The 70718-nt window shown below is 47.2% G+C and overlaps 2 protein-coding genes across 2 annotated transcripts; both read right to left on the bottom strand.

Moving 5' to 3' along the window:
* Positions 1-6822: 6822 nt before the first annotated feature.
* Positions 6823-27984, bottom strand: SAR1A (secretion associated Ras related GTPase 1A). Its single transcript, XM_044659173.1, has 7 exons — positions 27880-27984; positions 12908-12978; positions 12660-12779; positions 12142-12207; positions 10514-10617; positions 8284-8415; positions 6823-6979 (listed from the first exon to the last, which is right to left on the bottom strand). The coding sequence occupies exons 2-7, from the start codon at positions 12963-12965 to the stop codon at positions 6863-6865; spliced, it is 597 nt and encodes a 198-aa protein (XP_044515108.1). The 5' UTR covers positions 12966-12978; positions 27880-27984; the 3' UTR covers positions 6823-6862.
* Positions 27985-37232: 9248 nt separating this feature from the next.
* Positions 37233-68687, bottom strand: PPA1 (inorganic pyrophosphatase 1). The gene is made up of 11 exons (XM_044659172.1): positions 68448-68687; positions 64548-64606; positions 49041-49094; positions 48127-48246; positions 45936-46022; positions 44264-44390; positions 42085-42212; positions 41140-41225; positions 40633-40702; positions 37815-37857; positions 37233-37372 (listed from the first exon to the last, which is right to left on the bottom strand). The coding sequence occupies exons 1-11, from the start codon at positions 68509-68511 to the stop codon at positions 37341-37343; spliced, it is 870 nt and encodes a 289-aa protein (XP_044515107.1). The 5' UTR covers positions 68512-68687; the 3' UTR covers positions 37233-37340.
* Between the last annotated feature and the right edge of the window lie 2031 nt (positions 68688-70718).

The following is a 70718-nucleotide window of genomic DNA, read 5'->3' as shown; positions in this document are numbered from 1 at the left end:
TTTGAGAATCATCAGCATTAAGATGCTTAAGTCAATGGAAGCTGATGAGATCATCGAGTGAAAAAGAGCTCGGAGGGGCATCAAACCTGGATGATGGATGATTCAGCAGAAGGGTTGAGGAAGTCCAGAAGAGAGCAGTGTCACAGAAACTCTAGAGAAGTATCAAGAAGAGGTTGGTCAACAGTGTCAAAGGCTGCTGGAGGGGTCAAGGAGAAGGAGGATTGAGAAAAGGTCTTTGGGTTTTGCAATTGAGAGTACCATTGGAGAGGGCGATTTCAGTTAAATGATAAGATCAAAAGCCAGACTGGAGAGATGCTGATTATAGCCAGAAGGCTAGCCACAAAAGGGAGTAGAGATATCGGATAATAGAAGAGTTGGAAAAATCAAGGGAAGGTTTCTTTGAGGATGGGGAAGACAAGGGCCTGTTTTAGGTAGTAGAGAAGTAATCAGTAGGCAGAAATGAAAGATTAGTGATGATAAAGGAAACTTTGCTGGAGAAAGCAGATGGAACGGTATTTCATGTGCCTGGAGAGGGATTTTCTTTGTCAAGAAGGGTCACCCCTTCAAGTCAGATGGGACGAAAGAAAATTTAGTGGAGAAGGCATCTGGGTGACAGGAGAAAGCGGGGCTCTCACCAAATGGCCTGTTTTTCATCAGACTCTGGAGCAAGATTCTGAGCTGAGAGTTGGGAGAAGGAGAGCTATAAGAGGTTTGAGGAGGAATGAAGTTTGGAAAAGTCACTTTACAAACAGCATAGTGAATCAATTAAGAAGGGGTAAAAGTAGTGCCTCATAGTAGTGAGGGCTTTGTTGATAATGTCACATGTTTGTAGTGGACCCACTCAGCATGGTTTCATCAGGATTTCCTCCAGCTTCATTCAACAGAATGAGTGCCAGAGTGAAGACAACAGGTGGTGGGAGTAATTCAAGGATGAGATTTGGAGGATCAAATCAGTAATAGCACAGGGCAGGGCAAGGGACTGGGGAAGAGGAGAATAGAGTTGAACTGATACCCCAAAGGGTCCAGACTTTAAGGGGGAAGAAATGTGTAAGGGGTAAAGATAAAAGGTTGGACTAAATTATTTAAGAGTAGGGTCACCAGGAATTAAGTACTTAATTCCAAATGAAAGATTCAAGTCAGAATGGCTTTTATGGTAGTTTATTTACAAATAGGAAGACAGTGAAAATAAGAAAATCAGAGAGAAGATAGGGTAAGATATCTAACCTAACTTGCTAAGTATTTTGCTCTTTTAGTCCTCAGCTGGAGGGGCCTCAGCAAAATACTTAGCAAGTTAGGTTAGGGGAGGCCTCTCCTGAGGATAGTCTCTTCAGAAAATCCAGGAAGGAGTGAGTCTTTTTCAGTCACCTACATGGTAGTTCAAAAAGAAAGCAGTCCAAAGTCCTCAGCCAGAGCTTCTCTCCAGGGTCCAGTTCAAGGCGAGAGAGAGAGTCCTAGGAAGTTCTGGCCACTTTTAAAGATCATTCCTTTTGGTCACTTCCTGTGTCCATTTTATGTGTACCAATTACAGCTAAAACTTTGCTTAGGACTGCCCAGGGGGCAGTCAGTCGATTCTGATTCATCACCCACTTTCACATACTTGGGTTACAGACCTCCCCCTCTCAAGTGTGAGTGGAGTGTATGTGCTTCTCGTAATTCAATCTAAAAATGGGCAGGAGGAGAGTTAATCCCATCTTCACGAGACAGAGAAGGAAGGAAAGGTTAGCCAGTGCACAAGTGATCACCTAGGAAAGAACTTGGGGTTGGAGGGATCAGAGGTCCCAAAAATGATAAAAGAAGGATCTGGGTGCAAGGCAGAGAAGATGGAATGACAAAAGACTGTAATCGGACATGGAAACTTACTGAACGTGGAAGTCAAGGCCTTATGGGTGTATGTGTTAGAGGCAGAATATGAACCCAGATTTTCCTGATTTCAAGATCAGCTCCCTCTACTTTAGAGGTGAGGGGACCACTGAAGCCATTGAGTCCAACCCCCTCATTTTGTAGGTGAGGAGATAGGATCAGAGAGGTTCACTGAGTAGTCCAGGGTCACACTAGTGAGGTCTTCCAGACTCCAGGGCAATGTTCAAACCACTGGCTACCCTCCCTGAGTCAAGGGAAGTTGTCAGGAAACCTGCTATGTGAAGTGCTTGCAAACCGTTAAGTGCCCCATTGTCAGCAGTGGGCACATTATCTTGCCAGTGTCCACCATTGCCAGGTTCTGGGCAGTTTCAACATTACCTTTTCATCCTTTTCTTCTCCCAGGGCCTCCTGGACTCTGGCCTGAGCCTCCTCAGTGGCTCTAGTCTTTGGAGTTCTCCATGGTCAGAACCACACGGCCACCCACGAGGGGAGCTCTGATAATCCCCTCCCCTCCTCCTGATAGGGGAGGCAATTCAGGTTTTTTCCACGGAAGACAAGGTTATGACTCAAGAACTCAATCTACCAGCATCAAATAGGTAGCTCAGTCAATAGGGCCCCAGGGGTGCAAACGTGGCCTTAGACACTTCCTGGCTATGTGACCCTGGGTAAGCCTCTTAACTCCAATTGTTAGCCCTTGCTGCTCTTATTAGAATCGATCCTAAGACAAAAAGGGTTGAAAAAAAATAAAACATCATCAGAACAACTCCTTACCTCTCCAGGCTTGACTCAGGGCTACCCTTCTCAAGCTCTATGTTCCAAACTGGTACTAAGAGCCCTCTCTGGAGTTGTGGGGCCTGGGTTCAAATCCTGCCTCCCTATCTCAATCTGCCATTTTATCTCCTTTATCAGTGTAGGCAGCCACCCAAGCCTGAGGTAATAGTGATAGGGACCAGACCTTCAATGTTTCCTACAGGCAAAGAATAGCAGAGGACAGGTAATATTGCCTAGAGCACCAATTACTTAGTAAACTGCCCTCAGTCACCCATTATGCACTGACTGGCTTTTAAAAGCCTTTAGAACCAGCCTCCTTCCTCTCACCAATTTACTCAGCAGCAGGTGGGTGTTGGCTGAGGGATTGTGGGCCACCCCAACTTCCAAAGAAACCCTAAACCAGAGAGGTTGCAATGTGGAACCTTGGAAGGGGAGCCCACAATGATGAAACGATGGAGTATTCAAGTGTTTATAGAAGCTTAATAATTTCCACAACACATAATCAAGCTACCAAGTCTCCCGTATCACATAGGCTTAAGAATTCTCTTTCACAATAGAACACAAATGGGGCCATGATGAATGGTTTTCTCTTAGATGTCTGGCCCCTTCTGGGTGCTGGGTCAGACCCACAAGTTGGCCTAATCATTGTAAAAGTCTGTTTACCATTCCAGCTCCCAGCAGTAAGGAGTTTCTTCCTCCCCGGGAACCAGGGATCTTCCCTTAATGATGCTGAAGCCATTAGCACAGGGGTGCTTTGTGTCAATCTTGTGTATACAACGGATATGAAAAACCACTCAGAACTGATCTCCCCAAATCCCAAACACCAACACTATGGAAATACTTAAATAATCATCATTGCCGGCATTTATAGAGGGCTTTGTTGTCTTTATTGACCCTCAGAATCATGTGAGGTTCATTTTACAGATGAGTTCATTGACTTTCTGATGGCCACTCAGCTGGTCTCTGAGGCAGAACCTGAACCCAATTCACTATAGATGCTGCTTCACAAGAATATTCTCAAAGTGTGGAACCTGTCACCCTCCAATTCAGCATTCCTCTGAGATTACCTAATGAGGCCATCACCTTCAGACATATAAATCACTTCGTCAGGCCTATCAATTCCACTCTATACCAGCAACTTAAGCTATCCATTTGGCGTTTAAACTAAGATGCAATTTGTTAAAAACCTAAAGAATTGTTCACACTTAGCCCAGGGTCATCCTGCTTCCCACCCAAGTGTAGAGAGCAATTCTTTGGGTTCCTATGCCCATAATACTAAGGGATAAGCACTGCCAAAGTGGATTCACTAAACGCCATTAAGAACCTTCCTTTTTTCAAGCACCTAAACTCTTTCCCTACAATTCCAGGAATAATCACCCACATGCCGAATCTATATGGTACTATAAAAATGGAAGCATCTCCTCATGGTGGAAAGAGGACTGCCTTAGGTTCAGATTGGAGCCCTGACTCTTGAGCCATGGAACTATGGAACAGGTTAATTTACTCTCTGGGTCTTGGTTTTCTGTGCTAGAAAATGGCAGCCCAACGCCCAAGCACCATTTTGTAAACCTTCAATTTCACCCCATAAGACAAATGGTAAGGATTTTAAAAAATTAAGATCCAGCTTAAGAATCACCTTCCATACTGTAGCTCAAGGTTTTCCTGATCTTCCTTCCAAGTGCTGGCTTTCTTAGAAACCACACCATTTCTCAATAAAAAAGAAGTTTCTTTTGTTTTTGTGTTTTTGTACCCTAAGCTCCTAGCACAGTGCCAGACCCATGGTATTTAATACTTAGGAATTAATACTAGTTGATAAACTGAACTCTTAGCACTTCTAAAATGAAAATCTACTAATACAGGGCATTTCTGAGAGCACCAGGTCCCTTTTGTGAAAGAGAACATACACATTGGCCCCCTTCCCCCCCCCCCCAAGGATTTCCCTCTGCTCTGAAACATTTTCTGAGGATGAGACACACAGTGTGGTCAGACGACGACTAGACCAGTGCATTCAGTGGCAAGCTCTTTTTTTTAACCTTTTATTAAAATGCTGAGGATACAGATTGACCTTTTGTCAAAGGTTGCTTCACTTTTCCAGAAAGGGAAAGGGCAAACACCTTGGTAAAACAATGAAGTTTCCATTCACAGTAATGTCTGTAAACAGCCTGCCTAGATCCTTGATGTAGTCAAATGCTGAATTCCCATTGGCTGTATCTTTCAGCAGTCTGGAGAGGAACAAATGGTACACTGCAAAGGGTACACTGCGGGGCCAAAGTAGAATGGTTCATCTCACTTTATCTCTTTCTCCAGTGGTAAACACAGACCACTTTCACAGAAGGTTGCCCTCGCTTGGGGCAATGACTTTCTAGCTTACTACAGAGAAAAATTAATTTTGATTCTGAAGCAACCGTCCTTCCCAAGTCTCCAAGTAGAGAAGTACAAGCAGCTTCTTGCAAACAATTGAAGCAAGGCCACTATTTGGTTCATTCACTGATGACTAGATTTGTTCACGTTTAAGGCATCTGCCCTTTCCAAACCCACATAAACCTCCATTTGTTGCCTTGCTGCTTAAGAAATAACAACTGCAAAATATTCCAGAGAAGCCTCATTCAACAGGAAAACCATGGCCCCCCAAGACCCACCCATCTGTCATATGCTAAATGGCTTCAGTATTTGGCTGGGGGAACTCCACTGCATCAATACTGAGAATTAAGAATGACAAGCCTGACTGAAGAACTATATCCAAGAGCATCTTCCTGCCCGTTTCTCCCTTTCTTCCCATGTTGCCTAATATAGTCCAGACCCTTCCAGCTTCCAATGTTGGGTAGGGGACACATTTCTGAAAAATGGTAAAGGTGGATTTTTCTCTTAGTTCTTATTGCCAGGGAGCTAAAAATCAGAAGTTTGGTTTCATCTGGTATTAAAGAAATGGGAATGGAGAGAGCGCTACCCTGATAGATTGATTAAAGCCACTGATATTAAATCCTCAAAAGTAGATTTCTGATGGGGAAGGGAGAAGTTATGGGAAAGAAACAGATCCCAGGAACAGCCTATGAACCCAGCTTCCGTAACTGAGTAGCTACCCTTTCTGGAACACCTACCAGATCAAGTTCTTAGTGGACGGGATAATCAGATTATCTTGCTCAAGCAGTCAGTGCTAGCCTGTGTGTGTCAGTCTTCTTTGGAAGATGCTTCTCTAACCTGTGTGCAAAAGTGACTTAAGACGTCTGTAGCGTGCAATGGTGCAGGACATTTGATTTCTGGGGAGGATCAAGTTGGTTTTTAACTGAAAATGAAGAAAGAAGGTGCTATAGGCAGGAGTGAAAATTCAAGACAGTATAAAAGCAGAACCTGGCTTAAATTCATAACCATCTTACAATAAGCAGGTTGAATATTGTGCACTTTTCTAATGTATGGTTTTTTGTTTTTTGTTTTTTGCAAATAATCAGCCCCTTTGATAAAGAATTATGACCCTAATCTACTGCTGCAGAAAGCCTCTGGACAAAACTGGACCCCTACTGTCACCCCTCTCTTAGGACTCCCTACAGCAGGAGGAAAAGTAAACCTCAAACAAGCACCTCCTAAGGCAAGGTAGTTACCAAGAAAAGTGAATTCCAAGAGGCTACACTGAACCACTTGGCCACAAAAGCATCTTGGTCCAGGATCTGCCTATTCCAACAGAACAAAGTGACCTATAGGGCAGCCACTCTCAAACCTAGATTTATTGGGGGTCTCCAATATATCTGCTCAGTATTTTTGGTAAAATATCTAAATGCCATTAAATAGATTTAAAAAAAAAAAAAACCTAGTATAGACTCTGGACTAACAAGTGAATGTTAACTGAGAAATTGGAAGGGACACGGATTACATGGATAACACTTCTTTTAAAAAATAGAATCGCTTTCTTTTTCTATCAACTACAGTGGTGAGACAAGTTGTTCTTTTCGGCTGCCCCGAAAGAGCACCCTGGCAGGCATAAAGCTCCCTCCCTCCAGGGCAGGAGCCAGCTGTGCCTGGCCCTTGGGGAGGTGCTCTGCTCCTTCCCTATGGGTGGAAAAGAACAAGTGTCACCACTGGGCCATCCCGAAGGGAGCTGCCCAAGGCTCCTCCCAGCTTTCCCAAGGCCAGGATGTGGTCGGAGAGCTTTCCGTGTCCTAAGAGAAAAGTCCACGAGGAAGCTGTGAACAGGATCAGTCCAGAGAAGTAAAAGGCTTTTATTTTCATTGCCCCCACATCAGTCAATGTACTGGGAAAGCCAACGGAAACCCTCGCCGTAGCCCTGTCTCTTAAGCACGCTGCACATGAACACCTCCATGGGGCGGGCGTTCAGTTCCCTCAGGGGCACGTTTCCCTATAGGAATCAAAACAGGGAGAAAAGGCGATTAGAATCTTGGCAGCCTCACAGCCTGAGCAAAGAGTCACTAAAATCCATCTCCAGCATAACTAATGACTAGAGAACACCCAAAGAACTCTTAGCACAGAGAATTAGCAGTTTCAAGTTGAGTAGCACAACAGAACTGAATCTTGGTTCCAATATTCTTGGGAAAAGTAGGTGCTGCATATACCAGGCAAGGCAAACTATGAACAACTGCCAGCCAAAGATGGGACACAGGTTGCTAGACAGCCAGTCACAAAATCAAGGAATTCTTTCTTCTCAGAGTCAAGACTGTTACAGTTCTGTGTACAGACTATGTATGTGGCTAAATTCTGGAAAAGCCTCTTAGTGTAGAGAACCCACATACAGAGGAAGGAGGGACAGAGTCCTCCAAAAAAAATTTGCAAAGTAATAGTGATAACGGGTGGGAAAGAGACAAGAAAACAGTACTAAGGTGGTCCAGCTCAGATGTTCCTAAGCCATGGGGCAGCAGAGGGAGGGAAGGTTTTAAACAAATGTCCAAACTAACACATTATTGAATTAAAAGACCAAGAGATCCCTACTGTACCAAAACTACTCTGTCTGTCTATCTCTATCTCTCTCCTCCCCAACCTCCTCTCTCTCTCTGTCTCTATCTGTTTCTCCTTTTCTGTCTCTCTGTCTCTCGCATACCTGATTTAAACAATAGATTCATCTTTCCAACTGGCGCCAGTGTGGTCTACTCCTCCGAAGACTCATGGTCTAATCCTTGTTCTGTTACTGATTTGCTTTGTAGACTTAACCTCAGAGAGAGAGTTTCCTTATCTGAAAAATGGGGATAATAATACTATCTATCTCACCAGGGAATTACAACAATGGATAACATGATTTGAAATCTATGACTTGGAAGGGAATATAAAATTACAACTGCTCTTCTTTAGAAATTCCCTATAAAGATGAAATTAATGTCTACCTTAGGAGAAAAAAGTTCTTCCAAGAAAGATTTGTCAAATAAAATTTAAATGGAATCCAACAAGTCTAATAAGTTTGCCTCTACCGTCTTCTTCTAAACTCTCATCTTGGCAAAGATCACCTTATCAGGAAGTTAGGGTGTACAAAGGTATTATTCAGGGGTATATGGTTAAGATCTAAACATAGTTCTGCCACCAGTATTATAAAATACTCATAGTAAGACAAAGTTTTGTCTTACACTTCCAAAAGACAGTTAATATCTAGATTCTTCAGCAGGAAAATTTTGGCTAAAGGCTTCTTATTTCCTCCCTAATATGTTTTTCACTTACCTTTCCTGTGGTCTGTCCATAAAGCCCAAATATTTCACGGAGTCTTTCCTCGCTGATTGCGTCTGATCTGTCGATTTTATTGCCCAAAATAAGGATTGGCACATTGGATATTGTTTCATCTGTCATTAGTGCCTAAAAACAAAACACTAAAGTTACTTTTTCAAAATATCAAGGGATGGTGAGCCATCACCCGATGATGAATTGTCCTTGAGCAGGCCATCTGACAATCCTCATATAACTAAACAATGAAAACCAAGGTTGGGTAGACTCTGAATTCTGAACTCTAGTACCACATCCCTGGAACATCCTTTGGACCAGTGAGAGACGGCCATCCGATTTCAGACCAACACCTTAGGCTGGACACATAATGTAGCAGGACTGCTCCAGCCAGAACTCAAAAGGTCAAAAAGTCAGTCCTACACACAGTCTAGCTACGTAGTATATACAGGGGTTATATGTGCCCTTCCAAGATACTGAGGCAGCTCTGGAAGAAATCAGTTCAAATGGAAACTGGAACAGCTTTGCATCAAGTCCGTAGAAAATCAAACTCAATAGGCATGAGCTGAGCATCTGTGTCCAGCTCTAGAAACTGAATGTGAAAAACATTTAAAGTGAGATGTAGGCCCATCGGGGCATTACATCTTGATAAAAAAAGAGAGAGACACGTAATAAACACAAGGATCCACTGGAGAGGTAAGGAGGCAGCCAAGGTTTGGTGTGTCCTAGAGGACTTGAGCCAGCCCTTGGGAAGGAAGTATGATAGAAGATGGGTCCTGAGAAATGAGCCAGACTTGGTTAGGCAGAGAGAAAAGCAGGGAAGAAGTCTGCTGAAAGGTGGAACAGGAGGCCACACCCAAATGTTAACAAAGACTTGGAATATGCAAAGCCTGAATGGCATGCCAAAGCAGACTTGAACTTAACTAAGGTTCCTAAACAGGTAGTGACTTCAACTGGAGGCAACATGCAGAGCAGATAAATAGGAAGAGAAAATGGCAGAAGGGCTATTGGTTATAGTGGCTGTGGAAGCAGCCTAAGGAGCAGATGATGAAGGCAATAACAGCATTTTGAAGGACATCTTGTGTGGGATTTTGAAAGAAAAATGTTGAAATCAGAATTTGTTAACTACTGGATTGTGGAGCAAAGGATTTCAAGCTTGGTTAACTGGGATAGAGTAGTTGGGATCATGAGAGCTCTGTTTTGGACATTCTGAATTTGAGGTCGTGAGGATCGCTGCCCGGGTCTAGATATGAGTCAACAATAACAAACATAAAATGTGGCAGCTGAACTTAGGACATCAATGGTTATCAAGGAAAAGTTTAAAGTAATAAAAGCAGTGACTCAAGGACTGAACTTCAACAAACACTCAGAGTTGGGGACAAGAATATGAAGAAAGTCAGCATGGCTGAATGTTGAGGAGGTTAAAGGATGAAAGAATATCAGAAAGGATAAACTAACAAAAAGCTGCTGAGGTGCACAGTGAAAAGATCTCTGGCCTAGAAGAGGCCACTCACTCCATCTGCCATGTTTCACTGGAGCAGGGTGAGCAGGAAGCAGGTTAAGGACCAAATTAAGAAGCAACAACAACAAAAAACCTTATCTCCTGTCTTAGTCAATACTAAATTATCAATTCTAAGACAGAAGAGTGGTAAAGGTTAGGCACTAGGGACTTTCCTAGGGTCACACAGCTAGGAAGTGTCTATTTTGAACCCAGGACCACCCGACTTTCCATCCACTATGCTATTTAGTTGCCTCTCTTAATTGCACCTGGGTTCTTCAAAAGTATATCTGTAAAAATGCAAGCTCTGGCAGGTTCTACTGAGATAGAAAGCCTTCAAGAACTGTCCTGGTAGCCCAAGCTCATCCTACATCATCCCTAAATGCACCAAAGTAGGCAGGGAGCTTAGCACCAGCTAGGTAACTACAAGGTGGATCATTTTTTTCTTCACTCACAGAAACTCACAAAGACTTGTCATTGAAGTGCATCAATATTCTAATCTGCAGGGATGGAGGAGAGTGGCCACACAGGTGAAGTGACAAGATTCTGAAATAATAAAGCAAGGAGAGAACCTCTAACTCCACACATTGGTGTATGAGAGAGGAAAATGCCAAAGAAGACCACAAATGGTACCAAAGTAGATGCGCCTTCAATATGTAACACCACCAGTGAAAATCACAGGAAGGAGACAAAAGTCAGAGGGCAGAGACTTCTGAAAAGAGACTGCAAACATACATTGAGTTCCACTTTGGATTCCAGGAGGCGAGGATGATCTGCACAGTCCACCAGAAAGACAATCCCATTAATTGCTGGTAAATAGTTTTTCCAAACACGGCGTGCTAGAAAGACAGAGGTAAGAAACATACATTTATTTCCCTTAGAACAAAACTTGGAAACCAAAGACTGAAAGACTTAACCAAAGGACTCTCAGGCACTAAGCTACATCTCCTCCAGATCTGCCAAATCCTAGCACCATATTAAGTCAGCCCAGGAAGCAAAGTGCTTTTACTACCCTCTGCTATATCTAATGCCTCTGTAGAAGAGTTGAACCCTTCCCAGCAGGACCTCTGTCCCCTCCTTCCCGACCTCTACTCCCAATGGTCGTGGGCCTAGGTCCCTGGCTACAGAGCAGCCCCAGATGTTCAAATAGCTGGCACTCACAGAGTTCATGCTTCCAGTAAACTAGAGGACTCCTAGGCCTTATCATATACCCCTCTGTTATACTTTAAGAAGCCCCAGACCACAATACCTGTCATACTGCTGTGTCCATCATCTCTTTCCCCACCCTGTGCCCTCCTCCATACCCCACTGTTGAACTCTTTTCTATGTATAGTATCCCCAAATTATAATGGGAGCACCTAGAGAGTCATAATTGTCTTTTTTTGCATCCCCAGTGCTTTGTACATTGCAAGGATTTGATAAATGTCTTTTATTCAATCAAGATACTACTGATTACATTATTCAATGTCCTTTACATATACAAACCAACATGATACAGTCCTGCTTGGGATTAGTTCCACGGAAAAAGTGTCTCTGCAGATGAATTTTTATGCTCTTGATAGAAAATGAAAACTATATACCAAATGCTTTCCTTTTTGCCCTGGCTGCCACAAAGCTTAAGGTAAAATTCATTGCCTGAATGCTAGAGTCTGCTCAACTGAGATGCCTGAAACCATCTACTCCTTCTGCTTCTTTCAGATGTCTCTGTTCTGTTTTATCCTGAAATGTCTTATCTTGCACTGTTTTAATCTTTAGTCACCTCAAGTCCTTTTGAAAGAGACAGGGTACAAATCTTAAACAAATAAAATAAAAATTGAATTAGATGTCAATAAAAGCACTTACTACATAATTACAATGCTCCAATAGGAGGCTTGTTAACCACATTTCAGAGCAAATTCCTAGTCCCTTTCATTTCCATCCCCAGCCCCATTGATTTGACTTCTTCACCCTTAAAAGAAGGACAAATGTAAGAGAGCTAACTACATACACAAACAAGCATAATCTATTTGGATTACTTCTCTGAAGCTAGATAGTAAAGCTGTTTTGGAATAAGAAAGCTATGTGTGTGTCAAGCCTAAAAAGAGGACTAAAATATTCCAATGTAAATATAAATTGGCACAGCACAAAAATGCTGGCCCTGGGGACCTAGGATTAAGACTCAAATTCAGGATGGGACTCTGAGCTCTATGACCTCTGCAAAAGTCACTTAATCTCTTTCTATGGGCCTCAATTTACTCAAATGAAGGATTTAAAGTAGACAGCCCCCTAAGATCCCTTCTAGTTCTAAATCTGTGATTATAAATAAAATTTTATCTAGTGTCAACTATATTATACTACTAAAAACAGTCCAGGGGATCCCTTACCTTGCTCATGTCCACCAAGATCAAAGGTTGTAAAAGTCATTCCTGCAATTGTCAGCTCTTCAGATGCTGGAACAAAGGTTGGAAGAAGTAAATATAGTTTTCAATTTAGCCCAAATCTAAACATCAGTAATACGTCAACAATTTGTTCATGTCCTTAATATATTAGAGAATGTACATTTAGCAGAGAAGAAAATCCCCCCAAATTAAACTAACTGGTTAGGACAGGAGTTTCTGGTTTTTAGTTACTTCTCATTAGTGAAGAGATTAAGTGAAACTTAATGAGTCCAATTTCATGACCAGACTATGAGTTAAAACACTACCTACCACAAAGAAATTCAAATAGCATACTACCTAGATATTTACAATTTGAACATATCCTATGGTTTCCAAGTGTAGGGAATATTTTCCTCTTTTAGATTTGTGTTAACACAAATGGGCATCCAATATAGAATCTACCCACTAGCTCTGACAATGCTCTCCAGAAACAGAAGTTGCCCGTTGGGCAACTTCAGACCTACTTGGATGTAGTGTTGGAACATGTTGGCCCAATCTGTCATCTTTGAGCATGTGCAAAAGGGTTGTTTTGCCTGCATTGTCCAAACCCAAGAACACGAGTTTTCCAGATTTCTTGTAGAGTCCTACAAAGGAAACAAAAATTTTAACTACAACCTTGTTCAATTTGCAACAGATCTCTCACTTTTGTTTTTGTAAGGAGATGCACAACGAAGTTTTAAATCTAAGATATATTTCAAAGAAACTTCTTTACCTAAAAACTGCAGGACGCTGCTGAAGCCATTATAGATCCACTCAAAGATGAACGACATTATTGTAGCTTAACTAGAAAAAACAAAGAGAGTACACATTCATTTGGACAATGCCAGGACTTGGGCCTCACAGTATGATACAATACTAAGGTTAAAAGCAACACCTTTTATCTCTAAGACGCTGCCAAGCCAATTCCCCCATTTGGAGATGAGGAAATGAAGTCCCAAAGAGTGCAAGTGACTTGCCTAGGAAGACATTGTGCTAGCACTTTACAAGTATCTTATTTGATCCTCACAGCCCTGGATGGTAGATATTGCTATTATCTGCATTTCACTATTGAGGAAACTAAGGCAAACAGAGGTGAAGTGACTTGCTCAGGTCACACAGCTAGAAAGTGTCTGAGACTGGATTTGAACTCAGGTTTTCCTACTTCTAGGCCTAGCATTCTATCTACTATACTACTCAGATGCCAAATCCAATGTTCTTTCTGGCCCATCTCTCTGCCAAAAAGTGATCTTAACTCATTCTATCCTTAAAAGTCCTTTCTCTAAAGGGTCATGGTGACAAAAAACTAGCTTATTTCTCTTGTGTCTTTCCACTCACCACCAATGCCAAATGCCCTCTTTGTGGTTCCTGAGTAATGGTACAGAATGCTAGATTTGGAATCAGGACAACCAGGGCCCGGTTCCTGCCTGGCACTTATAGTCAGATGACCATATATTTTTTAAAGTCTTTTTAGCTTTATGAGCCTCAGTTTTTTTCCCTCAGTAAAATGGGATTAATTATCCTCTTAGCATTTAATTCATAGGGTAAAGTACTAAGTATGTTATCCATTTTAGAAGTATAAGAAATAACGAAGGGGATGGTTTTAGAGAAACCTGGGAAAACTTATATGAACTAATGTGGAATACACTGAACAGAACCAGAACAATTATACATTATCAGCTGTATTTCTCAGAACAAACAATTTTGAAAGACTTCTGATCAGTGTAATCACCAACCACTATTCCAGAGTACTACTCATGATGAAACATGCCACCTACCTGCTTTGAGAGTATGGATGAAACATATTTTTTTGGACATGGCTAATGTGGAAACTTGTTTTTCTTGACTACATGTATGTAATAGAGGTTTGTTTTTCTTCTGTTCTCAATGAGGGCAGGAGCATTTATGGGGGAGGGGAGGGATACAAGGTAGATTTCTACTGACTGAAAAAATATATAAGATATGTCATAAGTACTATGTGAAATGGAAGAAGGAACTTGGCCAGAATCTTAGCAAAGGTATGTGCCCCTTAATTTAAGATCTAATTTACAAAGCAAACAAATTGTGCCATCATTATGCACATTATTAAAGATTTCTCTTTTGTTTCCTTTCCCTTCAGTAACTACCCAATTCTAATCTGAATGATTCAATTTTCAAAAAAGCTATTTCTTTTTAACTTCAAATCCGCTTATAATGAAACGACAGTATGGTACAGTGGACAGAGAGCAAGCTTCCAGCCCTCCCAGAGTGGCTGTATGACAGTAGGCAAAACACCTCCCCTCTCTAAGACTCTTTCTAAGTAGTAGAGAAGGCCAGGCCTGCCCTGGAGGAGGAGATACTCATCCGGAGCTGAGGAAGTCACAGGACCAGAAACAAAATAGACCACAAGAAACACTCCTGGTCTAAACAGATTCTTGTTTTCTATCATCTCCTCCAGGGCCAAGCCAACCTGAATGCCACCCTGCAGAGTTGCTCTTCTAACTGCTGCCTGCCTCACCGACTCTATTTCAGCCAAACACCTGCCATTCTCTCCATTTCTGAAACGAGGATCAAATTAACTCTGCCACTGAAGAGAAATGACAATCTTCATTTTTAAAAGGGGCACCCCCAGTGATGAAAAGCAAAGATCACTGAAGCACCAAATCCAACAAAGGGGATTCACAAAGGGGATTGTGTCTGTGTACTTAGGTTTAGCATGATTCACTGTCCTAATAAGGCTTTATTTGCAATGTTCATTTTTGCATCAAGCATTTATTAAGTCCTGAGGCTACCAAGGCAAAAATAAAGCAGTCCCAGCCCCAATGGACCTCAAATTCCATAGGCAAGTGATAATGTAGGTCTGGAATGAAGGAGAGTCATCCAAATCCCAGAGTGAGCACAGAGAAAATAGTTAGAATGATGGGAGATACCCCCACATCCCCAGGACACATCTCCAAAGCCCATCCAAGCAGAAAGACAATGGAAGCCACCCTGAAGGGTTTGATAACGGGTGAGTTTAGGAAAGAAAAGGGATTTATTAAGTGTTTACTAAGAACCAAACACTGTGCTAAACACTGAGCAAATAAAACAACTAAATTATTAACTCCCCTTTTCTTAAGAAGCTTATAGTCTAATAAAGCAGGCATCCTACATAGGGGAGTAGTAATCTGGGAACATTTTGGTTAGAAAGGTAATAGGAATTCCTCCAAGGCATAGTTTTTGGTGTAAAGTGGTTTGTGAAGAAGCTGTAAACAAGATAGCTAGGGAAGAGAAAGCCAGACTGCATGGAGGGGAGAAAATAAAGCCAAATGAATGTAAATAGCTTCTTCTAGGAGTCTGACTATGTTAACTAGGGTAGAAGCAAGTGAAGGTTTTTTAAAGAGGGAGGAGATCTGGGTGTGTTTCTAAGACAGAAAGGGCAAGCTCCCAGAGAAGAAGGGAAGGAAAGGGATCAAGGGCACAAAGGAAGAAGCTGGCATTTGCAGAAGAAGAGACACCAGTTCTAAGTCAAGAGCAAAAGAGAGAATAGTAAATGATGTAGAGGTGGATTAGATTGGAGAAGAGAGAACTCACAATGGATGAACTCAGGGCCTTTTTTTTTTCCCTTTAATGAAGTCCTAGATGAGAAGCAGAGAAGGGGAATATGAGTGGCTTGTGAAACAAGATTTGCACCAGCTGTTGTAAAGAATGGGAGTCAGAATGTCAATCTTGAGAAAGGAGAAGGTCTAAGGCCCCAGTTGGCCTACTACGAAATATTCTTTTTTTTTTTCCTTAACCCTTAACTTCTGTGTATTGGCTCCTTGGTAGAAGAGTGGTAAGGGTGGGCAATGGGGGTCAAGTGACTTGCCCAGGGTCACACAGCTGGGAAGTGTCTGAGACCAGATTTGAACCCAGGACCTCCTGTCTCTAGGCCTGACTCTCAATCCACTGAGCTACCCAGCTGCCCCCACTGTGGAATATTCTAAGTGTGTAGCACCATGTAAATTGGAGCAGAGAAAGTAAGAACAATCCAGGGCTGGGGTTTAGAAAGGGATGATCAGTGACAGGGCAAAGGACAAAGTAAAATTGAATTGGTTAACTAGAAAGTCAAGAGCTGAAATGAAGGAAAATGAATTAAACGCGGGAAAAGCCAAGGGGAGGGCAGGGATCCATATTGGAATCACCTTTAATCAGGATCCCCCCTGACGTTGTAACATCCCCAGACTTCACTTCAGGCCTCTGGTGGGAACCTACTATTTCTCAAGGCAACTCATTCTGCTTTTTTTCCTTCTATGGAGGTGAAACCTGTCCAAGGCTCCTAGTTCTCTGGGACCAAACAGAACACATCTCCTCCTTCTTCCATTTGTCAGTCCTTTAAATACTTGAAGACAGCTCTCATGCCCCCTCAGTTCTACTCTTCTTTCTCCAGGAGAAATGTAAACAGTTCCTTTTACCAAATACTTAGTATTTCAGAAGTGTTTCAGCTTTCTGATCACGATCTTCTAGGCCAGGGGTCTGATCTTTTTGGATTCCACACCATTCATTAGTGAGGAACACTCACTCCCAAAGTGCATATTCATTTGTATCACTGTTCTCATTATACAAATTACAAAGCTTACCTAAAAGCAGAAATCACTGAGGGATGAGATAAACCGGAAATATTATTTGAACCCCTTAGGGACAAGAACAGTTTTGCCTTTCTTTATACGATTAACCCTGCCTCTCCCCTCTACCCCTACCCCCCCCACCCCACCCCCCAACTCTTTGCATAGTGTTGGGCAGGTGCTTAAATGCTTGTTGATTGGACCCTAAAGGCAACACAGGGAGTCAGACCTGAGCTACAGAAGCACTTTCAGAATTGTATAGAAGTTGGCCTGAAAGAAGGAGAGGCTTGAATGAGCAGAACATGATGAGAGCTGAACAAAGGTAGAGGCAAAGAAGGAGATGGATAAAAGATGTGTCAACTGACTGGCTAAGTGGGGTGTGGAAGAGAAAGGTATAGCAATGACTACAAGGTTGAGAAACTGAATAACTAGAATAATGGGTGTGCACTCAATAAGGAAAAAGGGTTAGTAAAGAGTAAAAAGATCTAGGATCTGTCAGAATTCATCTTGTCTGTTCATATTATGCAATTCACTCCGTCCCACTCAAAACAAAAAGTAGGGAGTCCCACCCAGGCTCCTACTCAACAGTTGCTGCCCCAAAACACAGTCTGCCTTCTGCCAAAACCATGGAGTCATTTGGGGGATTGGGGTGGTTTTCCCACTGACATTTGCACAGTAACTGCTATGGGTAACCAGGTAGCAGTAGGATTAGAAATGGCCTGAAACTGGTAGGTGATCATAGAACAGGGACAAGTCAGAGGATATGGATAGGGATAGGTGTAGTTGTGTTGAAGATAAAGTCCCATAATTAACTATGGTAAGAAGAGGAAAACCCAGTCCATCTTCACACTCCCCAATTGAATAATACATGGGCTCCTTTCCCCAGAGAACCCTGGCCCCACTCTGGGGAACAATGTTCTAGATCAGTGATTCCCAAAATGGGCACCACCACCCCCTGGTGGGTGCTGCAGCGATCCAGGGGGAGCGGTGATGGCCACAGGTGCATTTATCTTTCCTATTAATTGCCATTAAAATTTTTTAAAAATTAATTTCCAGGAGACTAAGTAATATTTTTTCTGGAAAGGGGGCAGTAGGCCAAAAAAGTTTGGGAACCACTGGGTTAGATACTCTCAAACTCATCAATCAAAATCCCTTCTTTTAAAAAACATGGCACCCAAACCTAATTCTGCCAATGTGGTATGACCAGGGCAGAATACAGTGGGATTATCATCTCCTATGCCAAGAGCCTAAAATACTACATTAGCTTTTTTACCTGCCATCTATAGTATCTCCTGTTGATTCTACCAAAATCAATCTAAAACTAAAAACTGCTATCCATGACTCCTGAGTCTTGAATTTATGAAAGTGATTTTTTTGAAATATCTTCTTAGATTTGGTCCTACATTCTAGTCTTTCTGGATCCTGATTTTAGTAACCAAAGTTAATTTCCTGACTCACTTCTTCACATGCAGCAGGTAGTAGAATCTAAATGAGGTCTAACCTAACAGTCTGTAGAAGGTTCAAATTTAGTCATCAATTGTATTTCAGGCTCTTTTTTTTTTTTAACCCTTAATTTTTGGTGTATTGTCTTATAGGTGGAAGAGTGGTAAGGGTGGGCAATGGGGGTCAAGTGACTTGCCCAGGGTCACACAGCTGGGAAGTGGCTGAGGCCGGGTTTGAACCTAGGACCTCCTGTCTCTAGGCCTGACTCTCACTCCACTGAGCTACCTAGCTGCCCCAATTTCAGGCTCTTTTGAGAAGATTATCAACACCGCCCTCCCTTAAAACAAGATTTTTTTCATGTTACTTCCTTGTTTACAAGTTGTTTAAAAAAAACTTCAGATCTTTTCTTCTTCTCATAGTAACATATGGAGGGTGCTTTTAGAATCTCATCAGGTTGACTGTCAGAAATATGAAAGAAAGCATTCTTAATGCATTCTAGAAATGTAAATCATTATCATTCATAGATAGTTAGGATACACTTGTACCTAAAATTAGAAAGTCAGATTTAGAATTTTTCAAGATTTCTAAAACATTTTGCCTGAACCAAATACTGTGATACTTTCAATGTATTCTGCCTTACTATTCTTTTTTTTTTTTTTTTTAAACCTTACTTTCCATCTTAGGATCAAAATATTGCCAAGGTCACACAGCCAGAAGTATCTGAGGTCACATTTGAACCCAGGACCTCCCATCTCCAGGCCTACTTCTCTATCCACAGAGTCACCTCACTGTCTCCTTGTATTATTCTTTAACCATTTGATTTATGGATATTACCAAACCAATAAGACAAAATTACTTAAAAGCAGACACCAACCATGCTTTTAATTTTTTTTTTTTTTTTTTATTTTCTCACTCTATAGTAACTCAGGAAACACCCATTAAATTGTGCTCTGAGGAATGTTTCCAGTTTTGGGTCAGAGAGCAGATTATATTCTTATTCCTTCAATTCTAAATTATCTGTGCGAATGAAGATGTGGTTGAATACCTTCAAACTGATTTATAGACAATCCTAAAAAGGAATTAGTCCAGCCAATCAAGTTAACATGGCATCATAGATTCAGAATAGGGGGAAAAAATCCTAAGAAGTAGCAAAAAAGAAACCTATGCATTCTTAATGTCACCACATGATATTAATTTGTGGAGTTGTAGAGCCCAGAATCAAAATTTCACGAATATTGCACATCTTTTCTTACCCCCACCCCAGCCCCAATTAACAAGGATTTCTTTTTTTAAAAGTCTCACATTGTTTGTATTTCTGCATTTTAAGTTCATTAGCTTTGTTAGGAGGTGGATGACGTGATTCATCTCATCCTTATTGCCTAGAGTTCTGAGTTATTTTTCTCTATAACCTTATTGTATAAAGTGCCCTTCTTAGTTCTGCTCTCTTTGATCTGTTTTAGTTTATAAAGGTTTTCCAGTTTCCTCTGAAACTATACATTTCAATATTTCTTAAAGCATATAATATTCTATTATATTCCTATACCACAATGTGTTTAAACTGCCCCTTTGTATTGGTAGTTGGTCAATTCCAAATTATCTTCTAAAATGGCTGGACAAATTCACAGCCCCAGGACCAGTGTTCCCCCCCCCCCCCCATTTCCTCCAACACAAGTCATTTTCCTCTTTTGTCATCTTTGCCAGTCTGAAAGGTACTGGATAGTCTACAGCCATACCACCTTGAATGCACCTGATCTCCTCTGAAAGGTATTGGATATCATTTCAAAGTTGCTTTAATTTGCATTTTTCTACTTAGTAATTTGGAGCATTAGTTCTCATGGTTGTTGATGGTTAGGAATTCTTCCTTTGAAAATCACCTGAGGGCAGAGCCAAGATCTAAGAAGCAGAATAAAGTACATAGAGCTTCCCCACTTCCATTCACCTCCTCCAAAGAGATTTAGAAAACCCACTAGATAGGATTCTGATGAGGAAATCCAAGAAATACATCACAGGAAGAAATTTTTCCAGCACAGATAGATATAGACTCATAGACAGAGTTCTGTGGACACTTGGGGACCAGGTTTGGTCAGGTACATGCCTAAAGGAGCACATTTAGAGATGGAGGGTACACCTAAAGGCAAGAGGAGGTCTCAAGCCTTGTATGACTGGTCCTGAAGAAAGAGATTCAAGGAATTGGGGGAGAGAAACAGGGAGGGAGAAGGAAGCCTAGAAACTGAAGGTTTCAACAACTGTTGAGATGAAGAAAATGTCAGCAAAGCAGATATTTGAACTTAATGGGGAGGAGAGTGACCTAGAGGCCTAAAGATGACAACCACTGGAAGGGATAAAATACACTTAAACGGTGGGCAGATAGTGGCAGAGAAAAGAACAGTGACTATGTGGACCAAGAAATATGCCAACTCCTTCTCTTGGCTCTGGAAGCCAGGGAGTCAGAGAAAGGGTAGCCTGTCTTAGAGACAGTGCCAAGAGATGTGTTTTCATGAAAAAATTAGGTTTTAGCGAATACCAGAGGACAAAAGGAATCTAGAGGAAGGAATCTAGGAACACCAAGTTAGAAAAAAAATTTTAAAGTTATCAAACCCAATCTCCTCATTTAATATAAGGAAACTAAGGCCCAGAAAAGTGAATTGGCTTCTTTGAGTACACCAAGAAATTAAGTGATAAAGCTAGGATTCACACTCAAGTCCTCTCCTCTAAATCCAGCTATTTTTCCATATCATCCCAAAGGGGCCAAGCAAGAAAGCATGGCCTGGAAAAAAGGCATCATACCTACTTAGATGTTGGTATCTAGAATGGAGTCCTAGCAACTGATTGCTACTTCTAGGTCTGGATTCTATGAGTACAATGAGTAATGGTATAGCCAAAGGAAAAAAAAAGGAAGAATGAACTCAGTGAACCCACAAAGTATCTCAATCTATTATAGTACCACATAATGATTTACTGCTTATGCCTATGGAATTGCAATAATTCATTGGGATCAGTGGAATCTGACTTCTACTTGCTCTTCTCAATCCTGTAAGGATGGGAGTTTTTCCTCAAAGAAAAATCTACCTAGCAATTTTCCCTTTATAAAGCCCCATTCTATAATCTGAGTATGACTAGATTTTCTGCCTAACAGTTAGCCAAACTGACTTGGAAAAGGAAACAACTTTTTTTGTTTGTTTTTAACTCCGGTCTATAAATGACTAAACCTTCAGCTATTCTCCTTATAATCCCAACTTAAGTTATGACCAAGTAGAATTTCCTACCTACTTTTGCAGATTCTGCTCATTGCTTAAAATAGACTGCTCTAGCCCAAAAAACTTCAGCTATTACTAAGAATAAAAACTACAAAATGAGAATCATAGGTTAGCTGTGGAAGGGGCCCTAAAGGTCATCCAGTACTTATTTTATATAGAGCAGTGATTCTGAAAGTGGGTGCCACCAACCCCTGTTGGGTGCTGCAGTGATCCAGGGAGGCGGTGATGGCCACAGGTGCATTTATCTTTCCTATTAGTTGCTATTAGAATTTTTTTTTTTTTAAACCCTTGTACTTCGGTGTATTGTCTCATAGGTGGAAGAGTGGTAAGGGTGGGCAATGGGGGTCAAGTGACTTGCCCAGGGTCACACAGCTGGGAAGTGGCTGAGGCCACATTTGAACCTAGGACCTCCTGTCTCTAGGCCTGACTCTCACTCCACTGAGCTACCCAGCTGCCCCCACTATTAGAATTTTTAAAAAATTTTCCAGGGGGCTAAGTATTATTTTTTCTGAAAAGGGAGTGGTAGGCCAAAAAAGTTTGGGAACCACTGATATAGAAGGTGAAACTGAGGGACCAAAGGTCACACAAAAAGTTCATGGCTGAGACAGCTCTCTGGGATGTTAAAACAAGTATGATAAAACTCCCAGTTTAGGGCATTCTACTGTTCATGAGAATCTTCACTTCATGGTATATGATTCATATAAAAAACTTATCCAGTTTTCATAATCCCAGACTAATTTTTCATCTAAGTGCTTCGATAATGATGAAGATAAACGTAAAGAATTAGGAAATCATAATGACTATGATGTTCTGAAGAATAATTTTTGAGATTTTCCAAAATGGGAAGTTATGATTAAGTGACATTTTGGTCACCTGTTTGTTGGATAGGAATGAGGGTTGGCATCCTTGATTATAGAAATGCTTATTTGATCATGTGGTTAAGGTGAAAGGTTAACACCATTCCAAACTTCAGAGGGCTAATGGAGGACTCATTAAGCCAGGGAGTACTTAAACTTTTTTTTTTTTTTATTATGGTCCCCCCTATAGTCAGTCAATAAGTATTTAGGCACTGCTATATTCCAGGCACTCTTCTAAACCAAGGGAAAGAAAAAGGGGCAAAAGCCAATTCCTGCCTTTGAGAAGCTCACAATATAAAGAGGTAGACACAAAGAAAAACATACAAACATGCGCCATATGGGATAAGTAGGAAATAATTAATGGAGGAAAGGCAGTAGAATTCAGAGGAATTCGGAAAGGCTCCTGTAGAACAAAGAATTTTAGTTGGAACTTAGCCACAGGGTTTAAGCCTGAGGACCAGAGGCATCTAAGATGAACCAGGGGTTAAAAAAATTAATAATAATAATTTATATATAAATGTATATATATAAAGAAGAACTCCATCTTCATTACCATCTCAGGACCTCATTTTCCTCATCTATAAAATAGGTTTAGAAGACTTCAAAACCTATGATCCTAAAATGAACTGAGTAATAGAAAAATAAATCAATGAAGGTACAAGAGAGGAGGTTATAAAGTACCTCCTTCCCCAAGGCCAGAAAGAATAAAATCAGGACAAAATATAGTATACATTGTTACACATGGCCCACATGTCAGATGTTTCTGTTAATCATTTTTCTGTGGCACAAGGATGAGTTCACTCTGCAAAGGGTGGTGGTAGAAAAAGTCACTGATAAACAATTTTTAAAGAAAAGACAAAGAAATTTTAAAGCCAATCAATCCTGGGTGGAGGTAAATCAAGAAAGAAATAGCTTGCCCTTCTGAATTCTATACATACAAGGAAGACAAGGGGGAGTAAACGAAGGCATGCCCACAGGCTCCAAAAGGGCAGTTGAGGCCTTGGCAGGAGGGAGGGAGATATAGAAGAGATATAGAAGCCCTGGGTCCAGGCCCTTGCTGCCCTTCGTCTACTAGCCCAGCCTGGCCCACAGTGTTATTATTACTACCTCCTTTGGCCTTCAGTTTCTCCCACTGTGAAGTGAAGGGCTGGCCAGATGACCCTTATGGTTCATTCCAGCTGTAAAGTCTAAGAAAAGGAAGCAGAGAAGGAAGGTGTAGCCCTTAGTATAACCCACATTATACAACTCTTGCTACTTAACACGTTCAAGGCAGGGAAGTATCTTTTTCCAGTCTGTCTGTCCTTCATTTTACCCTTCAGTAAAATATGTAAACTTCGTAAGAAAAAATTTAGGGTTAACCCTAAATTTATTGTTGCTGCTGCTGCTGCTGAGTTGATTTTCAGTTGTGTCTCTCTTCCTGATCCCATTTGGGGTTTTCTTAGCAAAGATACTGGAGGGGTTTGCCATTTCCTTCTCCATTTCATTTTATGCATGAAGAAACTGAGACAAACAGGGTTTAGTGACTTGTTCAGGGACACACAATAAGTGTGTGAGTGGATTTGAACTCAAGAAAAGGAGTCTTCCTAACTCCAGGCCCAGTACTCTACCTGCTTTGCCACCTAACAGCTCTAAATCAAGAGTCAGAGATTGAACAAAGGTTCTTTTTTTTTTTAAACCCTTACCTTCTATTTTAGAATTGATATCAAGTATAGTTTCCAAAGCAGAAGAGTAGTAAGTGCTAGGCAACTGGGATGAAGTGAGGCCACATTTGAACCCAGGACTTCTCATCTCCAGGCCTTGATCTCTATCCACTGAGTTTCTTAACCTGAGGTCTGTGAATTTTTTTTTTTTAACATTTTGGTAATTTATTGTATTGCAATATAAGAACTCATTGGCTTCACCAGACTTCCACAGGGTTACTTGGCACAAAAAAGATGAAGAAGTCCAGATCTAATCCAATCACCTCATCTTTCTGAAATGGAAATCCGAGACCCAAAAGGGAAGGGAAGGAGCTGGCCAAGGTTACCAAGTTCCTGGGCAGCAGAAAATCCCCAGCCAAGTTCTGACCCCAGATCCAGGGCCAAGCTTCTCAAGAATCTCTCACCACCACACTGTGACCTGTATATTCTCTTCCTCTGGCTCTGCTGCTTCATTAGGATTTATAACTTTTCTGTGGAAACTCAACTGATTGCAATCAGCAACACTCAGTAGTAAGGATCAGAAGAGATAATATGTGTAAAGTACTTTAAAAATGTAACAACTTTCTCTAAATCTATTATTAGATAGTCTCAAAGCTGTCTGGGGCACTGAGGGTTAAATGACATGCCCATAGTCAAAAATTCTGTTAAGCATTCACACTATGCCAGGCACTGGGATAGACAAACATGGAACAATCCTGCCCTTAAAGAGCTGACATTTCAAAGAAAGAGACAACATATAGCCATATAAGTAGAGGCAAAATAAATAAATGCAAGGTAATTTTGGAGTAGCTAGGAGGAAGAGGGTCAGGAAAGCCTTCAGGTAAAAGGTGGCAGGAGTGAGGGAGGTATTGGAGATGGCAGATGAGATGCTATGTTCACATCTGAGAGGTTCTCCTAATTCCAAGGCTGACCTTTCAACAATTACAACACACTACCATTCCCATTTCATACTAAGGAAATGGAAATTCAAAGGGACATAGCTTGGCCCAAGCTCCCACAACTAAGTGTCCAAGCTGACCTGACCCTCCCTAATCCCTCCTTCCTGTCACAGTTAAACTCCCAGAAGCAGCTTTTTCTGCTCATTGCCTGTTTCCATGCACTCCTGAATTTGACATCACACATCCTATATAGCTCTCTGCAAGGTTACTGATGACCTATTAACTGCCCCATCTGCTAGTCTTGCCCTGGACCTTTCTCCTTCCAACCCTTCTCCAATACTCCATCCTACTGACCTGTCACACACACTTTTCCCATTGCTTTTCATGGCACTGTCCTCCTGGTTCTCCTACCTGTTTGCCAGCTCTTTCTCAGTCTTTTTGAAAGTTTGCTTTCCCTGATCCTTCTCTGCCTGAGGGGATGCCAGGCCTCTTTACTGATTCTTCTCTTACTACTCTCTCTCAGTGACTTCATTAAGCTCCTATACATCCAACCCCTATAGATTCTATATTAGTGCTGCTTCTTTGTCAGCTCCCAGATCCATAGATCTGGCCCTACTGTCTTTTCTGAACAACAGTCCCACATCACCAATTACTTCTTGGGCATCTCCAACTAGTTGTCCCATACAACATCTTAAATCCAACAGATCTAAAACATCAGTCATTCATCTCTCTCAAACCCTCCTTTCCTCCTAACTTCCTGTTTTGTTGAGGGCACCTACCAGCCATGCAGGTATACAAACTCCGATTTATCTTGTCCTCTTCTCTCATCCTCACATGCAATCAGCACCAAGTCCTGCCAGTTCTAACTTGGCAACATCTCCATCCACCTTATCTCCATCTACCAAGTCAGTCCTTGAGTTTAAACCAGTAATCTTTCTGTCCCAGTCCATTGCCATGGTTTCCTAACTGGTCTCCTTCTGGCCAGTCTTTCTTCCTTCTGATATATACTATGTACAACTACCAAAATGATACTTCTAAAGTTCAGATCCAACCATGTCACTCCCTTGTTCAAGAAGCTTCAGTAGCTCCCTCTTGTCTTTAGGATAAAATATAAACTCCTAAAGCTAGTTCCAGCTTATCCTGAGTGCACTTCAGTCCTTCCTGCATGCACTCTGTTAAGAGTACAATTGGTGGATCTGCTTTTCATTGAGCATGCTATTCTATCTCCTGTCTTGGTGTCTTTAAGTAAGCTGTCGTTCCTATTTGGAATGTACGTACACACACACACACACACACACACACACACACACACACCTCACAGAATCACTAGCTTCCTTCAAAATTCAGTCCAAATATATATAGAGAGAATTGAGTCCAATTTATAAGAATACAAGTCATTCTCCAAGTAATAAATGGTCAAAGGATATGAGCAAACAATTCTCAGATGAAGAAACACAATTCAGTCCAAGTACATCTTGGAGATAGTAGCCTTCACCGAACTATCAAGGCTCACTCATACCTCAGAAATCATTTTCTGTATATTTAGCATTTTAATTTTCTGTGATCATGTTGCTTCTCTCCAAAAGAATGCAAGCTCCTGAAGGCCAGGGATTGTTTCCTTTTTTGACCTTGCGTCCCCAGCGCCCAGTACAGTACATGGCACTTAAAACAAACAAAAACAGCACGTGTCATTTCATGGGAAAGGAAAACTCCCTCTGCCAACATGTCTTCAATTTATAGTCACAAAAATTGCTGGACAGATAGTAGGAACTTAATAAAGCTTCAGTGAATTTAACTCATATAAGATTTCTGTGAGGATAAAATGAGGTAAAGCACTTTTACAGACAAGAAACAGGGATCAGAAGTGTGATTTCAGGGGGCAGCTGGGTGGCTCAGTGGATTGAGAGTCAGGCCCAGAGATGGGAGATACTGGGTTCAAATCTGATCTCAGACACTTCCAAGCTGTGTGACCCTGGGCAAGTCTCTTGACCCTCATTGCCTAACCCTTACCACTCTTCTGCCTTAGAACCAATACACAGTATTGATTCTAAGAGGGAAGGTAAGAGTTTATAAAAAATAAAAATAAAAAAAATAAAAAAGAAGTGTGATTTCAGGGCTACAATCAATCAGTAGCCATTATGAGCCAGAAACTACAAAGAACTACAGGGTGAGAAAATTCCTTTCTCCCAAACGGTTTGGCAACTCTCAGTCTTAGATATGAAAGAACTACCGGAGTCTGGGGACGACCTAGGTGGTCCAATGGATAAGGAACCAGGCCTGGGGATGGAAAGTCCTGAGTTCAAACGTGACCTCACAAACTTACTAGCTGAGTGACCCTGGACAAGTCACTTAAACCCCACTGCCAGCCCTTACCTCTCTTCTGCCTCGGAACTACTTAGGATTGATTTCAAGACGTAAGGTAGGGGTTTAAGAAAAACAAAAAGGCCTATGGCGGCAGAGAACTTGACTCACCCAGAGAAGGGGTGAGAAAAATCACACTAAACAACAAGATCCAGGGCCCCCCCAACCCCAAAGTGAAATGGATGTAATGACTGCCCCGCCGGCACAGCCTAGGGCTGGCCGGGATCCAAGCCCCGGGCAGGGTGCTGGCCAGGGAGGGGGGTGGGTGGGGGAGGGCACGGGACCTTAGGAAGCCGGAAGACAAAAGGGGCTCCTCCGTGGCCACTTCCCCGGAGCTACCCCTCGGTACCGCCGCTGGGGGTGGGGGTGTCACTTCTTTCCTAGATTAATTAGCCTCACGGGCCCGGTGGCGGGCGCCGATGCTCCAGGCTGGCACCCTCCCGTTCACCCTGGAGCCCACCCTCCAGGCGGATCGGCTGCGGCCCGGAGGTCTCCCCGGCCCCGTTTGGCCCCGCTCAGCCCGGGCCGCCTGCGTGTCACTTCCCCCTCCCCCGCTCGCTCCAGGCCTGGCCCGGCCACTGGCCTCGGCCACCGCCCGCTCGCGTCCCCCTCCCCGCACCTCTCGCTCTCCGCCCCCAGGTCGCACTCACTCGCGCCCGCCCGAGGTTCCTGGGGCGGCGGCTCCGGCTCCGGCGGCTCCCAGTCTCCTCTCCCTCACCGGGGCCAACACAACAGCAGCGCCAACAGCCTCCAGCCACTCGCCGGAAGGACGTCACCACGTCCCTCCCCGGCCACTTCCGGGAGTGCGTACCGCCCCCTCCCGGCCCGCCCACTCCGCTCCAAGAACCTGGGCTAGAGGCTGGAGGCGGAGCCGGGTAGGGGGCGGGCCTAGAGTAGACCCTACCCATCTCCGGCGGCCGTCGCAGAGCGCTCGAGACGTGGCAGTACGAGGAGGGGGTGGGGAAGGAGAGAGGCGGGGACTCGGAGGGCGCTGGGGGGGTCGGGGGTGAGAGGGCGGGGAGAAGATTCGTCTACTGGTCTTCCGCTTCTCGCCCAGGGACTGGATTCTAAATTCACTCGGGGCACTTTTCCTCGCTGCGCAGGAAGAGACTTGGGGGTTGGCTAAGGAAATCAGGCCTGGCCAAGAAATCCCGCCACTGAGCCCCACCTCCCCCCTCTCCCTCGCCAACCTTCCTTGGAATACCTCCAAGGACCGGGAGCTCACTACCTATTCAGTCAGTTCATTACTCCAGGACCAAGACGTTCATTCCCTCAAGCTGAAGTCCGCCTCCTCCCTGCAGACACCTGCTCCTCCTTATGCCTTTGATGCACAAGGAAAACATTTCCCGAGGCTTAATAATGAACACCTCTTGCCAGGTGTTTTTGTGCTTGTACACAGCAGGCGCTTAATAAATGCTAGGGAGCCAGCAGCATGGTGCAGTGCGGCCACGTTACTATCTGTGTAAACTTGGGGGCCTGACCTTCCCAGACCTCAATCTTCTCCTCTGCAAAATGGGCGTGTTGGATGAGAGGCTCGCCAAGTCCATCTCTCCCAGCAACCGGTGAGCACCCATTTTACAGAGGAGAACATTGAGGCCTCGAGAAGTTCCGTTCTATGTCCGCGGTTACACAGCTATTAAATATTGGAGGAGCGTTCCATGTCCCCTTTGACCAGTCCTCCATGCATGCCCTGGCCAGGGGGCTTCTCAGTGCCCTTCCTGAAATCCTGCATGCAGGGCTGGACCCAGCGATGCAGCTTTGCAGTGTAAGGCACAGGGATCCCCAAAGCACCCTCGTCTCCCCCAGGCAGGACATCACCACCCCGGGACACGCAGCTGCTCTTATAATCCCGAAGTCCTGAGTTCAAATGCTGCCTCCGGCACACCCTGGCCATGTGCCCTTAGGCCGGCTCTTAACTTCCCGCCCAAGCCAAGAGCGAATTAGCCTTTGTCGCCAGCCTCGTCCCACGGCTGACACTCCAAGTTTTGCACTCCAACAGGCCAGAATTCCTTCACCGAAACTACGGCCAGGGCTCCACCCCACCCCCCAGTGCCAAGAACCAGGCGGCTTTCAGAGAACTCGGAAACTTATCAATGGCATTGTGTGGGTCACGTGAATATGCGAACCAATGAAATACAGACGTGGAAGGGCGAGGTGCGAGTGTGGACACCTCGAATGAGACCCAGAGACACGTTCCAGGGATTCGGAGGGCGAGACGTCGTCCCTGAGCTACTGCGATACACGCAGAGGAACGTGAACCAAGAAATCTGGGAGAGAGAGCCCAGGGCGAGATTTGCTCGTTTTGGGTCCGGGAGTGGACAAACATAAAGGGAAAAGAGAAGCCTAAACTGCAAACAAACGGAAGAGGCGACTACAAGATTCAGTCATAGTGGAAAGAGTTTGCGTAATTATCTGAATACATGAAACATGCAAATAGAATGTGTAACTAACAGACGGCATGTAGACACGGATATATGAATAAAACATGAGATGTATAATAAGCTAGTAAGTGTATGCATAGAATATGGGGGGGGGAGGGGTGTATATTACACAGATCCATTACCTGCATGTCTGTGTACAGAACAGATCTCTAGGGCATAGCGGACTCTTTGGACACCGAGGTCTAAAGCATGCTCTGTCTCGGCCTCTCTGTCCCTGCTCTGCCTGTCTCTCCCCTTCTGTCTGTCTCTTCTTTCCGTCTTCTGTTTCTCTCTCTTTCCCTTCACTCTCTCTCCTGTCTCTCTCCTTTCTCTGCCCCCTCTCTTTCTCCTGTCTCTCTCCCCCCTTGTCTTTATCTCTCTCTCTTTGTCTCTCCTCTGTGTCTCTCTCCTCTCTGTCTGTTTTTGCGTCTCTGTCCCTCTCCTCTGTCTCTCCATTTCTCTCTCTCAGAGCCACAGGTGCTGTGCTTAGATTTTGAACAAGGAAGGAGATGTAAATCCCACCTCTGACAAGTTAATTGATTGTGATCCCTTGACCTGTTTAGTCATCTGCAAGTCCAGGATAATAGCCGGTGTGATCCCCACTTCCCAGGGTAGTTGAGGCTCATGTATATGGAATGAGAGCTGGCTAATGCCTTCCACCTGCTCCAAATAACCTGAAGACCAGGTGAGTGGCTTCCAGCAATGGGGAAGGAAAGAAGTCTCCCCTCGCTACCTTAGACCCCAGGCAGGGGCCTTCCACTCTCCTCAGTCCACTCATTGAGCCACGGCCTTCTTCCTACCTCTTTGCAGACCCAGTCATGACTCTTCATCCTCCTGAGGAATTAACCACTGATGCGTGTGTTTCCCCAGGGTCTGTCCTTGGCTCTACCCTTCTTTAACAGTCTCATTGATCCCCAAACTCTCCCACCTGCACACAGCAGGGGCCCTGAAGGCAGGTAGGGAAGACAGGAGGTTCAGAAGAGAGAAGGAAAGCATTCCAGGCAGAAAGGATAAAAGCATAGATAGGGTCCTGAGGTAGAGTTTTGTGTCAGGGGAATAGCAAAGAGGCCAGAGTCAATGGGTCAATGAATCTATGGATGGGGAGTAAAGTATGAGAGGAAGGAAGGAAATAAGGAAGGAGGGAAAGAGGGACACAAGGAGGGAGGGAAGAACAGAGGGAAGGAAGGAGGGAGAAAAGGAGGGAAGAAAGGCAGGAAGGTGGGAGGAAAAGTGGGAGGGAAGGAAGAAGGGAGGGAAGGAAGGAAGGAAGGAAGGAGGAAATAAAGGAGGGAAACAACCCAGAGGTAACTTCTCAGAATAATGGCTATTGAGGCTAACTCTAACACTATCCTTGAGACTAGCTAAATATTGGTGGACAGTTGAGACATATGACAATGACATTGAGACCAAGAAAATACAAGATATAATTGGAGTCTTCATACTGCTGCTGTCTGAATTAAGCCATAGCTGCTATTTTCCCTGTCACACATGTTGACTCAATTCTCCATCCTCTTATATATGTGTGATGAAAGGCTGAGGTCCCTTCCCAAGTCCTCAGCAATCCCCTTCAGTTGGAATAATTCCTTCTGGGACAGCAGGGGGCCTCCTAAGGCTATTTTATTTCAGCTCACAGAAGACAGGCTAGATTTAAAAAAAAATTTTTTTTTCCTGGAATTGAGCCCCATCCCAAGATGGCCTCTAAGTCAATCCAAACCTGAATCAGCCTGCTTCTTCTTAAAGGGCATCATATATGGCAGCAGTTTTCAGATTCCTCTAAGTTGTTTTCTTTTCCAGTTTATTATCATTAATATGGTGGAGATGGGAAAAAAAAAAAAAAAAAAGAAGCTGCAGGGCAGAGCTGTTTCCACCTCTCCAGTGTCCAGGACCCTTTTGACAGTTGTGAAGCGGCCGGACCCTTGCCAAGATCACATTTTTAAATAGTTAAAGGAAATGTCAACATCATCTAGAAGCTAGTGAAAATAAAGGTGTGCTTTTCCCCATCCAAGTTCCCAGGCCCCCTGAAGGGCTAGGAAACACTTCAGGAGGACCTGAGGATTGGACAAGGCCTTGGGAGGGGTGGGCTGGTCCCATTTCTGCCATGAAGGGGTTCCTATGACCATTTCCCCTTCGGGCCTCAGGGTCATCATCTGCAAACTGGGGCAAGAGTGAGGGGCAGCTGGGTAGCTCAGTAAATTGAGAGTCAGATCTAGAGACGGGAGGTCCTAGGTTCAAATCCAGCCTCAGACACTTCCCAGCTGTGTGACCCTGGGCAAGTCACTTGACCCCCACTGCCCACCCTTAACACTCTTCTACCTAGGAGCCAATACACAGAAGTTAAGGGTTTAAAAAAAAAAAAAGAGTAAGAGGAGTGGAGCATCTCTAAAGGCCCTTTTGCCTCTAATGGTCCAGGAATCATTTCCTAGGCAAGGCACAGCTAAAGGCAAGGGGGCAGACCAGAGCCTCCAGTGGCTGGCCCAAGGCCACTGCACAGCTAGTAAGTGCCAGAGCTGGAATCAGCCATGGCTCCTGATCAGAAGCTCAGAGGAGCTTCCATTACCCTACTCTTTCTCAATGAAATTCTATGAAAAGGTCTCATGGATGTCTCCAGGACTCTTAGGGTGAGACACTACTGTGGACCCAGGATCCATCCATGTGACTCTCGGGTCTGTGCCGGTCAGCAGATCCTCGAAGGGGAGAAGCGGCTGGAGGCTTCCCTTTAGGTCTCCTGGCACCACATGGGGCACCCATCAGGGAGCCTTCCCTTTTCCCAGCTTCCTTATGTAATTGTTCTGACTGAAGCTGACCTTAGTGCATGCAGGGATGTCTAATGACTTAGAAATGCAGAGAGGAGGTGGGAGGGACAGCAGAACTTGGGTTGGGCCCATGAGTCATCGCGATAATGCTAAGATTATTCAGAAGAGTACTTATGGACCAAAAACATGTACGTGGAAAATCAGAAACAAACAGGAGCCGTGTTTCATTATCCCTTCATTGATCCGGCCATTCGTGAAACCCTCCGGAAAGATCTCTTTGGGGAGGAAAATAGTAGGCTGAAAAAAAATGACATAAAATTGCTACAGCAAATCTCTCTGTGTATATCTACACAATGCATTCACTATGGAAGATTGGACTTTTAAACAAATGCCTTCAATTCTACCACCAACCACTCTTTCGGTCTTTGATCTCTTACTAAGTCATCTAGAAGGAAGTCACGACTTCTGCTTAGGTGGAGGGAGCGATGACCCGGGAGTATAGACTCTCAGCTCTGACAACTCCTACTTCAGTGAGGAGCCTCAGTTTCCTCACCTGTAAAAAGGGAGGACTAGAGGACCAAGAGGGAAGTGTTTTGCATGACCATAAACCTAAAATTTAAAAACAAGTATCTGCTGAATGAAATTAAAAGTGTGAATTATTATATCTGGCACTCTTGAGTGCAGGTTTTCAAAGTATATAGGGACTATGGTCTTGTTTTGTCCTCCAGGGACGAGCCCTCTCTCGCCACAAAAACTGGCAGTGGAGCAAAAGCCCCCAATGGGGTGCCCGATGCCCGTCCGCCTGATGGAGGGGGGCAGGACCAGACGTGGGAGCCTCTGTTCCAAAGTCTCATCTTCTATACCACGAGTTCAGCGTCAGTGGCACAATCTGTATTATTCAGCTTTTTACTGCTGTGTGTTATCACTCACATGGAACAGTCTTGCACAGTTCTGTTCTGTATTTACGTCTGTCTTAGACGTACTAATTACTAATCGCTCGCATGGGTCCATTTCATTTTTCCTGGCCTGTGTCCTCCCTGGCTTCCCCCCCACTCCCCCGAGAGAAGGGCATCCCAGGAGATGGCGAGGCTTCTCCACAGCCATTTTCTGCACGGGACCCCTCCCCAAACAGGCAAACCCTGACACACTCCTTGGGCGGCTCCATCAGCCCTGAGGCCACTTAGTGGCCCGAAACCTCTGCTTTAAAGAAAGACCTTCATTCCTCTGGAAAAGAACGGAGTTGGGAGCCTCCCATTCTTGGGGCAAGACCCTGCTGCAAACTTTGGGGCATCTTTCCCACATGACTGTGTGATGGAGCCTCCTTTGTTTCCTCCAAGTAGGATTGGAAGCTGAAAGGAAACAGAGATGATCCAGTCCAAGCCCATCATTGTACCAAGAGCCACAGGGTTGGGAAAGGACCGTCCCAATGTCACACAGTGAATGGCGGAGCTGGGATTAGAACCCAGGGCCCCTTTCTCCAAATCCATGCTCTTTCCGTGGTGTCTCTGGGGTATTTCAGCCCTTCCATCTCCACCTTGGAACCTTCTGCACGTCTTGTCTTCCCATCTCCAGCTTCCATAGAGGACCATCCTCCCACTCCCCACCAAAGGAAAACTGCCTGCCTCTAGTTTTTCATTTTTTTTTTTCCCAAACCCTCACCTTCTGTCTTAGAATCGATACTAAGTTTTGGCTCCAAGGCAGAAGAATGGTAAAGGCTAGGCAATGGGGAATAAGTGACTTGCCCAGGGTCACCTAGCTAGGAAGTGTCTGAGGTCACATTGGAACCCAGGACCTCCCCGTCCAAGTCTGGCTCTCTAGGCACTGAGCCACCCAGCTGCCCCTTCTGGTTGTTTTTTTAAAGCACACTTCAGATCCCAGGCGTGGGAAGAGACTCTCCAGCTTTTACACCTCTGTCAGAAACAAATTGATAAATTCTAAGCATTTCTGTTCAGGGAGACCCCAAAGGGAAAGAGGTTGATCGTCCTTTGGATAACCTCTGATAGGATCACAATTTATAGCAAAGAACAGCGACGCAGCTCTAGAGGCCAGATTAAGCGAGAGTACAAAATTATGGGGACGTTTTTGATTCAAGTGGAACAAGTCACTTACTTTTGGGGGGAGCCTGAAGAATCACTTAGAGCAGGGCGTCTTCTGGCCTAACAGCTGATGCTTACATAGCACTTTAAAGCGCATAAGACCCTCTCTAGACGCTACCTTTTGAACCTCAACTGGCATTCTTTCCCATGTGACATATGAGGAAACTGAGGTACAGTGATTTTTTTTTCAGTCTATTACTTTGGTGACAGTTATGTTTGATTTACAACAGATTAATCCAATGGCAGACGCTTTTCAAGTAGCTTTTTTTCCCTAATAAAAATAAAAAACTTGTCATTGTTTTTAGACTCGGGAAACTCATTTTGGTAAAACCATGCTTATTCCGGCACATCTCAGGTTCCAAGTGATTTGCCCAGAGTCCCCCAGGCAGTATGTGTCAGAGGCAGGATTCGAACCTATAACTTCCTGATTTCAAATGCAGTGCTCCCTCCATGACACCATTTTCCTTTCCCAAACGCACATAATCATTGGCCATAATATAGTCTGCCAACATCCCTGAGGATTTTTCTGTTGCCTTTGGTCAACTGCAATTTGAACTCTTGTGGGTAACGTGAAGAGAGCAGTGTTAAGAAGAGGGAGACAAGGGACAATTAGGTGGCTCAGTGGATAGAGCACCAGGCCTAGGGACAGGAGGTCCTGGGTTCAAATTTAGCCTCAGATACGTTCTAGAGGTATGATCCTGGACAAGTCATTTATCCCAATTGCCTGGCCCTCACCACTCTTCTGCCTTCAAACTAGTATTTAGGAGCAATTCTAAAAAGAAAAAAAGGTTTTAAAATATATATTTTTATATATATGTATATATATATAATGATTCCTATTTATATCCTGTTATTCTTATTCATTCTAATCTATTAATCCTAATTTTTATATATACATACATACATAATACATATATACATGTATTTTGAGTGTAAAACAAGCCCTCAACTTCCAATTTCTGAACCATCTGAATAGGCTCTTCATCCTTTGGGTAAGCCACCTAGCTTTCAAAGGCCTCTGTTTCCTCACCTGTAAAATGGAATAATATTTGCAGGGTCTCCGAGATCTTTTCTAGGCCGCGAGGGGGCCGCCTTCCTCTCTTGGTGGTTTCCTGTTTGGGCTACAGCTGAGAAAGACCACAATCCGCCAGAGAGCACTCGGCCGGCCACACCTCGTTCGGATGTCTCATTTCTCATGACTTGGCACTCTTCTTTATTCTATGATATATTCTCATTTATTTTTATAAATTCTAAATCTGTTCTAAACAACGTAATCTTACTTCTAACTTCTAAATCTGTTTATTCTAATCATGGATTCTTATTTATTCCAAATTCTAAATTATTCCTATTTCTTCTAAATTATAAATCTATTTATTCTTATTTATCCTGTTATTTATTCTTATTCATTCTAAATCTATTCATCCTAATTTGTTCTTTTTCATTCTAAATTCTAAATCTATTTACTCTAAAGTGTATTTTTATTCTAAATCTAAAGTATGTATTCCTCTTTATTTAGAATTTTAACTCTACTCTAAATTATGATTCCAAATCTTAAATCGATTTATTCTTATTTATCTTAAAATGAATACCTCCCTAAATATAAATGCAAATGAACCCATCTTTAAGTGCCCAGAAAGGCTCCCTCCCGTAGGCCGTAGGACCCTGGGTCAGAACCGATGCAGCCGGTACTGCCCTGGTTCAGCTAGGATGGAAAGGGAAGATCCGACTCTTCCCCTAAATGAGGCGTGTCAGCCAGTCAGCCGGACTCTCCTGGAGGGCGACCCTATGAATTCCGGTCAGTAAGCAGGAACGGGCCGGGCTCAGCTCTGCCTGTGGAGGCTCAGACTCTGGGGGGCTGCCCCGGCCTGCAGCCTCCCGAAGGCCCCCCGTGAGCCGCGCTCTGCTGCGTCATATTTACACGGAATCCTGCCCTTCCCCACGTGGCGGGCAGCGAGGCGCCACGCGGGCACTCCAGCCGGGCGCCGGGAAAGTCGGCGTGTCTGAGGGGACGGACCCAGGCGGACGGGCTCTGCCCCAGCAGGCGGCAAGGCCCGAGCACGGATGTCTGGGCTTCCTCTCGCGCAGGGGCTGGCAAAGCGTCCCCATTCACAGACAAGGAGACAAGGTTGAGGGGTTCAGCCCCTCGCGGGGTGTCTGCAAGGCCAGAACCCGTTCCGTCCCACCACACTGCGCCACGTCAGAGTCCCGGTGAAAGAAGGCCTGTACGTTGGGGTCGAAGCCTTACCTTCTGTCTTAGGCAGAGGAGCCCAGCTCAGGCAGCTAGGAAGGGTCCTGAGCCCCCCACACTGGGCATCCTGAGCTCCCCAATACTCCCACATCTGACATCCTGAGCCCCACCACTAGGTACCCCAAGCCCCCCGTTGGGCGTTCATCTCATGGGGTGGCACTGCGTCACAGCTCCCACAGGAACGTGGTGGAAAACAAGAGCAGCCAAGTGTGTCAGCAGGAGCCCCCGCGCTCCCCGGTGCTCCCCCGTGCTCCCCCTGTGCTTCCGGGTGCTCCCCCGCGCTCCCAGATGCTCCCCCTGTGCTTCCGGGTGCTCCCCCACGCTCCCAGTGCTCCCCCCGCGCTCCCCGATGCTCTCCCCGCGCTCCCAGGTGCCCCCCCGCGCTCCCAGGTGCCCCCCCGCACTCCCAGTGCTCCCCCGCGCTCCCAGATGCTCCCCGGCGCGTTTGATGGGTTTCTGGGGCTTTAACAAAGGCCACAGGAGGGAGCTTGGGCCAAACGCCTTTATTGGCCAGCACACAGCGGGCGCCCTCGGGGCCTCGCTGGGTCTGCATGTCCTGGATCGGGCCGGGCCGTGCTGCTGCTCTCTGCGCCTCTACTGGCCCTGGTAGTAGAACCAGTTGTCCACTGAGGAGAGAAAAGAGAGCCGTGAGGGCGCTTCCAGGCCGGGGTGGCCTCCAGGGGACGTGTGGGTGGGGGGTCCAGCCGCCTGGAGTCACACGGGGCGTCCCGGTTCCGAGGTGGCCTTGGACGCTGCCGCCCGGTGACTCGGGGCGAGTCCCTCTCCCCCCCCCCCCCGCCCTCCCTCTCCTGCCTCGGAACCCAGAACCCAGACATGGGCGTGATTGTAACCCAGGCGGGGCAGAGACCCTCCTCGGACAACGGCCCTCTGGCAGAGGGGAGCCAAAGGGAAGCTCTTTTCTCTCCCAGTGGCTGCTTCGGGGGTCATTCGTGACTCACAAAACTAAGGCGGCACCGGCACGGGCGGCCCAAATCCGAGGGGGGACGTGCCCTGAGTGGGGCCCCCCCGCCTCCCCTCCCCCTGGGGGCCCCAGGAGGGCTGCCTTACGGTCTTCGGGGACCTCACAGTCACCACCACAAGGAGGAGGCATCTAGGAACAGAAGAAGGAGGAGCCGTCAGGGCCCCGACGTCAGAGGAGCCGGGTTCCAATCCTGCCCCTCCTAAGCCAGGAGCTCCCTGAGCCTGGGCTGCAGAGCAAGGCTGTCCGTGTGTCCTTCCTCTCCCCCTCTGTCCTCTGTCCCTCCTTTCCCAACACTTTCAGAGTGTACCCACGTCTGCAGCTTGGGGTCTTCCAGACCGAGATCTCAGGCCCTGCCAGCCCCAGGACGGCCCTTCCCTGACAGATCCCGCCCCAGGCCTGCCTCTCTTCCCTTTGGGGGCCGCCTGCCTGCTCAGGAGGCTCCTTCCCAGGGTGCCAGGCTGAGCCCGGGCAAGGGGGTGAGGCCTAGAAGCAGGCCTGGAGGCACCCCCACTCCATCGCAGAAGTCTGGGGACAAGCAAGCCGAGCCCAATTCGGGGGCTCCCCAAAACCTGGCAGCCCAACCTCCCGAGGGCTTCTCCCCAGGGTGGCTCCTTCCTCCTCTGTCGCCCCGAAGAGCGGCTGTGCTTGAAAACAGACACGAGGTTGCCCAGGAAGGTCCCCGGGGGGCAGGAAGCCCTGTGGCTCTGGCCTCAAATCCCACGCCAATGGGGACTCCCTGGGTCACCCTGGACCTTGGATTGTCCATCTGTGAAATGGCGCCTGTGGATGAGGTGGCCCCGGGCCCCCTCCAGCTCCGGCCCTGCGTGGGGTCACACAGACTCCCTCCTGCGTCACTGAACAATCGTTAGCGTGGCTTTGAGGGTCGCCACTTAGGGTGCCTCGAACAGCTCCCCGCCTGCCCTTTGATCCTGAGACTTAAAGCAGGGCGCTGGGGGGGCGGCCCACGGCCAGCCGGCTGAACCCCTGCCCCGGCTCGCAGAAGGCCTCGAGGGCTCTCCAAAGAGGACGACGAGAACACGAGAGAGCCGAGCCGTGCACGGCTGGAGGAGCCCCTCGTGACGTCTCCGTCGTCCCACGGGAGCCGGGCAGCAGCGCCGTCGCTGCCCACCCTGGCCGGAGCGGGGCACACGCAGATGGGCGCCGGGGAGCCGCCGCAGCTCAAGAACACGATCCCGCGGCCGTCGCATCGGCGGAAGAGGTCAGGCAGGATTGTGGCTCTGCCCCGGAACGAGGACAAGTTCGCCCATTACGGACACCAGACTCGGGCTCAAGCTTCAGAATTCTGTCATCTCCGGGCGTGCGCCGGCAGGTCGCTGCCATGGATCGGACTGTCTTTGTGCTGATTTTAAATGGAGTCTCTCCCTCTCTCTGTCTGTCTCTCTCCTTCTCCCTGTCTATCTCCTTCTCTGTCTGTCTGTCTCTATCTCCCTCCCTTCCTTCCTGTCTGTCTGTCTGTCCGTCTCCCTCTCTCTGTCTCTGTCCTTACAGGACTTGTTATGAATATATGAAAATGCCGATGACTTGGTGGGTTAATTTACATCCTGCTACTGAAGGTCTAACATTATGGAGAGCTTCACTAACTTCCGACAGCGCCTCTCACGTTGCCCACGCTGGTCCCGGGGTCACCGGCAAGGAGAAGGCTCGGGGGGCCCCTCTGCCGTCCCCGCTCCTCCTCCCCTCTCGCGGCTCGGCCGCGTTAGACAAGACGAGGGATCGCGGCCGCCTCGCTTTGGCTTCTCGCTCCTCCCCGTCATGGGGGCACTTGGAGGTTTGCATTGTTAAAAAGATGGAGGGAGAACCCCAATGATGCTATTAGTCTGTGAGTGTGGCTGGGCGACCCTCCTTAAGCAGAGCAGAGGCCCGACACCACGTCCCTGGGACGGCGTCCTCAGACAAAGGACTTCTTGGGCAGTGGCCGGCCCCCGGATGTCCTCTCTGAACAGGGACGGCGGACGGCTCTGGACTGAATCCTTTCCACGCTCGATCTTTGCAGGCAGCTTCCAAAAGAACGTATCTGACGGCGTTTCCTTAACCCCAAAGGGAGGTTTAGTCAAACAGGATCCAGGAGGGGAAGGAGAGCGGGACGAGGAAAGGCTCCGGCCCGAAAACCTTCTGGCTTCCTTCCTCCTCCTCCCTGCTAAGGCCATCTGGCTGCCGGGCTGCCGGCTCTCTCTAGCGGCACACAGAGTAGCTCGTCCCTGGGCTGGCTCCGCGGGCTTTCCGGCCGCAGCCCCTCTTCAGCCTCTTTAGCTGCTGTCCGGAGCAGGCACAATCCCGGGGGTCTGGGGCACCCCTCGGGGACTTCAGTCCTGAGGTCGGTACCGAGCTGTGCCCAGGTCAGCGTGGCGAGGTGAACTCCCCTCCTCTGGTTCTTTTTCCCAGAAGCCTCTGCTGTTCCTTCCAGCCTCCATAACCCTCCAAAGCCCCCTGGGTGAGGCCGACAGCGCGAGCCAGGCCGTGCCACCAGGGCTCTCCTCTGCCTCTGCCTTCTCTGCGGTTATCTCAAGCACAATCTCCGCTTGAGGGCTTCTCCCTTCTCTGCTCCACGGCTCTCCCGCAGCCGGCTCAGGACACCCCGGGAGGTGTCGCCGGCCGCCTGCGGCCCTCCTTTTTCACCATTTTGACTCCCTGAAAGGCGGATGATTTCATGGCTAATAACCCCCGAATCTCCCCTGGAAGGCGGCCATGGGACAAAGCCCGCTGGCTTCCCAACGGGTCCCCCTTAGGATTTCCTGCAGGCGCCCCGGAGCCCCTGGCCAGGATGGCGGGGCTCGTCTGCGGGTTTGGCTCGCTTGGTGCCCAGCCACCGCGGATGGCTTCCCCCCGTGGGGTGGCCCCGGCCCTCGGCCGACCCGACGGCCAAGAGCCCGGCACGTCACTTACAGAATTGACGATCTCATTGGCAGACTCCGTGCTGCACCTGAAGGGACTGTCCTCCACGGTCGTGTTCATGCTGTTGGGAAGAAGCGATCGGGATCAGAGCAGAGGCCCAGGCCCGGCTCCCAGGGGCCCCGGCGACTTGGGAACTGGCTCTCGCCCTCCTGCCCCATTCCAGGGCACGCGCGTCTCATCTCGGCCTAGCGCGGCCTTGCCGGGCTCTCCAGGAGATCCTCCCCCGGGGACCTGCGCTCCAAGCCCAGAAAGGGCCTGGGGGAGTGAGTGGCTGGAGCCGGCCTGGCTCCGCTTTGGTCTCCGGCACGTCCTGGCTGCAGGGCCCCGGTGAAGTCCCTGTGCCTCTGGGCTCCGCAGACAGCTCTCTAGGCCGGGAGTTGTGGCACTGATGCCAACCTGCCTCAGCCAAGGGGCTCCTCCGCCGGGAGACCCCCGTCCCGAGCTCCCAGGCCCCGGCACAGCCAGCCGGCCCGAGCCTCCCAGAAGGGTCCAACATACCAGTTGATGGAGCCTCCATCGGCCTTCTTGGCCACTAAGGCCTTCCAGTGGGCGTGCGTGCTCTGAATGATGTCAATGGCAAAGTCCTACAAGGCCAAAAAAGGGGGAATGAGAGGCTGGCCCGGAGCAGCGCCCTTCTGGCAGCCGCCCCTTACCGGGACGGCTCACCCTAAAGGGCCCAGCAGGCTCGAGGAAGCGAGCCTCTGAACAGGGATGGGGCGGAAGCCGAGGCCGCGGGCGCAGCAGGGGACGAGAGCAGGCCGGCAGCCAGAAGACCCAGGTCTAATCCAGCCTCAGACACCAGCCATGTGACCCTGGGACGGCACTGACCGGCCGGCCTCAGCTTCCTCCACTGTAAAATGGGGACCCAGGAGCACCTCCCTCCCAGGCTCTGACAGGGAGGCCTCATAAGGCCCTCCGCCACCCTTGGAGCATTTCTCTATTCTAAAAGGCCTCCAGCAGGTTAAGAACAAGGAAAGGCTTTCTTGAGGAAAACAGATTAAAGGTGGACACATTCCTCGCCTCCCGCCCTGAAGCTGCGGCCTGTGCCCTGGCCAGGGACAGCCCGATTCTGATTTGGGGGGAAAGGCTCCGGGGGGAAACAGGCGTTCTAGACAGAGAAATCGGTGCCTTGTAACCCGGGTCCAACGTTCCTACACGCTCCCTCAGATGTCCCGAGTGTGGCCGCTGCCCAGCCCTCTCTAAGCCAGCAATGCCTCATTTAGAATAATGTGCTGCCCAATCTGTGATGGAAACTCGGGGCGCAGTGTTAGCGTGGGGGGTCTCTGCCTGTTTTTTAGGTAAATGGGGCTACGGGCCTCGCCCAGGGTGCCGGGCCAGGCCGTCTCTGAGCCGGATCGGGGCCTTGTCCTGACTCCGGCCCCACCGTCTGGGCAGCGAGCTGAGGCAGGACAGGAGCTGGGCTCCTGCGCGGAGACGGCGTACCTTATCTTTTAATTCTGCGTTGAAAGCAAACTGGTTTTCTGGCTTCCCATCAGGCACTTTGTACCTTCTAAACCACTCCACGGTGGCTTCCAGATAACCAGGTTTCAGCCTTCTGACGTCCTCGATATCTAGGGGGAAAAGACAATAAGCTGACGGCAGGGTCCCTCCACTAAGGTCCCGTTTTTAGCAGGAGCTTCGGAGCATCGTGAGACTTGGCCTGGGAGTTCAGAGGGGAGACTTCTCCGGGCTGCAATGGTCAGAGAAGGCAAAGGGAGGGTCAGAGGTGTGGAGGACCTGCTTGAGGTCACCCGGGAGCCCCGAGCCCGTGGGAGAACAGGGGAGGGGCCTGTGCCCCTAGAGAGCAGCGCAGCCCAGGTTCTACTCCCAAGTCCTCTGGGTGCACGCGCAGACGGAGACCCCCACTGACAGGCCTCCTGGCCGTGAGCCTGACCATTCAGGGGGCAGCACGGCCTCCCCACTCTCTCTGTCCAGTGTCCCCCATGTGTTCTTTGAGGCCCCGGTGCACACGCCACCTTCTCCATCCATCCTCGCTCGGTTCTCCCCTCTCCCTACTTCCCCCACAAAGGGATCCTCTCACCTCTTCCAACACTTTACAAATTATCTCTCATTCTGCATTGGACATGTCTTATGTCCTGTGTGGCTCAGCTGTCTTTCAATCGTATCTGCCTATTTGTGACTCCATTTGGGATTTTCTTGGCAAAAATGGCTTGCCATTTCCTTCTCTAGTTCATTTTACAGATGAGGAAACTGAGGTCAACAGGGTTAAGTGACTTGGCCAGGGTCACCCAGCTAGGTCTCCCTGGCCCCAGGCTCGGCACTACCCCCCCAGCTACCTCCCTTCTCTTTATCTCGGCTCCTCCCCAAAGACTCTGAATATGAGTATTTTGAGGACTTGGAGCGCCATCAAGGGGGGCAATTTTGGTAAAATTACCTCCATGAGCATAAGACCACTCCCTGCTGCTTCCTGAGACATCAACCCCCTGGAGTCCACCCTCCCGTCACAGGCCTCTCCAATTACATAGCTAGGAAGTGTCCGAGGCTGGTTTTGAACCCAGGACCTCCCATCTCCAGGCCTGGCTCTCAATCCCAAGTGACTCAGCTGCCCAAGAAAAGGTAGAGTGGAAGGGGCATTCGCTCAGCGTTTGAGGCCCTGGGTTCAGATTGTGCCTCCGAGGCTTCTTGCATCCCCTTGGACAAGAGACCTGGCCTAAAAGAAGAGACTGACTGAAGAGATAACCCTGGGAGAGGATGGCGTTATCGTCGGAGCAAGCCCAGAAACGATGCCCGCTTGTTACGTTTCTGGGATTTCTGGAGGGGCCTGACGGCGGCCCTTCTCGGGACGAGAATCGTCCGTCATTTGTCCTCATTCCCACCATCGGGTAAATAGCCGGCTTCCTGACTAAAATGCAATAAAAGGGGCCGTTTCCCCTTCTGTCTTTCCTCCGAGAAGTCAGGGCAGGCGGGCTGGGAGACGAGAGAATCGGGCCGAACGAGGCAGCCAGAGAAGCGCTCGTGCTGCCGGACGTGTAAAGACTGTCCGATGGCGCTGGAGCGGAGGTCTCGGAGAGGCGCCCCCAGCCTGGTCCAGAAGGAGGCTCATTCCCACAGGCCAGCAGAGTCCCATGAGAAGGGGCTCAGTGAGAGCGGGCCAGGGCTCCGTGCTCTCTTTCCATTACCCACAGTGTAGTAGGCCCAGAGGCCGGCCTAAGGACAGGAGCCTGGTGGGACGAGACCCTGGCAGAGGCCACGTGCCCAGGGATTTTAGCCGAAGCTCAGCCACTGACTCTGGGACCTTGGGCAAGTCATTGGTCCTGGGCTTCAGGGACCTCCTTTACACGGAGGGGTAGAGCCTTCACCCCAGGGACCCCAGCCCCTCTGTGCCTCAGTTCCCTCATCTGCGAACTGGGGGCTGGCTGCGATCATCTCCGCTGCTCTGGGCCACCCCCACTTTGTAACGCTTTATCTGACCCGTTTACTCCAATCAGACTCAACGGGGCACTCAGGGCAGTTAGAATTGATCCTGGAACGCAGCTGCCTCAGACGGGAGCCTTTCCTGTCCTTCTCACACCCCCAAAATGGACCTGGAGCGCCCCAATCACCTCGGCCCCCAGAGGACCTCCCTGGCACCATCTTGGGGCTCCCACCCAGCACGACTCACTGTTGTAGCTGGCAGCGTCGGGATCCCCCACGTTGATGACTATGACCTTCCAGTCGGTCTCTCCTTCGTCGATCATCGCTAGGATGCCCAGAACTTTCACTCTGATCACTTCTCCTCGCGAGCAGATCTACACATCAAACACGAATCAGAACCCCACCAACACAGTGCCACAGAGGGGGCCCAGGACCCAGCCCAGCTTCTGGCAGAGCCTCTGCCCAACAGCCCTCAGCCATGGGGTGGGACTGAACTGTTGAAAAAGAACTAGAGAAGCTCCCGACGGCTCTTGAAGTCATTCTTGGGTCTGGGGGACTGGAGAAGGAATCAAGACTTGGGTTCTACTGCTTGATCCCATGGGCCGACGGGGATATGATCGGGGATGCAGACTCTAAGTGATCACCCAAATGCAAATATCAATAATATGGAAAGAGGTCTTGATCCATGACCCATGTAAAACCAATGGAGGGAGGTGGGAGGAGAGGAGGGAAAGAACATGAATCATGTAACCACAGAAAAACACTCCAAATTAATTAATTAAATAGAAATCTTCAACTAAAAAAAAACGACTTGGATTCTAGTCCCGGCCATGGGGTATGTGGCCTCAGGCAGGTCACCCCCAAATGAAGGTGCAGCTCTCTGAGGTCTTAGGTTTGCCCTTTTTAACCACTAAAGTTTGCTTCTGCATGTCCTCTCGAGGCAGATACAACCTGGACAAAGGGGAAGAGGAAGAGCCCACGGAAGAATTTTGGATTTGGAAGCAGCAGGCATAGTGTATATCTAGATTGATAACTCCATGGCTGTACGTAAGACCCTGAGCTTCGGCTGACTTAAACAGAAAACAAAAGGGCCAAACTAGACCATTTCCCACATCCTTCCTAGCTCTGAAACGAGGATCCAGCCTGGACAAATAAATCAAGTCTCTGCACTATCACTACACCATGCAACAATGTGCTCTCTGACAGAGAGAAAATCAAAGATAAGCCACATTTATACTTTATTTTAAATAAGTGCAAAATTGGATATCTACTGTGACATGGAGAAATTGAAAGATGGCACCTAGAGGGAACCAGCATGATGGAGCAGAAAGAGGGACTGATTTGAAATCAGAGCATGTGGGTTCAAATCCCATCTCTGACATGTACTATGTGACCCTAGGCAAGTCACTTACTCTCTTTAAAATGAGCCAACCTTTCGACTGCTTCCCCACTTTGATCCTAATTCTTCCCTCTGCAGCATCACAGAACTGGGTGTATATTCTCCAGTTCTACACCTGTGGGGCAGGGGAAAGAACCTGGCCCGGATCCCAAGTCAAGGAATTAGGGTTTTGATCATTATTTTAATACTACCCAGCTTGGGAGGAAAAAAGCAGTAGCTGTGACCTACATAATGATTTTCCATGAAATATCTCAATTGATCCTTAGAATAATACTGTGAGGGAGTAGTCGTTCCATTTTACAGATGAGAGAGCTGAGGCGCTGAGACTAACACCCGTACAACTGGTGGTGGGGAGGTGGCGGGCCAACATTCCATCAGGGAATAAACACATTCATCCTCTGCTTCAATACACAGAAAACAGACCGCAAGAGACATCTGAACCCCAAGACAAATCCCCTTCTGAGAGAGTGGCCTCCACCGACATTCCTCCCGCCTCAAGGACACCCGCAAGCGCAGTTACCCTGCTTCCGATCTCGCAGACATCAATGGGGTCATTGTCTCCACAGCAGCCGGTGTGTTGGTCTTTGTGCCCAGGGTCTTCCCAAGTCTAGTGACAACAAGAAGAGACGAGGGTGCGTGAGTGGCTCCTGGACCCCCGCATCCTCACAGGCATTACTGAAGTCCTCGGCGAGGAGTCCGCGGCCTCCGGACGGCGGAGGCAGCCGCTGGCTCTGAGCCTCACACAAGACCTCTGTAAGTCAGCGAAGGCTAGAATTCGCCTCCGTCTCCAAAAGCTTTTGACAGAACAAGATCATCACTAGTTGGGGGAGGTCAGCCTATCCACCAGCTGGCATTCATGGGGCACCTCCTCTGTGCCCAGCGAGGTGCTGGGGCTACGCAGACTAAAGTCTCCGCCCTCAACGGGTGTCCACTGTCCCGAGGACGGTGCGGGCTTGGGGTCGAGGCAGGAGGGGCGGCGAGCTCTGGGGAGGGAGGACGGACCCTGACTGGCTGTGCGGCCATTGGGGAGGAGCTCTGCCGAGGGCTCCTGAGGGCTCCTCCATCCGCCCTGGAGAAGGCCCCGTCACAAGTGACCGAGCATTTTTCTAACCAAGTGAATTCTAATTCTCTCCGTCTACTTCAAGGATCCATTTTTGTTGTGAGCAATCCCTCGACCCACACACAGCAGCCTCAAGAGCCTTGGGGGGAGAGTGAGTGGCTGCAGTTAAATATTAAGCAGCCTCTAGCCAGGCTTCTGGGCGGCGTGGGGGGCTCTGACCCACCCGCCCCGACTTCCCTGGGTCTCGGTGACCCCAAGCCAACACTCTCCAACAAAAAAGGAAAGCCGGGGGCCTGGCCGAACCAACCCTGTGCCCACTGCCCTCCTCGTCTTGGGAGGAGACCCAGGAGGATCTGTGGAGGGCCTCGAAGGCTTGAGAGCCCAGCACGGCGGCGTTCTCTGAGGGAATGCTTGGGGGGCTGGCATGGATGCCCAGGTGGCCAGGAGCCTAAAGGGTTGGCTTAGGAGAGTCTGCAAGGAAGGAAAGAGCCAGACTGTCGGCGGGGGTCACCCTCCTGACCCTGTGATAGCTTCAGAGCCCAGGCCAGCCTGGGGCCCAGCAGAAGGTGGCAGCCTCTGGGCAGAAGTCAGCCCAGGGCCCAATTCAAGGTTCAGCTAGCAAGGAAGAATGAGGAGAGCCGACATAGGGTTTTCTCCCCTAGCTCCGGACTAAGCTTTGCACGGAAGACATGAAAACATCTCCCTCCCTCTCCTTTTCCCCATCTGAAGAATGATTCAGAATTCTTCCATAGATAAAAGCCCCAGCATGAAGCCCACCCGGCAGGAATGAAGTGTTATTCTGGTTCCTGGGGAGCCTCCTCCTTCTCTTTAAAAAGCTACCCTGGATTGTAAAGGAAAATACACAAGTCACAGGTTGCCTTCCCTCCGCTGCCCAATACTCCCTGGACACTGGAATGCCTTAGAACCAAGAATAAAGAGGGGGAGGCAGGCCAGCAAACAGAGTCAATAGGCTGATCTTCACCCCGACTTCCCCCCAGGTCCCCCCATGCCTCAGCAGCTTCTTGTTCCGCCCACTCGATCACAGAGGAGGCCCATCCCCTGCTCCTGTGTGGAAGCCGGCCGTCCAGGAACACGAGGAATACGGGCCCAGAGCGTCGGCCTGTACCCGCCGGGATGACGGCATCCCCTTGTAGTTACTCGCTGCTGTCACTTCTCCCCTCCATTCTACTGGAAGGAGCAGCTGGTGGCTGGGTGGACAAGGCCTGGGTTCAAATATGACCTCAGACACTTCCCAGCTGCGTGACCCTGGGCAAGTCACTTGACCCCGGCTGCCTAGCCCTTACTGCCCTTCTGCCTTAGAACAGATCATCTGTTTCCATTCTAAGAAAGACGTTAAGGGCTATTTTTACAAATTCTACTGTGGCAGACTAAAAGGAGCCCGTGATCTTTCTGGGGTGACTCGCAATCAGCCCCAAAGACCTCAATGCTACCTGGGGGGATGGAGAGAGGCCAGGACCAGACCAGGTCAAACGGTTCAGCATCAGCCACCAAAAGGATTTTGCTTGTTTGTCTGTTGTTTTTGTAAAGATACCAAAAGGATTTTTGCCCACAAAAATCCTACTGTAGGAGCTAATGCTGGCTTGGGAGAGCCTTTGCCGGCGCTCAGTCTCACTCCCGCCCAGGCCCGTACCTGAGGGATGGCCCCGTAGTTCCAGATATAACCTTTGTGAGGGAACATGTTGGCGACATAGCGCAGTTTTCCTTTTTTGACATCTTGCTTAATCGGGTTTAAAGGATCCTTCGTTGCAATCTGAAATGGAACAATCCACGTGGTTGGCATGTTTGGCTGTGAGATGCCCAGCAGCCAGGAATCCCGATTCCCTCCCTGACGTGTCCAGACAAAGAATAAGGACTGAATTGACGGGGCAGAACTAACTAAGGGATGGACGAGAGAATATCTGTTCCACAAAAGCTCAAAAGTCTGAATAGACCTTTTAAGCTTGAAATGAGGATAATGAGAGAAAGTTTGCTGAAAAGGACTCTGCTTAGATCAAAGCACCTGGATTTGAATTCAGGGTCTCCTGGTCACTCCTCGCATGACCATGGCCAAACCGCTGAATCTGATCCATGTCCTCATCTGTAGAACATAAGGTTGGGCCAGATGGTCTTAGTACCAGGGCAGATCTAAATTCTGTGAAGCCCTCGGGGTGCAGCTGTGCTGGACCGCCTACAAGGACAGACTTCACAGCCCAAGATGGGGTGGTGGGAAGGAATTCAAGAAGAGGGAAATAAGAACTCACACTGAGAACGTGTCACACCGTGCGTTCCTTGCAACACCCTTGTCATAGAGGGAGGGCACAATGAGGAAACAATGGCTCAAAGGGAGGCAGAAACTTGCCTACAAACTCCACAGAGCTATGGCCAACGCCAGGAGCAGAATCCAGATTTTCTGACTAACCCTGGCCTTTAGCTCATGTAAGCAAGTTCACATGCCCAAAGGCAGGCTGGAAAGGACTGCTGAAGCCAGATGAGATTCCACTAAGGCTGGTGATGCTTCTAGATGAAAAATGCCATTCAACATTCTACAAAAAGAGAGTGCAGTACCTCCATCTTTGCATTCGTCCAGCGAGGTACTTCTACAACCATATGGAAAATGTCCTGGAAACAAAAACAAGGCAGAAAGGTGAGGGGAGAGTTGCTCCTAAAAACTCCTACAATGTGAGCAATGTAGACCTCATCCTAAGAGTCAGCTTCATCCTGCTGACCCAAAGCTAAGCTATAATGAAATTTTTTTTTTAAATCAAGATTTATTTTTTTGTCCCTCTCACCTCCCCTGAATTGGGGGAGGGAAGAAACCCTCGCAGTGATAAATAAATATAATCAGGAAAATTAATTTCCCCACTGATGTGTCAGAAAACCTGGCTCATTCTGCAAGCTGGGTCTGGCACCTCTTTCTGGGAAGGAAGGGAGCCTGCTCCACGGGCCTCAGGAATCATGGTTAGTTATTGCATTCCTCAGAGTTCTTTAGCTTTTCACAGTGGCTTATCATCATGGTTCAGTCACATAAAATGTTCTCTTGGTTTTGCTCACTTTATTCTGCATCAGTTCCCACGCATCTTCTCAAGTTTCTCTGAAATGCTCTTTCATCTAAGCCAGTGATTCCCAAAGTGGGCACCACCGCCCCCTGGTGGGTGCTGCAGCAATCCAGGGATGGCCACAGGTGCATTTATCTTTCTTATTCATTGCTATTAAAAATTTTTTTAAAATAATTTCCAGGGCGCTAAGTAATATTTTTTTCTGGAAAGGGGGCGGTAGGCCCAAAAAGATTGGGAACCACTAATCTAAGCTGGTCATTTCCCCAGGCTCCTGACTGAATCTCTGTGTTAGCAGACATGCCAAGAGAAGACACAGCTCTAAAGGGAGGCCCAAAGAATGACTCAGGGAAGAAGTGATTTCTCTTTTTCAAATAAATGAATAATGCTAAGATGGTCCAGAGCCCCACATTGGCACTGCTATTTATCACGCCTTCAGGAGCTGGTGACATCATCTGCTCCTCAGCACTCCTGCTGTAGTCTTCCTGGACTCAGACTCGGACATTAGTCACAGTCCCATAAGATTTAATCAGCAATGGCAGATTTCAAAAGTCTAAGCTTTGGGGTGCGCGATGTTATCAGGGCTCTAGTTAGACAATGTAAACTGATTCTTTAATACCAAATGTCAGGTAGAATCCCATAAACTCAAGTTTAAAAAAATCATACTTAAAACTAATAAAATAAAGAGAAAAAATAAAAAAGATAACTTCTTGAACCCCATTAAACAATGTAACAATTAAATATACGTACTTCAAAAAACTTTTTAACAAACAGATATCCTAGAGCAGGGGTCGGCAACGTATGGCTCTCGAGCCATATCTGGCTCCACCTCCTGACCTGCCAGTCCGGGCAGAGCCCCAGGATGTGCCTGCCCCAGGGGGCCCTTCAGCCCATGCCCCAGATTTGCCTCCATCCTCCTCCTTCTGCAGGCGTTTATGGCTCTCATGGCCAAAAAGGTTGCTGATCCCTGTCCTAGAGTATGTGCACATCTCCCTCAGCATTGTCATTCCAAGTGGTCACTAGCAAGGCTCCATCCTCCCTGGGGCCGGCTCTCACCCCAGAACTGCCTTCAGAGATAGTCCAGAAGCTCCTGGGGCCAATGTAGCTGGCTCCTTACTTCAGGAGTCATTCCTTCCTCGTTGGCTTTGCACAGTGGTGACCTCCCTGAAATAAGGGCGGGCTTCCAGGAGGAGAACTTGTTTCTAAGTTCTGGACTCCTGGTCAGAAAAGGGGTCGCCGAGTGCTGGCCTTCTGCACTCCTACTAAGCTGCAGTATTGCTAGAGGCACATGCAAGTCCCTAAAGTCTTTCTAGTTTGATAAAAGATGCCAGGGTGCATGTTCAGCTGGCACACAAGTCATCCATAGACCTGGGAAGATAAGATCAGATCCACCCTTCTAGAGGGCAATGGGATGCTGCCCAAAGGGCGATAAGCTGGGCATGCCCTTTGATCCTGCAGTGCCACAACTGGGTCTGTAGACCAAGAGATACTAAAAAAGGGGGAAAGAATCTACTGGTACAAAAATATTTAGGGCAGCTCTTTTTGTGGTGGTAAAGAATGGAAATGGAGGGGTTGGATGTGGTGATGGAATACTACTGTGCTGAGAGATCTCCATGAAGGGAAGCAGGGTGAAATGAGCAGAACCAGAACCCTGGACCAGTGCCAGCAATACTGTGGGATGATCGACTCTGACAGACTCAGCTCCTCTCATCAATATAACCATCCAGGATAACTCCAGAGAAAGGACTGCTGGAGTCAGATGGAGGTCCGAGCAGACTCTCTTTCACATTAGTTTGTTTACAGTCTTATTTTGGGGGTTTGGCCTTATCGAGTATCCTCTTACAACAATGACTAATATGGAAGTATGTTTTGCACAGTAATACAGTATAACCCAGATCAAATGGCCAACCATCTCTGAGGGGGGAGGGAAGACCATTTGGATCTTACATTCAGAAAACAAAATGTCTTTGAATAATTTTTAAAAAGATAAAAACCAAAAAGTAAGCAACTCTCCATGCCAGGCAGAGTCCCAACGACCCTTTGCCTGAAGCAGTCTACAATGGTGCCCCATCCCTGGTCATTCACTTCATGGTTGGCTGTGGAATCTTCCCAGGAGTGGGTCTATTTTATTTCACTCCCCACAAATTCCCAACAGAAGTCCAAACTCGATAACCTGCCATTTGGAACCAGAACAACCATCATTGTTCCATTTCTCTCCAATGATCACAGAGGAAGGAAGCCTCAAGAGGGGCTTTGGCCCTCGGTGTCAGAAGCCAGAGGTGGCTAGTTGGGAGGGAGTGACTGTGCGGCTGGGGAGGCCCAGTGGCTCAGACCCTTCCCAGATCACTTCTAACCAGCAGGAAAATGGCCTGGGCCTGCCCTGACGACCCCAACAATACGCCTGCTGCTTATTTAACACCCTGGGAAGATCACCCCAAAATGAAGCTAAGCCAAGGCAGCTGACAACTGAGGACAACAGGGTTGCCTGGGATAGATATCTAATCAGATACACAGAGCCAGAAATGGACCATTATCTCTCAGAATTACTCTGTGTCTTTCGGAAGCTCCATTTCCTATCTCCAAGCTTCTGCCCTGGCAGTCCCCCAAGCAGGCAATGGCTTCCCTCATCTCTTTGGCTTCTTAGAACTTCTGGGTCCTTTCAAGCCTCTGCTCAGATGGCACCTTGAGCAGGAGGCCTTTTCATTAGAGCCTTCCTCACTAAGATCACCCTCCCCAACCTGGTATCCATCCTGCATATACCCATTTCTGTGCCTGTGGGCTTTGTATCCAGCTTAGACCAATGTTGGACACAGAGTAAGCTTATCAAATGGTTACTGATTAGATAAAAAAAAAAAAAAATCAAGTGGTATTCTTTAAACAGGAGCTCCTAACCTGGCTTTCCTAGTATTTTTCTATTTGATGTCATCAACATCATTGACTTCTTTTGTAACCCTCCATGGCATACATCTGAATCATTCTAAGCAGTCCCTAGGCACCACTGGACTGCCCAGGGCACAGACCCCACACTTGGAAGAAGCCTTGCCTAAAAATGCCACTTGAAACTATTTGTAGGGGTGGGAAACCTCTGGCCCTGGGACGAGGCTTAGGTCTCAACTTCATTTCAACCAACTGACAATAAATTTCCTAAAATTCTCTAACAATCTGATAATTGCTCCAATAAGAAAGAAATCTAAGTGAGGCCAACTTAAGAGACCATCTCATACTTTGAACCCACTTTGGCAACACTATTCCTGAGTTCCACGAGATGGGAGCATGACGCTGTTGAAAGAAGTCTAGCGTCTATGAGAAAACCACCATGGAATAAGGATCCTCCAACTGCAATCAAATCTTGCATTTGGTCAGGAAAGGGGAAGATGATCAAATCTATTTTGCAGTAATTAATTTTTGAAAAAAGGAACACAGGACCAAATTGGGAGGCAGGGAGGGATCTGAAGAGAGGCAATTAATTAGAGGCCCAGAAAATTAGTTTCTCAGAAGCTGGATCCTTGAATCAAAAATTCACTACTCCAGCTACCTGGCAAAGAAACCATTTTCAGAGAAGACGAGGACAGACATCTTTAAAAATTGGAGCAATGGTCTGAGCGATGGTGCACAAAATCCAACCGACAAGGTGGTTGTTATTTATTTGGTGGGACAAAGGCATAAGCAGTAAGCTTTGTGAGAGATCAAAGCCTTTACCTTCATTAAAAGGAAGGAGCCAGCCAGACACGGCCTCTGGAATTTGGCCTTCGAGAGAGGAGGCTGCTTGCTTAACTGTGAGCATGTCTAATGTTTGCAGTCACAGCCAGATGAGGCTGATTTTACAAGGCGAGGGACCCAGCCATCAGGGCACCTCTCCTAGGCACATTAGCATTATACACCAACGCCACCAGGTGGCAGATGTACACACAGACACTCTCGGAAGTGACCACTGATGTCTGGGACACCCCTCATAACCTCACTAGTGCTTCTCCTATACAAATTAACTATCGAAAAGAGCAACATAAATATTGGTCCAACATTATTTATCTGGACTTTCATATTAACATTAGGAAAAACTACTGTCTGAAGCAAAATTTAATAAGAAAAGGATTTGTGTCTTTCTTCTCTGACACACTGTCATGCCTTTCAGACACTGCTTGGCTCTACCCTGGATTTACCATCTTTCACAGCTTCTACTTCTTTTCTGGCTACTACACTTTCTCCTCTTTTTATCATGGTCCTCCTTTTCTTATTTAAAATTTCCAGGAGAAGAATTAATATTGTTAGGGGGAATTATTTCATGCCATTTCCTCAGCAGATTTCCAAGGGGGCAAACTGGCTGCAAGGAATGATTTGGGGGGGGGGGGCAAGGAATGCCATTGCAGTCCAGTCTATTTTGCCTTCCATGACTGCTTTCCAGTGTGGTTTTGGTTACCTTGGTAACCAAATGACTAATGCATTAGCTCCCTGATCACATCACTTTCTCCCATTCTAATGGTCACCTCTACTGAAACCAATCTCCTAGCAATATGATCTGGCTCCTTTTCTAAAGCCCGGAGCCACCCGCTTCCCTCTTCCCTGTACGGAGGTTCTTAGAACACCACCTGGCACATAAACAAGATGTAACACATTCCTTTTCATTCATTTAAAAGAGAATATCGATAAAGTGCTTAGCCCAGTGCCTTGCACATAGTAGGTACTATATAAATGCTTATTCTTTCCTCTACTTTCCCTCATTTAATATCCACCCATCCCTCCACCCACCCGTGGATTCCCTGAATCTTCTACTCCATCAGTCATCTGAAACTCCACTCCTCTCCCCACGCTCCTGAGCTCCAAGCTCTTACAGTCCCGGGGCAGCAGCCAGTGCAGTGGTCTGGATTTGTGTGCTGAATCAAAGCACTCATCGGTGCAGATCAGAATCTAGGTTCTGCCATTGACTAGTCTGGGTGACCCGGAGCAAGTGACTTCCCACCTGCAGACTACAGGACTGAACAGATCATGTCCATGGGGCCCATCCACTCTACATTTTTATTATCCTTTTTCCTTTTCAGAGTTAAATGTTTCCTCTGCAAGGCAGACATAAAGTTGTTCAGTGGCCTCTACAGGTATACAGTGTATATCTATCAGCTGGAGTTTATTCTTCAAACAAGCCCTTCAGAGGCTCCCAGAGGCCAGCCAAACAACCCCCTCTTCAGAAGCCCCTGGGTCTGAATTTGGTTTTCTCTCCTTCCTATCTAGCTGTGTTATCTAGGGAGACTGGAGTCAGGGGAGGGCTTGCAGTACACCACCTCTGGGGAATACCACTTGTATGAGACTGGGCAGGTCATTGACCTTCCCCAGGCCTCAGTTTACTCTTTTGAACAAAAAAAGGGCCAGCCTGGATTGCCCCCAAAGTCCTTTTCAACTCCAAGGATTCTATAAAGTACTTGCATGATGGGGCTGTTGGGAGGATCAAATAAGATCATCTAAGAAAGGATCTGCAAATCACAATGTACCACAGAAAGATCAGCTACTAATATGAAAAAAAGGACTTCTTAAATAAATTGTGTAGGGGCAGGTAGGTGGCACCCAGGCCTGGGGAGGAGAGGTCCCGAGTTCAAATCTGACCTCAGATACTTTCTAGCTGGGTGATCCTGACTTGTTACCCATGGCCTGGCCCTTAAGGCTCTTCTGCCTCAGAACCAATACACAGTACTGATTCTAAGAACACCAGGTGTCTTTTTTAAAAATAATTGTGTAAGAATACCTCATTAGTTTCACAAAGCCTTCACCTCATTTAAGAACCAGTTCATCAGCATCCATTTGCATTTTGTTTGTAAAAGAATTCATTCAACAGAATCCCTGTCACAGGGGGGGATGGTCCAGATAACCTTTAAGGTCCCCTTCAATGAGGAACCTGCAATCTTAGAATGGAAGGCCTCTCCCTGAAAACACTGGTTCTCTAAATTCTTTCACTGATTTTGGGGCAGATTACATAGACAGGGCATAGAATGGGAAACCTACTAGAAACTCTTTCTGGTAAGGATTTCACTCCACAACGGATCTCCCCAGTTTGGAAGGTCCCTCTCTACTGCACTGTGTGGTGACCTGCATCATCTCCAAAAAGAAAGACTGGCCGAGACAGCCTCTGGGGTTCTTTCTGGGTTCTGAACAAGCCTCTAATAAAACAGAAGCATTCCTGTAGCATTTCATGGTATACAAATAGGCGGGGAGGAGGGACAGAATTATTCAAGGAAGAGGTCACAAATCTGACCCTGAGGTGTGAGGGAACTCCCAACTATCTGAACCTCTACAAGCATCCATCCTGACTCGGATGAAAGCAGGGCAGCTGGTGAGTCATATTTTTATGAACAAGTTCATTCTCTAAAAGGTTGATGAATTAAATTAAGGGGAACCTGTCATTCTGGACCAGATCTAGACCAATAAAGAAGGAAACTGCTTGGCAAAGGAAGGAATCATAGGAAGCTTATGAAAAAGAGGCCATGAGGCAGCCTTAGAAGCACATCTTCTGCTGTAGATTTTGGAAAAGACCCTGACAGAGTAAGAAGAGGGTCTGGAGCTGCTAATCTAGGGAGAACACATGACCTGGGGGCACTACAAGAACAGTGTTAGCACATGAAAGTTCAGAATGACCCAAAACTGTCTAGAAATGGGAAGAGCAAGGAAGAAGGGCATTTTAAAGCAGCTGGAGGTGAGATCAAAATTAAGAGGGAGAAGCCAGGCCCCCAGGCCACAGTGCAGGAAGTCAGGTAGGTGAGCCCTTCCACTTCAATGGGCTCCTGTTCTCCGTACAGAAAAGCAGAAGGAGATGCTAAAAGAGCACTTGCTACATTAGAGGAATTCAAATTACCAGGCCTGGGCAAAGATACCCTAGGCAGTGAAAGAATATGGGCACATGATTGCTAAGAATCTCTGAAAGAATAAGAAAGCAGCAAGGACAGGGGGTGGGGTGGGGGGATGGAGACTATAGGATGGAAAATAAGTGGACATCAGGCAAAAGGAAGGCAGATCCTTCAAACTATGGACCAGTGAGCCCAACCTTCTATCTGGATAAAATTCTAGAACATTTTAAAACATTCTTATTTCACTGTGATTCCAGAGGGTCCGTGATGAAAAATATTACAAACTATGTTGAATGGATACACTACAAATTTATGTGATGCCATCCATTTGGAACCTCACTGCAGCAAGGTTATCATTCTCCTAACTGAATGATCTGCCCACTTCCCACAGTAGCAATTTATACCTTTTCATCCTCCTCAAACTTCCCACCCTCTCAGCTGAAAACCTGGTTTCATACCTCACTGAAAACAATGAGGCAATTCGCCAAGAGCTTCCTCTTCTCTCCTTGCCCACAAGTCCTATCTCCCTCCCAAGATCCCTGTCTCACATGAAGAGGCAGCCCTTCTCCTTCTCAAGGCAAAACCCTTTTTTTGCACAAGGCTTCCCCGAATTCCATCTGACCATCAGCAGATCGTCCCCCCTCTTACCTCCACTCTCTTGTCTAAGCCACTTCCCTGTTTCCTACAAACATGTCTATGTCTCCCCTATCTTTAAAAACTCCTGCTCAAGCCATCCATTCCTGCTAGTGGCTCATCTCTCTGCTTTTTAAGGCTGAACTCCTTGTGAAGGCCATGGAACATAGATGCCCCATTGCCTTTTCTCTCACTCTCTTAACTCTATGAAGTCTGGCCTGACCTCATCATTCCAAAGAAATTGTCTCCCCCCAAAAGATTGATCTCTTACCTGTCATCTCTTGGCCTCATCCTCTTCACCCCCCTTCTTATTCTTTCTTCTCTGGGTTTTCATGTTGCTGCCCTCTCCTGGTTCTCCTCCTATCTGACCATTTCCCTACCTCTTTTGATGGATCTTCATCCAGGTTATACCAGCCATTCATGGACATCCAACAGGCTTCTGTCCTGGGCTCAGCTCTCTTTTCCCTCTATACTAATTTACCTAATGATCTCACCAATGAGAATCAACTTATAAAAACTATGCCAATGATACTCCAATCTATTCATCTACCATTAGCCTTTCTACTGAACATCTGGTTCCCTTCTCCAACTGCCTATTGGCCACCTTAAACTTAAGGACAAGAGTAAAGTCCTTGTCTCCTTCCCGCACCCTCCTGACTTCTCAGTAGTCCTCCTAGACCCTCTCCCTCTCCTTTTCTCTCTCTCTCATCCGCCCCCTTATCCACTCCATTGTCAAAACTTGTTCTTTGGTCCCTGTCTCTAGTGAGTCTCCCTCTTGGTCCTGATGCTGCCACCCACTGGGGCTGGCCCTCAGCACTTCACACCTGAATCATGTGAACAGCCTGCTGACTGGTGTGGTGCCCCAAGTCTCTCCCCTGTATCATTCCCTCCTCCAGGCCTGCAGGCCTGAACGTGTCCTCCTGCTAGTCAATAAACTCCAGTGGCTCCCTAGCACTTCTGCTTGGCATTCCCAACCCCAATCTTTCTGGCCTTACTGCACACCCCCACAGACTCTGTGATCCAGTCAACACTGGCCTCCTTACACAAAACACCGCAACTCCAGATGCTGGGCCTTTTCACTGACTGTCCTCCAAGTCAGAAATTCTCATGTTCTTTCTGTCTCCCTTTATTCCCCCCAAACTAATATTTTCTCAATGTGAAAGCCCCCACACTATTGGGGAAACAGAAACTTTGCTTGTCTGTCTTCATATTCTGTTTGTTTAGTATGGCTGTTTGGCAATAATTGGAAAAGAGAAATCCTCCAAAGGGACTAGCCCCTTGGCACAGGCCTAGAAGCGATCAAGACACCCATTGGCAGTGTTCCTTTAGGTAAAGTAAGTCTCAGGTCATTCACTGCCACTGGCAGGAGTGGAAGTTAGTCTGGGCCTCTTACTATAACTGGTAGAAGAATGATACTTCCCATTCAAAAGGGGTTGGGGAAGCAGACCTTTCCAGTCAGAAGAGGTAACTAAAAATAGAGATCAACAAGATTAAGCTGAATTTGATAAAGGAAGTCTCTCTAGTCTTCATCCAAGGACCCCCTTAATCTTAAGACATAAGAAAAAGTCTCAAGCCTGGCCTGAAAAGGGACTTCTACTGGCACACACTGATTTTTAAGTATTCAAACTGGCTTTTCCTGAGGCCTGGTCAGCCAAAAGAGAAAGTTTTTCTCTCTGTGCCTTTCTAAACTCTGGCCAAGTTAGGAGGCAGACAAGATACAGAAAAGAAGGAATCTTTGTGCCCTAGTCTGTAGAGACTGATGGCATTTTAAGTTAATTTGGACTAACTTAGTGAATGAATTTCTAAATTATGGTGTGACTTTTTATAAATGCTGAAATGTTTTGGTGAGTTTGTAGAATTTATTTTAAGAAAAAATAAGGATGTAATTTTGTGAGTTACATGGGAATGGCACAGAGACCTTTCATCATTCTTTCCCTGGAGAGTGACATTTATTTTTTTAGTGCCAGGGGAGAAGGTGAATTCAGTGATTAAAGGGGGTGGGAGGGATAGGGTTTGCAGTTTAAACGTATCTTGTACTTAAGAATTGTCTATTAACAACTTTTTTCTTGACCACAAAAGGAGAAAAGCTTATTTATATCAGGGAGCATCTAAAGAATAAGTACAATGTATTTCCAAAGGGTGTTTTGGTGTTATCATTGTATTTTCTTTTGTGAATGGTAGAGCAGAACTTATTCAGGTGAACCAGAAGCAAGGACACTAAAAAGAAATTGGATAAGGTCATGTGTCTGAAAGCTCTTAAGAACTCCAAAAGCAATAATATGGAAATGAATAGGGGTTGAATAAGAAAATATTTTGTGTCAAATGACAAAGAAGAAATTCAGTAGAGTAAAGATTAGTTCTACAGCCTGGGATATGATTAGGAAATAAAGATGAAAGGAACCGAGCACAACACAGGTGCAGTTTTAAAAGGATTTATAGAGAACAGAGAAAGTTTTAAGCACGTAGGGTTTGAAAGTCAAAGGAGTTTGGAGTTTTGGAAAGAGAAGTTTGAGGAAGGCTTCTAACCTCTTGGGATAAGGCAGATACGAGTCATCTGAATCCATGACTAATTTCACCTAACAGAGAAACCTGCCCTCTCCTATGTCCATCCTAGCCACTAGATATCAGGAAGCTGGTTTGGAGTAGGGGTGAGAAGGGAGGAAATGGGGAGAAACAAGACTTTTCTCAAAAGGAATAATTTACTAGATGTATTAGATTTGCCTACTTGGGTGCATTTGAGTCTGATAAGTTGGCTTTTAGCAACAGCAAATTCTGAAGTACTTTATTCATGAGAAAAGCACAGGAAATATTAATATAGTCAGAGCTCAATTAAACATTCTAGGAACAAAGTTCTTGGAATAAGGTTCCTCTGGGCAAAGCGGGAGGTGGGAGCTTTGACCTCCAGTGAGGGCCACTATTTCAGGTGAAGGTCTCTATCTCAGGGGGGCCTGAGCGCCTTTAGGACCAAGGAAAGGAAGGCCTGGACAGATTCAAACTTGAAAGTATTTGTCTTGGATTTCCAAGTGGATTTTAGCTTCTAGAAAGACAGTAGGAAGATGACTGTCTCCACAGAAGCACAAAAGCTCCTGTTATCAACCCCGAGCAGAGGAGAATCAGTGCTTTTTAATGAGCTGTCATTATCACAGTCTTGGGCTTAAGAAGTGCTGCTAGGGAGGTAAGTGCCCAGGGGTCCCTGAACTCATTAAAAACTCACTGGAATGAAATCCTTTGGGTCCAGGCCGTAGAGGCTCTGTTCCAAGTAGAGCCACCTTGCTATAGCTTGGCCTTCCCTCTGATACTGCTTCCAAGCTGCCCCGTAAATATATGTATACTTTGAATGTACCCAGCTGTTTGCACGTGGTCTCTCTCACAGAACAGGAGTTGCTTGAGCCAATTCACTCCAGCTCCGGAATTCCCCCAGGGAAGTGGCCTCTGGCAGAGGCAGGAGAGCAGCTGCCCACAGCCCCACTGAAGGAGGGCACACAGGCCAGTGGTCAGTTCTCAGCAGCTGCCACTCCTAGGCTGCATCATGCCTCCAGGCTTGGTACTTTCCTCGCTCACTCACCACTCTTCAGCTCCCTTTCAGGCACCCCATTAGAATGGAAGCCCCCCCCTTTATATTTGCAGAACCAGCACTTAGCTCAGTTTTTGGCCTAGGGTGGTTAAAAAATGCTTGTTGGGGGGAGCTAAGTGTGGAAGTCCTGGGTTCAGATTTTGCCCAGGGTCAGAGTTAGGAAGATGTCTGAGGCCAGATTTGAACCCATTTCCTCCTGACCTGGGCCTGATGCTCGCTCTTTCCACTGTGCTACCTAGCTGCCCCTTTCACAACCCAATTTCACAAGGTTGTTGCAAGGCTCAGCTGAGATAATATACATAAAACACCGAGTAAACACTTTTTGTTTAGTGATGCAGTCATTTTTAGTTGTGTCAGTCCTTGTGACCCCATTTGGGGTTTGCTTGGCAAAGACACTGCACTGGTTGGCCATTTCCTTCTCCAGCTTGTTTTACAGAGGAGGAAGCCAAGGCCAACAAGGCTAAGTGACTGGCCCAGGGTACCCCAGCTGCTAAGTGGAGGCTTCCTGCCTCCAGGCTCTGCGCACTATGGCACCACCAAGTAGGTGCTACACAGACTGTCAGGCCTGGGGATGAATTCTGCCCTGGCGGGTGTCGCTATTTGCTCCTTCTCAGTCCATTCCCTCCTCCCACCCCACTCCCACATCAAGGACACAAAATGCAGACTGAAAATTATTATGGGATAATTTGCTTTTTTTATAATCTGGTCTGGGGAAGGAGAGGAGAACTTGAAAGGGTTTACTAGGTCCTGTTAGAGCTAATGTAACTGTAAAGCCGTGAGGCTCAAACACCTTCTTCAGTCCTCAATAATGGGCTCCCTAACCCGGGGAGAGTCATCTCCTCCATGACAAGGGAAAAATTGGGGTGGGGGCTGGCCTTCAGAAAATAGTGTTCTATAAAGTTATAAATAACAGGCTTTAATCGCAGAGTAGAGGAAAGACCAGAACACGAAAGACTCAGTTTTTCAAAAAGAACTTCCTGTTTCGCAGCTATCATTGGATGGAATGAATTAAACTTAATCAATTAAATCCTCTGACCTCCAGGAAATTTCTAAGACATCTGGAGCTCCTCCAGCTTCTGCCCACCACGCTCTGTCTGAGCACACCGGACTCAAGTGTGCCTCGCTCCTGCTTTGGGCCATCTCCCATAATGGACAGAGATCCCAGCCCCAAGCCTGGAAGTGGGGGGGGTCCACAGACCAGAAGCCTCCACAGAGGTGCCCCCCTTTTGCCCTAAGCGACCCCACAGGACTTGAGTGAGCCCCATTCAAGAACCTGGAGGAAAATGAGGCCCACTGAGGTGACAGACTGAGAACTGGAAGGACCAACCCTTTCATTGGACAACTAAGGCAACTGAGGCTGCAGAGTGGGTAAGTGAGTTAGTTAGCTGGGCTCGGAGGCAGGATGTGATCTCCAAGCACAGTACTCCTTCTCACACAAAGAAACATCAGCCAGAATAGGGGCCTCCCAGTGCAAACGCAGGCAAGGCCAGCTTCTTAGAAGTGCTTGTCTTTCTGCTGCAGTGCCACCAGATAATCTCCAACCCAACAAAGGGTGGCATTCAAGAGAGGCAGAGGCGGCCCTGTGGCCACCTACCCTGCGGCCTCTGGGCCAGCCTGACCTGTTCTCCCTCAACAGCTAGTTAAATCCATCTGAGCAGGCATCGAAAGTGGAGCAGAGCGTCCAGGTGGAACGGTCGGTCTCTGCAGATGCCAATCTGACTGCAGGCCGAGAACGGTCGGGGCTCTCGTGCCCTCCACAACAAGGCTTTCCTGAAATTCGAGGCTGGCCCATTGCCTCCTGGGGATGGAGCTCGTCCAAAGCTCTGCCTGTGGATTTACAGTGGAGAGCTTGGAATGGGGATGTGGGGCGTCAGCACAGGCCCCCAACATTCCAGCTTGCGAATCTGGGGCGCGCTCAGCGATCCTACTTAAACGCCGGTGACGTGAGGCTGCACTTTGCAGCAAAGCTGAAGCAGAGGAACTTCCAAGAACAGAAGGGCACCTTCAAGGGTGGGGGCAGCCCTGGAGCTGGACGGAGTCAGTAGACCAGGGCTAAAATCCTGCCTCTCAGGTTTACTCCCTGTGTGATGTTGGGCAAGTCATTCCCTTCCCTATGCCTCAGTTTCCTCATGTGCAAAATAAGGAGGTTAGACGAGGTCCCTCCCAGCACTGAGGCAAAGACCCCATGAGGGTCAGGGAAAGATCAAGCTCTCAGAAAAAGAACGCCTGAGGCAGGGTGGCCAGAAAAGAGGACCAGGAGAGAGAGGTTCCTGTAAACTGTTACTGTTGTTCAGCTGTGCCAGACTCTAGGTGTCCCTATGGACTCTGTCCATGGGGTTTTCTTGGCCAGAAGACTGGAGTAGTTTGCCATTTTCTTCTCCATTGTGTCCGGTTTTTTTTTTTTTAACAGATGAGAAAACTGAGGCCAACACAATTAAGTGATTTGCCCAGGGTCACACAGCTAGGAAATATCTGAGGCCAGATTTAACTTCAGATCTTCCTGATGCCAGGCCCCATGCTCTATCCCCTATACCACCTTTGTTAATTGGGAGGGCCCAAATTGGTGGCCACCACAGGAGAATGAGAAACCCAAAACAACAGCTCATGTTTTTAATCTCTCCTGATTAACTCTGAAGTAATTAGGCTCAAGGGGAACCAGTGTTCTGTCCCAGAGGAGCATACCACAGATGGCCATGGGGCCTGCTATGACCAAATGACAAAGAACCTGGTCAGGGCTGAGCCTGAGCTAAGCAAACTCATTTCTACTGGATGGGGTAGAAACTCAGTCCCTGGAGAGGCTGAAATGTGTGGAGGCAAAACATTCTGGCAAAGGCCTGAGCTGTATCATTCCAGATCAAAAAGTTTATTTGAGCACGCAATTCGAAAGTAAATAAACTAAAGCAGATCTGAGTACCTATATCCTGTTTGTTTGAATTAACACAAAACTCAACGGGGACCCAAACAGTCTCCTGAAATCAATTTAATGACAACCCTGCTTCCCACCCCACCAAGTTAAAATGGAATTACTGCAATTTCTAACGGGGATTCTTTAACCTCCTGTTTTGTGGCACATTTTCCTAGGGGGGAAAAAGGAGAGAATGTTGGCTCCTAAACTCAGGAGCATAAGAATCCTCTCTTTTAGAGGTCTGAGGGTGAGCCCATGTTTGTTTGTTTGTTTCTTATGTAAAATTTCATTGGTATCATTTGTTTTCATACTGCACACATTTCCCCCTGTATTCTTGCCTTTTTAGTTTTTTATGGGTCCTGTTTGCTGACCACAGGTCTAAGGATCCATTTCAAAAAACTGATTCTTCCCCCAAATGTGTGCAGACTTCTGTTTATAAAGTTTCCTCACCTGGGAGTTCCCAAATCACTGGAATCACACAGGGCCAGTGTATGGAAGGGTGCCCTAGGTTTTAGATCGTGATCCCTAAATAAAACCTTTTCAATCACTGCTTTTTAAAGCTCCCTTTGTGGCTTATTTCAGAGCCATGAGCCCCTCTGAAGTTTATTCTGACAAAAGGTCTTTTATGGTTGGATTTTTCCTTTAAACCAAAGGCTGTTTTAGCTTGTACCTCAATGCTACCTTAATCAATTTATAGTTACATCAAGTTCACTGAACATAGCTTTAAGACTTCCTGAATGATTCAATAGTCAAATTCGGTGGTGCCTTCAGCTCTCCTCCTCCCTGGGGGAAGAGTCAGTTAAAGACTGCAATGGATAATGGAATTCCAGAGAGGTGGGGAAAGGGCTCAGAGACCACTCCTTCACTTTACAAACAAGGAAACTGAGGCCCAAGCAGAAGAAGCAATTTGTCTAAGGTGTAACAAAGGTAACAGTTATCACAGATAGAACATGAACCCACATTCTCGGATTCTCCAGTCAGTGTTCTGTGTACCGTGCTGACTCCTTGGGTTAGAAACAAATTCAAATGGGGAATTTCTGAGAGGGTGCCCGGAAGAAAAAACAAAAAAGCATACAGTACCTTGTCTGCTAAAATTGGAATATCATGAAACGGTGATATATAATCTCCATTTGCATTTTCTGTAAAACAAGAGAAACTAGTCAGCCTCCCTATTCACTGTATCCGGAGTCTGCACAACATGTATTTTCAGACTAACTCTTTATCCACACCTGCAGGAAAAGCTGTTTTGTGAGTTATCTAGAATCTGGCAAGAGGGAGGAGACAGCCTGAAGGCCAAGGATCGGGTTAGAGCTGCCCCACCCCCACGTGGCTATCCAGGCAAATCATTTAATCTTCTCTGGGCCTCCAGATGGGGCTTGATGACCTCTAAGGAATGGTCACTTTCCACTCTAAATCTCCAATTTTAGGAGTTACCCTCTATTACCAGAGACCTAAAGAACTGGTTGCAACATGATGAATTCTGTCGCTTTCATTGTCAAATGAAACTAAATTACAGAATTTTCGAAATGAAGAAACATCTGCACAAGCATGAGTTCTGTCCAAGATACAGTCTGTCCAAATTGGAAGAGGGAGCTGCAGGGGATGACCACATGGAATGGAGGGCGTTGCCATGCAGATGAAATCACAGGTCCTTGAAGTAAATGCATTAAAAGTAAGGGACAAGTGGAGAGAGCGCCAGGCTGGGAGTCAGGTGGACCTGGGTTCAAATCTGGCCTCACACTTCCTAGTGTGTGGCCCTGGACAAATCACTCAACTAGCTCTTACCATCTTTTGTCTTAGAACTGATACTAAAAATAAAAGTAAAAAACAAAAGTAAAGGATGGGCCAAGATGTGATCTAAGCTGGTCAGTGGATCGATGGATTCTGGGAGTTCTGCACTGCTAGAAGCCAGTGGGGTGCCCCAGACATGAGGCCACTAGGCTGCATAAGGCCGGGGATGAGCCCAGGCTGGGGAAAAGAGCAGGAAGAAGCTCCCCAGCCAACTAGGAATGGGCCTGAGCTCACACAGTGGGCCAAGAGAAGGTGACCTGGACCTAAAAGGGTGCTGATAAAACTTAAGGTCAGATCAAAGGAGAAGGGAGTTTTATGGAAACCTACAAACAGAAAAATTTTACAAGTCATTCTCCTTTCATTACACTGAGATCCAAGTTTGGCTATGAATCAGATTTTTGCTAAATTAAAATCTCCAAACAAGAAAAGCTACTGGACAGTATATATTTATTCTAAAGAACACTCTTCCTTCTGGTACCTTTTAATTACATTATTAACAGAAGTTAAAATCTTAACTTTTTATAAAGACTAATACTTCTGAGATCAACTATGGTGCTATCAGTCAATGTCAGCATCCAGAGTTGCCTAGATCCCGCCCAGCTCTAATTCCTGAAATCTCACCAATCTTCCAAATTCTTTGAGACTTAAAGCAGCAAAGAAATGAGACTAAGAAAAGCTGTCACCACTTCCTAAACCCAAAGGGGTCTGTGTGTCCAGACTGGCATCTACTTCCTTACTTTCTCCTGTGACCCATGACTTGATGCCAGTGTCATTTAGGATCAATTCTAAGACAGAAGAGTATCCAGGGCTAGCCAACTGGGGTTAAGTGGTTTGTTTAGGGCCACCCTACTAGAAGTGTCTGAGGCTATTTCAGTGCTTTTAATAATAATGAGTAGCTAGTGTTTATAGGGATTTGCAAAGTGCCTAATAATCTCATTTTCCTGACAACTCTGAGAGGTAGATGGTATTATTGTCTCCATTTTACAGATGAAGAAAGTGAGGCAAACAGAGGCTAAGTGACTTGTTCAAAGTCACAGTGTCAAAGGCTGGATTGGAACTCCGGTCTTGCTCTCCAGGCCCAGCACTCTATCCACAGGGCCAACAGACGGAATTTTTAAAGTTTTAGTTGGTTTTCAGTTTTGAGGGTTTTTTTTTTGTTGTTGAACCAGTGATTGCACTGGGTGTGAACTCTGGTCTTGGGAACTCCCTTCTCTGTCACTTGACAGAGTGACACAGGAGCTGTTCGGGGGACCCAGGGATAAAGGGCCTTAGCCAGGGCGTTACAGTTAAACCCAGCTCAGACTCCCAGGCCTGCCTACTAGCCACCAATCCAGGGCTGCCCCTTAGGGCAGGGCTCCAGGGCTGTGTGAACCTTTACAGGTCTACTCTCTCCCATCCCCCTCAACAGAAGGGGATGTTCCATCCTGGCAACATCCCATCTTGCAAGCTCCACCTCTTAAGCCCTGCCTTCCCATGGCACCCCAAAGTCTCCACTCAGAGCCCAGGAGGGCTCTGCTTCAGAATTTCCTAATTGTAGTTCCATAAAAGTCTGAGGAGAAGATAAGGAGCACCAGGGCAGGGAGTCAGCGGCTGTGCTGCTTCCTGGGACACAGATGAGAGCAGGCCCCTTCCCAGCAGATGGACTTCCTTTCCTTTTCTCTACAATAAGGGGGTCTGACCAGAGTCCCCCTCTCAATCTGATCACCCCAGAGCTGCCAAGTTCAGTAAAAGCCAGCAGAGGCACAGTCCTGCCCCAAGGCCCCTCACCAGGGATGCAGGGATTCTAGTAGCTACACTCCCTTTCTTAGGGGGCTGTTCTCCACAGGAGGCTTCTTGAACCCCAAAGGACCACCCAAAGGCCGGGCATTGATGAGCCTCTACAGCCCAGGTCAAGCAGAGTCTGAGCTGAAACACTTCCTGGGAAAAGGATAAAATAGGGCATTCTCCAGCCTTGGGCTCCTCTGCTTTGCACACAGCAGCCCTTCCATGCTTTTTGCCAGGCATTCCTTCCTTCTTGAAACCATGAGCCTTGAGGACAAGACTTGGGGAAGCGAGGATGCCAGGCTGACCCTGCGGAGGGTCCCTGCTCTCCCAGGAGTGCCCACACCACCCAGATCCCCTTTCTGATCATTCTGCACAGGCCAGGCTCCGAATGGGAGAACTGGGGTCATGCTCCAACCCTCTATTTTTACATTTCAACTCAGGGAAAAGCAGGCTCTCGAACCCTCATTCAGAGGCCCAAGTTCACTCCTTTTTTCCGTACCCAATTCCCACAAATTGGTGCGCTCAACCCCGGCTATCCCACAGACAAGCTTCCCTGAAACAGTGTCTCTACTACAAAGTATCCGAGAAAACAAGGAAAACATTCTCCATCCCCAGGCTTACTCCTCCAGGCCCCCCATCTTTGGGTGGTGAGGGGGGTCCTCGGGGCTCCCCTGGACACACAGTCCTTTCCCTCCCCTCTGGTTTCCTCCCTAATTCTCAGGGTTTATTTAAGCATTTCCAAACGCAGCTCCGGGAAGGCTTCCTGAGCCACGATGGAGGGTCTGAGACCCCCAAAAGCGGAGGAAGCCCCCATGGGGTCCAGGCCCTTTATACAGAAGAGGAGATCGAGGGGAGCACGGCTGCACCCTGGCCCTCCTGCCTCCATCCCCTCAACGTGGAGGAACCTTTGCCGGGGTCTCCCAGAGAATCCTCTTAGGTGGCTCGTTAACCCGAGCTCTCACCAGGTTTCTACGTGGCAGGTAGAGCCTGAGCTGCTCTGGAGGGGTCCGAGTACCCAGAGGGGAGGCCATCACTGGGGCCGGACCACCACGGGGTCTCGGGTCCGAGCTGTCGGGACAAGGATACGGGGAAGGACTCCCAGGTCCCTTCGGCCTCAGTTTCCCCACTTGTCACTCTAAGGACCCGCATCCCCGCTCTAATCCTGGCTCCAGATGCGCCTCCGGTGAGAGTGCACTCCATGAGGGCGAGAAGTGAGAGTAACTGGGTCTCAGTTACCCCTCGGCTCCACGGGGAGAGTGGCTCGACCCAGTCCCGACTCCTCCCCCGGGAGCCCCGCCGGCCACGTGGCCCGAGAATGAATGGATGAAGAAGCGCGAGGATGGGGACTAGGGGAGTGAAGGGGGGGAGGTGCGGGGCCGCCGGCACACGCGGGGACGCGCCCAGGGCACGCGCACGCGCACTCACTGAAGAAAAGCCGATACTCGAAGCTGTAGGGGGCCCCGTGCTCCTCGATGCCGTAACCGCTCATGGCGCCGCTCGCCTGTTAGCTCGCTCGCTAGCTCTCTCGGTCACCGCAGACAGCCCCACGCCGGCGGCCTCCTTCGCACGCCTGCTCCGACTCAGCAAGAGTGACTCCAGCCGGCAGAGCGTGCGCACCAGGAGGTAGCGGCAGGAGTACTGGAGGCAGTGGCGCTACCAGCCCTTCTTAATCCCTCTGCCTCTTGCCTACTGCGCAGGCGCGCGCTCTGCTCCGCCCTTTCCTCCAGAGTTCCACGGTCTCTGAGGACCTGCGAAAGCTACTTGCTAGGCACTGCCCTGAAGCTCTCTCTACCGTATTTTCTGTAGGAGCTGGGACCAACACAAGCTTCCCCCCTACCGCATTCTCTATAGAAGCCTCCCCTATAGCTTAGCCCAAGACCTGGCTCCCCAGCAGAGAGAGGTCCCCAAACCTTTCAGAGCTTCAGCTGTTACGTTTAAAATGTTAATTATTGAAAATATTGACACGAAAGTGCTTAAAACTGCTCCGAGAACTTGAGGAAACCCTGTATAGTAGCCGAAGAGTTAGACTTGGGCAGAAAACCCCCAAGCCTGTAGCAAGATCTTGCCGGAAGAATGGGAGACTCAAACTCCGTTCAATCCCGAAGTAAGAAAAGAATTGTAATTGAAGAAGTGGTTTAAGGGGTATAATAGCCTAATCTCTGGGGAAATAGCCCGGGGACCCGTTAGATAGCCTTAGGCGGGACGGATTAGCCCCGGGGGAAGCCGCCTCTCTGGAGCGCCTTCTGCTGCTCTCTCGGAGCAGAGTAGCAGCTTTGGTCCTCAGCTTTGCATATTTATTACGATCTGGGGGCTAGTCGTGTCCAGAGAAAATTCCAGAGAAATCTTCACCTTTCCTGAAAACCCTGGAAAAGCCGGCATGGCCAGATGCAGGGGAGCTGTGTTTGGGGGTTTGACGTGTACATCATAGGGAATACGGAGCGAGCGCGGGTTTGGGGGATTCTTCTGGAATGCCAGACTCCTTGGTGCGAAGGTCCCACGTCCCGCCCCCTCCCCGCCCCCCACTGTCCTTCAGCCATCATTGGTCAGTGTAGGAGATGACTCACTACCCTTCTGGAATGGGAACAGGGCGGGCCAGAGGCAGCCCAGTAGATGACCACTCTGGGGAATTAATGATGTCTAACAGTTCAGAATCAAAGGAAATATAGAACCAGAGGAGCACTCAATAAACAGATTAGGCACAGAGCCGACGCCCAGTATAGAACATTACTGATCCAGGACAGGCGATTGATGGTATGGAATAGGTAAAATGAGCAAGAATACAGATTCTGCAATTCGTGCTTGACTAATGCGGAAACCACAGGTTTTGCAGCTGAGGTTTAACTAGTACTGACTGGTGAGAAATAGAAGATTCCAGAGTGTGAGGGTCTTGTTTCCATCACTGACCCGAACTGCTCACTGTCAGCTTCCATCAGGAAGACTCGAGTTCGAATTTGATCTCAGACGATTAAAAGCTATGTGACCCTGAGCAAGTCACTTCACTTCTATATGCCTCAGTTTCTTCATCTGTAAAGTGAGGATAATAATTACTAAGTGATATATATATAATATCACATATATAATATATATAGTAATAATAATATATAATATAATATAAATAATATATATAGGGTGTGTATATAGATATATGTAATAAGAGAGCACTTGGGTATATGTATTTATGTGTGTATAGATGTATATGAGTATGTATAGATATATGTAGCTAGGGATATATATATATATATATATAGCAATGGGTATGTGTAGGTATAAGTATGTGTGTGTGTGTATATGTATATGTGTATATATGTACATATATGTACATATACGTACATATTGTATATATATTGCTATGGGTGTCTATAGTCATTTCAGTGGCGTACAACTAGTTGTGTGACCCAATTTGGTGTTTTCTTGGCAAAGGCACTGGAGTGGTTGGTCATCTCCTTTTCCAGCTCATCTTATAGATGAGGGAAACGGAGTCAAACAGGGTTAAGTGATTTCTCCAGGGGCACATAGCAACTAGTTTGTCATTTCCTTCTCCAGTTCATTTTACAGATAGAGGAAACTGAGGCAGACAGAATTAAGTGACTTATCTGGGATCACATAGCTATTAAGTATCCAAGGCTGGATTTGAATTCAGGTCCTCTTGACTCCAGGTCTGACACCTGGTAAAAGATTAATAAAAGCTTGGTCACT

Source organism: Gracilinanus agilis, chromosome 2 (genome assembly GCF_016433145.1).
Source record: "Gracilinanus agilis isolate LMUSP501 chromosome 2, AgileGrace, whole genome shotgun sequence".
Classification (NCBI taxonomy): Eukaryota; Metazoa; Chordata; class Mammalia; order Didelphimorphia; family Didelphidae; genus Gracilinanus; species Gracilinanus agilis.
Note: the sequence above shows the minus strand (reverse complement) of the source record. Positions and strands in the feature narration are given on the sequence as shown.

Excerpts from the sequence above, each read along its gene's own strand:
- SAR1A (XM_044659173.1), bottom strand. The coding sequence starts at position 12,965 with ATGTCGTTCATCTTTGAGTGGATCTATAATGGCTTCAGCAGCGTCCTG. Across the intron at positions 10,618-12,141 it reads TCTTGGTGGACATGAGCAAG|CACGCCGTGTTTGGAAAAAC; the intron begins GTAAGGGATCCC and ends CTGTCTTTCTAG. Across the intron at positions 8,416-10,513 it reads AATCCAAAGTGGAACTCAAT|GCACTAATGACAGATGAAAC; the intron begins GTATGTTTGCAG and ends TTTTGTTTTTAG.
- PPA1 (XM_044659172.1), bottom strand. The coding sequence starts at position 68,511 with ATGAGCGGTTACGGCATCGAGGAGCACGGGGCCCCCTACAGCTTCGAG. Across the intron at positions 48,247-49,040 it reads GGACGAATGCAAAGATGGAG|ATTGCAACGAAGGATCCTTT; the intron begins GTACTGCACTCT and ends GTTCCATTTCAG. Across the intron at positions 46,023-48,126 it reads ACTACGGGGCCATCCCTCAG|ACTTGGGAAGACCCTGGGCA; the intron begins GTACGGGCCTGG and ends TGTTGTCACTAG.